Genomic DNA, 72,089 nt, shown 5'->3' with positions numbered 1-72,089 from the left:
TCTATTCCTAATAAGTACATTTTCTTTCTTGTTTTGGAATCTGCACTTGAACAGTGTCAGCCTTGCCTATGTTTAGCTATTACGGCCATTGCCACCTTTTACGTCACATTCTCTTCTCAACCCTCTTTTACTGGTTTATAAGCTACCAATTCAGTAACCTTCTCTTTACTCGTCTTTCACACTAATGTCACAGTGCTGAATACCAGCAGTATTTAGAGCAATGATCACTGCCTTATAGTTAATACAGTTTATTTGTTTGGGTTAAAGGAGATATTTATTGTGTGGTTTTCTGTAACTATATGGAAGGTTTTTTTCTCATTTTTTTTACTAGTTCCTTCTGTGACTGATTCCTAAATATTAGAATCCCCAGTGCTCTAAGGCTCTTCCCTTTATTATCTTTGCACTCCACTCACTTTCCCTAATGATGGATCACATCTAATTCCAATTGTGTGTGTGTGTGTGTGTGTGTGTGTGTGTGTGTGTAAAATGGCTGAAAATCTTCCAAAAGTATTGCAAATGCCAAAACATAGATTGAAGAAGCTCAGAGAACACAAGAAGGGGGAAAACAACTAGGCTCATCAATTTAAAACTGATAAAATAGCAAGGCAAAAATAAAATCTTGAAGGCATTCAAGGGGAAAAAATTATTTCCTACATATAAACATGAATAACAGTTAGTCCTGACTTCTCATCACGAGCAAAAAAGCTATGTAATCACAACCTAGGATTCTACATACAAAAATGAAAGAGAAATAAAAACTTTCTCAGACGAAAACCGAAGGAATGCACTGTTGACAAACCTACCTTACAATAAATGTTAAAAGATTTCCTATAGACAGAAACAAGATAGTATAAATAAATAAAAAAATTTTTCACAATGAAATGTAGAGCTTCAAAAATGGAATAATGGGAAGTAAAATATCTCTTTTCTCATTTTAACTTCTCTCAAATAAAAGTGACTGAGGCAATGATAGTAATAATGTATCAGGTGTTTATTGTAAAGTGAAATGTATGGCAAAATGGCATATGGATGAGAGGGATGGATTAGAAATATGTGGTCATAACTTCCTTGCACTTTATGTGAAGTGGTATAATAGTTTTTGAAGTAGACAATATTATTTTTGAAATCTGTGTTCTAAAACACTGGGCAAAAAAAGGTTTGAAAATTATTCAAATAATTTAAAATTAGAAATACTTTAAACTATATTATTAGGGAGGAAGTCTGGAGGAAATTTAAAATTTATTCACATGAGTCCACAGTGATATAAATAAATGTGGGAGAAGGAACAAATTTTCTTTATGGAACAAATTTCCTTTATATTCCAAAAAATATATAAAGATATTCTTCTCAGGAAGTGGAGGTTATTTATCCCTCTCCCCTCCTTAGATGTGGGTTATCTTAGTAGGTTACTTCTGAGAAGAAATTATAACAGGAAAATTATAATATTTTTTACTTGAAAAGTTTACTTTAACAGCTTATCAAGGAATATATTAACAATTATAAATCATGTTGTTATCATTTATCCCTGAATATGATGTGATGAGGTGCTTCAACATTCTTGTATTCTTCCCCAAAATAGATAACCTTAATCTATTCCTTTAAAAAAAGAGAGAGAGCCCAGCTGGGCGTGGCTCAGCGGTTGAGCGTCGACCTGGGATCCAGGTGATCGGGGTTCGATTCTCGGTCTGGGCACATGCCCGGGTTGTGGGCTGCAGCCAATCCATGACTCTCTCATCATTGATGTTTCTATCTCTCTCCCTCTCCCTTCCTCTCTCTGAAGTCAATAAAGATATATTTTTTAAAAAATAAAAATAAAAAAAGAGATAAATCCAAATTAAGGAATGCTTTACAAAATGCTTGGCAAGTATTTCTCCACACTGACAAGTACATAAAAAACAAGAAAAGACAGAGAGCCTGGCCGGGTGTGGCTCAGCGGTTGAGCATCGACCTAGGATCCAGGCGATCGGGGTTCGATTCCCGGTCAGGGCACATGCCCGGGTTGCGGGCTCGATCAATGACTCTCTCATCATTGATGTTTCTGTCTTTCTCCCTCCCTCTCCTTTCCTCCCTCTGAAATCAATAAAGATATATTTTAAAAAAAGAAAAGACAGAGAAATAATCAAGACCAGAGGAGACTAAGGAGACTTCATGAATAAATACATAGTAGTATCCTGGATTAGATCTTATAAATGAAAAAAGAAATCAGTGAGAAAACTAATGAAATACAAATAAATTGAGAACTTTAGTTGTTAGTAACCCACCAATACTTGTTTTTTGGTTTTTTTTTAGTTTGTCATTTTACTTTTGACAATAGTATAGTGATAACACAAGGTATTTATATCAGCAGAAACTGGGTAAATTTATTCTTTAAAAGACTTATTGAAAAACAACCTGCCACAAAAACATTAACAAAAACTACTTGATATCATTAGAGAGAAAAATAACAACTAGGATATGAAGATCCAGTTTTGGAAAGATGGTAACTTACAAGGAGGGACCATAGTCTCCACCACTTTTCTCTTAGAGCCTCTTGTTCTCTCTTATGTAGTGCACTGCAAATACCCCTGCAGAGAAGGGTAGGCAGGTCATTGCTTTCTTTTCTCTCATGGAGCCAGGGAGATACAAACTGGAACCCACATCTATCAGTGCAACCAAGATTTTTCTTGAACAGAAAAAACCCTGTATGAAAGGGAATCAGAGATGAACAGGCCTGCCATTTTGCAGAGTTTGATTTTCCCCAAACACATTTGATAAGTCCAAGTATCAAGCAATGAAAGCCTGAGACCACAGTACAAAGCAGAAGCTAACTGATGAGGGATCTAAGAAGAAATTCTTGCAATCTCCTAGTATCTGAAGGCAAAAATTTGACAATTCAGATTTGCCTAAGTGAAAGAGCCTGAGTAAATACCAAGGCTTTTTGTTGAGACCACTGAAATTGTGTACCATAAGAATAAACATGGTGAATTCATCAATTCTAAAAATAAATAAATAAATAAATAAATAAATAAATAAATAAATAAATAAGTGAAAATAGACTTAAATAATCTTATTTCTTGTTTTGTTCAAGGATTTCTGCCTTCATTTGTGTGCCAGATTAAATTAAATCCTATTTGTAGGAATAAACCATCATCCAGAGCCTTTAATATCTGCATACAGTTTTGAGTATACAGTAAAAAATTCACAAGTGTACCACAGGAGTTTCAAATGACCAAAAATCATGAAAATAACAGAAATAAAAGGAGATCCAAGAAGATCTACATATTTACCATATAGCATGTAAAAACAATTAGAACTAATATTTTCATTAAAGAGGTAGAAATTAATTATCTAAAATAATTGGTATTGAGAATTTAAGAAATATTTATATAATGACTGAGAACAGAATAGGGGATTATGTACTGGAAAATTGGTTAGGAGAAATATCCAGAATTATTTTTATAAAGAGTGCACAAAATACATATTCTTTACTATGGGGCTTAGTAAAATAATAAAACAACATGAAATCAGTCCTAGGAAACAAAGGACAGAGAAACATGAGCCAAAAGCATCCATTGAAAAGATAATGGTTAAGAATTTTTAAACTTATTAAATATATTAGAATGTGTATATAACACTCAACAAAAAAATCTCAAATTCAATATTCAAATAAAACATTTGTAATAAAATTAAGTAAAATAAAGATGTGTAGCTAAAAAGTGTGTTGTAAACAGTTCTGTCATTAAAGAAAAATATCAGTTACAAGGCAACACAGAGAAGGGCAACTGTAATAATTAGATAAACTAAATAAATATTGACTTAATAATAATTGTGTAAAAAAAATGACAGATTCAGGAAGAGCTTGAGATATGTAGAATTGAAATGCTCAACAACAATAACAATAAAATAAGAAGAGGTAACTTTAAATTAAGCTAAAATATTCTAAGGTGTTAATCATCAGAAAACTAATTAAGGTAAGAATGCATGCTGCCATCTCTAGGGTAATGTCTGAAAGTAATTAAATATAACAAAGCTATCAATAAAGGTAAAATGGAATAATAAAATAAAAGTTTATTATCTCAAATAAAGGCATGTAAAAGGAATACAAGGAACAAAAACAGGTCAATCAAATGGAGAAAAAGTAATAAAAAGGTAGATATCAGTAATTATATTAAATTTATATGGATAAAGGAAACATTTTTCAAACTAATTTTGAATTATAAAATTATATGCTGATTAAGTTGGTATGTTTTTAATAAAAAGCAACAGAATTAAAAATTATATAACATGAACATATTAACCATAAAACATAAGTTCTAGTTAGACTAATGGCAGATACACTAGGCTGTACTGAAAGAGGCATTGGTATTAATAAAATGGGATATTTCATAAACAGAGCCAATTCATAAGAAAATATCACTATCCAAAATATGTATATGCTGCTTATATTAATCAGGGTGACCCAGAGAACCAGACCAATATGAGATTTATTCTAAGGAATTGTCTCACTTGATGATGGAGGCTAAGAAACCCCTCACTCTGCTATGCAAGCTGGAGACCCAAGGAAACCATTGATATAGTTCTGTAACAAGATAGTAAGAAGCTAGGAAAATTCCTGGGCAAGAGGAATAGGAAAACTGAGACAATAAAATTAAACAAGGCCAAACAGTTTGGGCCTCTTGCGGCCAGTTTGCAGAAAGACCTTATCTTCCCCAACCAAAGACACTTTGGAGCAAATGGTTAATGCCTCTCCTCCCTAACCAGAGAATACATAGTTTAAATCACCCTGGGACTGCTAAGACAGGAGGGGAGGAGGGGGAAGGAAAGAAGAGAGTTTTATCTCACCAACTAAACAAAGAAGTCAGCTGTCTTGGGGTAGGGGTAGAGAACAGGGAGTTTTATCTCACTCACTGAACAGAGAAGCCAGCAGTCTCAGAGCTTCTCAAGATAAAATCACCAGATGTTTTTCATAAATTCTGGGAAAGCCATAACAAAGTAAAGGGAGACCTTGAGATCTAGTTTGTACCAACATATCTGGCAGAGGAATTTTGAAACCTGTAGATAAAAAAGTATAAAATTCTAAACCTTCACCAGGTGGGATGCTCAGATTAGCTGGGTACCCACCTATGATTTATGCCAGGTGTATTTCGATAAAGTTACTAGCCTTGCTTCTTTAATAAGTCTGCTTGCTCTGCTTCTTTAATAAATTTGCTTACTACATTGCTGCTGTCCAGTGTCACTCATTTGAAATCTTTCCTACAAGACTGACAAGAGCCAAGGAGGGAATAGCCCACTCCCTCCAACTAAGAGGGCTGTCCAAAAACACCTTTTCTGGTTCCAATAACAGTTCTGAGAACCAGGGAACTGATGGTTTAAGTCACAGTTGAGGGGAGAACGAGAGAGAAAATTTGCCCCCTTCCTCTGCATTTTTGTTCTATTTAGGTTTTTAAGGGATTGGATGATACCCAGCAACACTGAGGTGGGGGCAATCTGATTTACTTAGGTACAAGATCAAATGCTAATCTCATCTGGAAACACACTCACAGAAATAATGTATAATTTGCATCCCTTATGCGATTTGTTGATTTTTTGGTATTCATATACTATAATGCCTTTCTCTTCTTTTTTTGTAACTACTGTAGGTATTTTATTTCTGGGTACCATGAATATATATACAATATCTTACAATTATAATAACCCATGTTAAGTGAATAACAACTTAACTTCAGTCACATAGAAAATCACAGTTTTATGTCTCTCCATTTACACTTTGTGTTATTGAGTTCATATTTTACATATTTTTATATTGTGTATTCATTAACAAAATTTATTTATATTTACTATTAATACTTTTATCTTTTAGTTCTTGTATTAGAGCTAAAGCTGTTTTACATACCACCACTACATCATTACTGTATGCTGAATTTGTTTATAGCTTTACTTTGAACAGTTTTTATTCTCATATGCTTTTGTGTTGCAATTTAGTGTCCTTTTATTTTAATTTGAAGACTCCCTTTGGCATTCCTTGTACGTCATGTCTAGCAATGATGAATTTTTCAATTTTTGTTTGGGAGGTATTCTTCATTAATTTCTGATGGAGAGTTTTGTTAGGCATAGTATTCTTGTTTGGCAAGAATTTTTTTCTTTTAACACTCTGGATATAATAAACCACTGCCTTACAGCCTGTGAAGTTTCTTTTGAGAAATGCACTGATAATTTTATTGAAGTCCTTTGCATGTGATGAGCCACTTTTCTCTTGCTACTTTCAAAATTCTTTCTTTGGGTTTGATTTTTTTTTTTTTTTTAACAATCTAATTATAATGCTTCTCAGTGAATAGGCTTTAGGATTCATCTTTTTTGAATCCTTTGAGCTTAATAGGTCAGCATATCCTCTTTCCTCTCCAGATTTGGAGAGTTTTCAGCTATTATTGCTTTACATAAGCTCTCTGCCCTTTCTCCCTCTCTCTCTTTTAGGGATTCTCATAACATGTGCAATTACTTGCTAGATGATGTCCCATAAGTCCCTTAGACTTTCTTTACTCTTTTTCATTACTTTTCTATTTACTGCTCTGAAAAGATAATTTCAAATGACTTGTCTTTGACTTCAAAAATTATTTCTTCTGCTTAATCAGATATGCTGTTAAATCCTTCTGTTGAAGTATTGAATTATTTGAATTGAATTACTCAGCTCTAGAATTTGTTTTGTTCTTTATATTTTCTATCTCTTCCTTGATATCCTCACTTTGTTCATGTATTAGTTTTCTGTTTTAATTTAGTTCTCTGTATTCTTTTTTGTCTCACTGAGCTTCCTTAAGACTATTATTTTTAATTTTTTCAGGCAATTAATACATCTCCATTTGTTTAGAGTTGGTTTACTGGATAAATATTTTCTTCTTTTATTGTGTCATGTTTTCCTCATTTTTTAATGTTTCTTGTAGCTTTGCATAGTGCCTGCCCATTTAAAGAAGCATCTCCATCTCCCAGTCTTTACAGACTTGGTTTGACCAGGAATGACTTTTTAACAATCATCCTGGCTAGAGACTCATAATCTTTGTTCTTGTCTGTCCCAGACATTGAGTCTTTTTTTTTTTTTTTTCAAAGAGACCATAATCTCTTGTCTGACTATGTAAAATCCATCACCTCTACATGTGAAGTGATATAGAAATCAACCCCTTGGTCTATTCACAGAAAGGCCAGGGCTGTTGGGAAGTTTCACTCTTTCTCCTCTATCCTACAGGAGAAGCCTCATTTATGCTTCTTATTCTAATCTTGCACAGCCATGCCAGCTGCAGCTTCCCCACACGTTCAGATTATGTAGGGTTCTTTAGCACTCTGTGTGAAGCAGGGCAGAAACTAGCCCTTTAAGAGACATACTTACAGGTCAGGATAAGGGAGCTATGCTCCATTCCTCTCTCCCTCTGGAGAAGAAGTGTGAGATCTGTGCCTTTTTAAAGCCATGGATAACTATGCCTTAAAACTCAGGCAGGTACCCATCTCACTAGCTTCCCCCAGTTCTTTCAGTGCTCTATGTGAGGCCAGACAAATGTCAGCCCCTCAGGGAGCATACTGAAAGGCTGAGGATTTCAATGTTAGCCTCACTATCTCCTGTGCCCATCCAAGTCCAGGAAAGAGTTGTTATCTCTTTGCACTCATCTATGGCAGCTTTATGGAGGCACTAATATGGGTAAGATGAAATTGCTCTTTTTACCCATTTCAGTGTGGTTGATCTCAATTTTGTGGTCAGTTGGGTAATTCAGTCTTTTCACTGATTTCTGGATTTCTTACAAAGGGTTTTTCCCCTTCTTATTTTGTTATTTCATCTGTTTTTCTGTGAGGAAAGAAGGGCTAAGATTTCTTATCCCTTCACCTTGCTTAGTCACTCTTCTATTACTGAGTTTTGAGAGCTCTTTATATATTGTAATTATAAGCTACAGTTATCAATGCGGTGTGGCATTATCCTCAAGTAGATAAACTGATCAATAGAACAGAATAGAGTCCAGAAATAGAACACACACACAGACACACACACACATATTTGATCTGATGTGTTTGTTGTAAAAGAGCAGTGTTTGAGCTGCCATTCAACTCTGTGAATTCTGATAGTAGACCTGAAGTTTTCTTAAGATATTTTCTTAATATTGTGATAACTTTGCACAGTGGCAGATGATAATTAGAATTAGTAAGACAAACATATTGCAAAGTATAAAAATATCAAATCACTATATTGTACAACTAAAACTAATATAGCTAATATAATATTGGACACTATACTTAAACATTTTTAACTTTAAAAAATTGTTTTAAATAAATTTTCTTTATATTTAAACACCAATAGCATGTCTTTTTTACTTATTTTGATCATTTTTTTTATCATGACAAAATCATAGGAAACTGTTTAATAATAATTTATGGCTTCTTCTCTCATATAATATATGTCACCAATCCATTTTACTCATTTTGAGTAGACTCATATATCAATACAGTTCAAATGTTTCAGATATTTGAGTTCTCCCAAATAGGCCCTCATGTCATAAACTAAATGTTTTACCATAGGCTTCCCCCAGGCCCCATAATTTAAAAAAACACCCACCCACACTCTCTTAAAATTAAAAACAGCAAATTCAGACAACATTCTAGTAATATATAATTAAAAACCTTATTTTAAAATTGGTGTGGTTGTTACTATAGGTAAAGGGGGATGAGGGAGTAGCAAAGGGTAAAGGAGATCAAATATGTAGTGAGAGAAGGAGATTTGACTTTGGGTGAAAAATATACAATGCAAAATACAGGTGATATAGAATTGTATACTTGAAACCTATATAATTTTATTAAGCAATGCCACCCCAATAAATTTAATTAAAAAATAATAAAGCTAACATTAAAAAAAAACATGGATTTAAAAAAGAGGGAAAGAAATAAAGCCATTTGGAAGTGTTAAAATAATTGAATCTATTTGCAGCAATATTAAAGTCTGCTTTGTGTCTATTATTATTTCTGTAATAGGAAAAGAAAGTTTTCTTTTGGAGAAAGCTAGATCAGAAGTTTTTTTATATTGCCTTAGAACTACAAGACAGTTGATGTTTTTGTTGCATATTTCCCATTTTAAAAGGAAAAAGCTGGGTGGAATTTTTTAAATTTTTTATTAGCACATAACTAGTACTTTCTGAATACCAGTCTCTAGGGAAATATTTTACCTATTTTTGTTTGCTGATTTCAACAGATTCTCGTGTCCCTATTGAGTCAAAAGATAAAATTTAGTTAGAATCATGAAATATGTTAAATTTCTGTACTAAATTGTTGTATTTCTTCTTAGATTTTAATATACTATATAACACTTCCAGTTAAAGATTAAAGAAAATTTTCTGAACATTTAACCAAACTGGAAGGGATGATAGAGGTGCATCAATGTTCTTTAGTATCTGAATACTGAGTTATGTAGTGAATGTGAACTTAAGTGAAAAATAGGAAAGATTTTGAAAAATAAACACATTTCACATTGTATTTGAATCCTTTCTTTAAAAAACCCATTATTTTGACAACTTTTTAATAACTGAATAAAGTCCTAAAATAATTATCATCACTCTTAATGTAGTGAGTTCATATATACTATTGAATACCATAACAGAAAAGAAATCCCCATGTGCCCGTGCAAGGTAAGTCAAATATTAAGTTTAACTTGTTTTGTTTTTGTGAGTTGAAAGTTAGGTAGATATTTTGGAAGTACAAAGAATTAAATTTGTTTTTAAATTGTCTCACTGACTTATTTCTTTTGATGGAGAGGTAAAAATTCCTATATACTTTATTATGAAAATTTAAAAATATAATAACATGCAATTTTTCATATATTAATGCCATTCATTTTATCTATCTAACTCTATAAACTTTAACTGCATTGAAGAAAAAATTAGAGAGCAGAATTTTTTGTTGAGATTTTTGCCCACACTTAGCTGTGATCTTTTTTTACATTATTACTGTTATTATTATTATTTTGTTAATCCTCACCTGAGGATATTTTTCCATTGATTTGTTAGGGAGTGTGGAAGGGAGGGGGAGAGACACAGAGAGAAACATCAATGTGAGAAAGAAACATTGATCAGCTGCGTCCCGCATGCAACCCAACTGGGGATCGAACCTGCAACCCTGGTATGTACCTTGACTGGAATTGACCAAGAGACCGTTTGACCTTTTGGTTCATGGGGGATGACGCTCAACCAACTGAACCACACTGGCAGGGCTTACTTTATTTGTATTGTTGACACTATTACAGATGTCCCATTTTACCCCCCTTTGCCCAGCACCACCCAGCCTCCACCCACTCTTCCTTCTGGCCATCGCCACACTGTTTTCTGGGCCTATGAATTATGCACGTATGTTCTTGGGCTAATCCCTTCACCTTCTTTTATTCAGCCCTCCCCTTCCTTTCGCCTCCAACAGCTGTCGGTCTCTTCCACGTATCTTGAGGAAATCTAACATAACATTTACACTCAGTTCAAAGTTAAAGCAATTAGTGTGTTTAACAAAACTCAGAACCTTATGAAAAATAGGAAACAATGATGAAATAATGTCTCTACTAGTTATATTTAGTCTACCAAGTCATAAAATTCCACAGATAATGAAGTAGAAATGTAGATTTATATTTTAATGGAAGGAAAGTGATTAATGGAACAACTTAAGGGACAATCAAAAAGAAATATTTATGTTGGAATGCAAGGACTAATATTATTCCTAAACATTAGGTTAAAGTTGGTGACAAGCATTCAAATATGATTAACCCAAAAATTCTAGGGATTCAATACGTTTAAAAAATGTGTGAATAAAATGATATCAAGTCACCTAGAAAAGTAGGCAAATATATTTGAATAAACTTAATTTAAAAGAAAAGGAAAATACTTATGTAGCTTATATTAAAAAAAATTTTTTTTCATGCTTAGAAAGTGTATTTACTTAAGAAGAATGTAAGATTTTGACAGTATATTTTTTTCCTGACTTCAAGATTGAGGTTATTTTTCTTCTACATAAACAGCAACAAAGTAACCACTGATATCTGTCAAAGTAATAAAACTAATTCTAAAAGAAAATGTAATTATTCCTGAACAGACCCCTAAATGTTTATAAACTTCAAAATATATACTTGTAGCCTGGCCCAAGTGACTCAGTTGATTGAGTGTTGTTCTGTGCACCAAAAGGTTGCCAGTTCAATTCCCAGTCAGGGCACATACCTGGGTTGCGGGTTTGATCCCTGTTCAGGGAGCCTACTGAAGGAAACAGATGGATGTTTCTCTTTGCGTTGATGTTTCTCTCTCTCTCTCTCTCATCATGACCTAGGGTGAGGATTTTAAAAACATATATTTTGTGTATGTATATATACATAGTAAAGGCTTAGCTGTGCCCAATACCTCTGTTGCTCTGTTACTATACACACACACACACACACACATACACACATATATGTGTATATACATGTATATATATATATATTTGTTGAAGCAGTAATATTTTTGCCTTCAATAACCCCCCAGTTCCTGCCTAAAGAAATTCATTGCACATAGGAAGAACTAAGTAAATATTTATCAAATGAATGAAAAACTGAGAGTCACTATAGCTTATATTTTAAAACAGGGGTAAAAAAGAAAGCTATTGAATATCTCCTGGCAATTCTGAAAATTGGCTAAGAGTCTTGTTGTACTTCAAAAATATAATTAACAAAAAACAAATTAAAATTAATAACTATGAAATATTGCTGTAGCAGTAGTCAGTGGAAAGAACTGTGACTGTGCTTAAAATCATTTTATACTCAAACAAAAAGATACAGCTTCTTAATATAATCTTAATGTAATCTGCACAGCCATAAAGAAGGTAATATGAGACTATTATAAATTGACTAAAGTAAAAAAAAAATCTATCTATCTATCTATCTATCTATCTATCTATCTATCTATCTATCATCTATCTATGAAGACCAATTTCAGTTTTTCTGTTTGTTTTATTTCCTATGTCATTTGGATTAGGGTCATTGTTAATGACTTATCAGTAATTTTCTAAGTATTGAATCTAAAGGCTGTTGATAAAATACATGAATTAGGCAAGCAGATGGAGTTTAAAAAAACTGAAATAAAATTATTTTAAAAATGTAAGAAAGAATATACGAAACTGAACTTGGTGGTGAATAAAAGGAATAGGATTACTTGAAATATTTGTTAACTTCAGAAAATAGAAAATATAAACTATTTACATAGTCTGTTAGGGTAAAGTCTTTGCAAGATAGATCAACACTAAATTGTGGAGCTAAATTTTGAATGATAAGCCACCTATGAAGTGGTAAAACTTATTTCAATCTAGTCAATAGAAAATACTCAGCAGTTTTACAAATATGACGGACTTTAGAGGACATGTTCATTTTGATGAACGCAAAGCAGATTGGTGAAAATGCGTGCACATTGATAAGTTTCTGAATATGGACCATTCTATGGCTGAGAATAAAGAAAACAATTTTCTCACTTGTGATTTGCATTTTGTTTTCTCTGGGTTAATAGGAAACATCAAGAAATGAACAAATCAACGGAAATAGAGTTCATTTTACTTGGACTGACAGATGACCCTCTGTTGCAAATTTTGATTTTCCTGTTTCTATTTTTCAACTACATCCTGAGCTTGACAGGGAACTTAATTATCATCTTCCTCACCATGCTGGATCCCCGTCTCAAGACTCCAATGTACTTCTTCCTCCGAAATTTCTCCTTCTTAGAGATTTCATTCACAACCATCTGCATTCCACGATTCTTAATAAGCATTCTGACTGGAGACAAAACAATTTCCTACAATGGTTGTGTAACTCAATTATTCTTTTATCTTTTATTAGGAGTTACAGAATTTTACCTTCTGGCTGCCATGGCCTTTGACCGCTATGTTGCTATCTGCAAACCGCTGCATTACCCCATCACTATGAACAGCAAAGTGTGCTCTCAGCTTGTAGTCAGCTCTTGGATATCTGGACTTCTAATCATATTTCCCCCTTTCATCTTGGGACTCAAGCTAGATTTCTGTGCTTCCAAGACTATTGATCACTTCTTCTGTGACACTTCTCCTATGCTGCAGATCTCTTGCACAGATACACGCTTCATAGAATTGATGGCCTTTGTCTTAGCTGTGGTGACACTTGTAATCACTTTGTTGTTAGTGGTCCTCTCCTACACTTACATCATCAAAACCATTCTAAAAATCCCTTCTGTTCAACAAAGAGCAAAGGCCTTTTCCACCTGCTCCTCACACACGGTTGTTGTCTCTATCACGTATGGGAGTTGCATCTTTGTGTATATGAAACCTTCAGCAAAGGAAAGAGTGACTTTAACTAAAAGTGTAGCTGTGCTCTACACCTCTGTTGCTCCGTTACTAAACCCCTTAATTTACACTCTAAGGAACCGGCAGGTGAAAGAAGCTCTCAAGAATATGCTTCAAAGGTTTTTTTATTTTGAAAACAATAAGACAGAATTGGGATGTAAGTAATATGTTGTTGAAACATGGGAAAATTGAAAACAATGTTTAGTTCATTAGTTCATAGCTATGCCATTTCTCCCCTCAGTGATTTATATCATCTTAGGCTTACTAAGTCTTTCAGATCTCTGCACTTCTCTCTATTTTTACTCTTCAGTGGTACACTGCCTTCTTCAATCTGTAATATTAAATTTCATCTTTGACTAGAAATATCTCCTGCCATGAATGATACTTTCATGTATTGAATGCTTTCAAAAAATAAACCTTGCTAGACATATGTGTGTGATAATTGCTAAGCATTGCACATGCTATTAAGTATTTTCTCTGCTAAAACTGTGAGAAAAAACTCAAAATCTGATCATTATTTTGACAGTTAATAATTGCTATTGAGATTAAAAAGAGAAAAATTAAATAATTTTAAAGATCAAAGTAGCCTTTCAAGAAATATTATCATTTATGCTGAAGCTTGAAAGATGAATAAAGAAATAAAAGGTTCAAGGGTTCTGTAATCAGAGGCATAAAATGTGAAAAGGAACTGAGATTCTACCAAATAAGTTTCAACTGGAGAATTACAGTGATTAAGCATATCATATTTGTAACATTATTAGTTATTGTTTAGTGTAGAAATAATTGAACTCCAGGCTTTGAATAAAATTGCTTATATGGAATTACAGTTTTAGGCTTACAGAATGATAGTAACCCAAGAAAGAAATATACAAATTTATTTGTATATGGGATTGGGAAACTTTCTATATATTTTAAACTATTTGTAAATTTAAAATGTCTTATCTGTCACTAATCATCAGAGAGATGCAAATTTAAACCACAATGAGGTATCACTTCACACCTGTCAGAATGGCTCCATCAACAAATCAACAAACGACATGTGCTGGCGAGGGTGTGGAGAAAGGGGAACCCTAGTACACTGCTTGTGGGAATGCAGAGTGGTGCAGCCACTATGGAAAACAGTATGGAGGTTCCTCAAAAAATTAAAAATGGAGCTGCCTTTTTACCCAGTGATCCCACTTCTATGAATATATTCTAAGAATTCTGAAAAACTAATCAGGAAGAATATATGCACCCCTATGTTCATAGCAGCACAGTTTACAATAGCTAAGATCTGGAAACAGCCCAAGTGCCCATCAGTAGATGAGTGGATAAAAAAGCTGTAGGACATTTACACCATGGAATACTATGCAGCTGTAAAGAAGAAGAATCTCATACCCGTTGGGATAGTATGGATGGACCTGGAGAATATTATGCTAAGTGAAATAATCCAGGCAGAGAAAGACAAATATCACAAATCTCACTTATATGTGGAATCTAAAGAACATAATAAACTGATGAACAAAATGGATTCAGTGACATTGAAGCATGAAAAAGACTGATGAATTTCAGAGGGAAAGTGGAGATGGGTGGGGGGATGGGAAGAAATTAACCAAAGAATTTATATGCATATATGAATAACCCTTGGACTCAGGCAATAGTGTGGTGAAGGCCTTGGGTGAGGGAGGTGCGGGGTAGAAGGGCTCAATGGGGAAAAAGGGGACATCTGCAATACTTTCAACAATAAAGATTTAAAAAAAGAAAAAAATGTCTGATTCATTCTGGTTGTATCAGATTAATCAAATTTAATAAATATGCCTTACATAAAAGTATATACAATTATTTTAAATGAATGGATTTGGACAAATATTGACAGTCATATAATAATAAAAATAGAGAACATTTACACTATACTAAGTATTTCCTTTTACCTCTTCTGAGTCATCTCCCCTCCCCTATGTTTGCCATTGGATCCACCCACTGATTTCCTTTCAGTCACTGTAGATTAGCTTTGCCTTTTCTGGAATTTCTTAAAAAAGAAACCACAAAGTGTGAAGTTTATGTATGGTTTAACTTCCTCAGCATAATGTTTTTTGTTTTGTTTTGTGTGTGTGTGTGTTTTTAAATTTTATTTTTGTTTAAAATATTACAGATGTCCCTTTTTCTCCCCAGTGAGCCGTTCCACCCCATCTCTTCCCCATCCCCAGTCATTCTCCCCACCATTGTCCATGTCCTTGGGTTGTGTATATATGCGTATAAATTCTTTGGTTACTCTCTCCCCCTCCACTCATCATAATGTTTTTGAGGTGCATCCATACTATTGCATGCATCCTTAGTTCATTCCTTTTTGCTGATTTTATTTAGTAGAATCTCTGGTGTCCTTTAGTCATAGTTTGGTTTCTTTCCCCCATTCCCACACCTTGGTATTCTTATTTTCTGAGAAATCTCTCCCCAAGACCGAATCATTTTACTTTGAAAAGTATGAAAGTCAGGATATACCATGTTCTGAAAGCCTGAAAGCCTCTAATCACCCCGTAATGTCCTTTGAAATAAGCTGTGTGCAGAAGGAAATACATTGAAAGGGGTTGCATGTCCATGCCTTGGTGACTCTACTCCTCACTTCCTATTCTCCAAGGCAGTTAGAGCTCCAGGAATGTCCCTAGAGGGGAAAAAAGGATACATTTGGAGGAACACCACTGACTATTCTGTTGCTCCTTTTAAAAGCCCATCTCAGTTCAAAATTGAATTTTTTTTTTAATACAACAGGCTCAAAAACTCAACCTGCTCTTGAAGAGCTAGGGGAACCATGCTTGACCACTTGATAGAATATTGAGGAAACTAATATCAAAGATCTCAGGTTGAAGCCCTGTGGAGACTGTTTTGGAGAACTTGTGGGAAATGTCAGTGGCTCTGAGTAACTTTCAAGAAAGTATTTATCAATAGCCTCAAGAGTAACGTAGGTAGTTTTCAGGTACTGAAAAACCACTATGGATCTCATCTCTACTCACCAGTTTGACTACAAACACTTCTGAAGAATAATAGCCTCTGCTTCTCTTCCAACTCCCAAATTTTGCAAAGTCCTTTGAGTGACAAACTGTAAATTTGAACAGTACAGGGAAGAGAATGCTGAGAAATGGTAAGCTGATTTCCGCTGCACTTAGAGAACAACTAAGAAAGTCATGTGTAATGGGTTGGAAACATACACTTCAATGCAATTACTTTGAAAATAACCTAAAACATGGTCTCAGAAATTGCAAATTATTGCTTCTATCACTGGTTCTGCCCTAAGAGTGATGTCAGTGGTGGTTACCAGAGGGAAGGGGTATGGAAGGTTAGGAAAGGGTAAAGGGGATCAAATATATTGTGATTGGATAAGATCCGACTTCGGGTGGTGGGCACACAATGCAATATACAAATGATATATCATAGAATTGCACACTTGAAACCTATATATTCTTATTAATCAATGTCACACCAATAAATTTAATAAAAGGATTATTTATTTTTTTCACAATAAAGATCTCACCTCAGCAAGACTGTGAGTTGCTTCTTTTATTATTTTTTTAATTTTTAAATTTTATTTCTGTTTAAAATATTACAGATGTCCCTTTTTCTCCACACTGACCCGTTCCACCCATCCCCTTCCCCTCCCCAGTCCCTCTCCCCACCATTGTCCATGTCCTTGGGTTGTGCATATATGCATATAAATTTAAAAGAATTTTTAAAAAGTGATGTCAGCCCTGGCTGGTTTGGCTCAGTGGCTAGAGCGTCGGCTTGCAGACTGAAGGGTCCTGGGTTCGATTTTGGCCAAGGGCACGTGCCTTGGTTGCAGGTTCAATCCCTGGCTCTGGTCAGGAGGCAACCAATCGATGTGTGTCTCTCACATCGGTGTTTCTCTCTCCCTCTCCCCCTTCCACTCTCTCTGAAAAGCAATGGAAAAAATATCCTCAGGTGAAGATTACAAAAAAAAAAAAAAGAGTGACGTCAGCATTGGGGGTAAGTTAGGAGAGACGAGATTTGTTTTGCACTTTCTTGTTCAGTTTACTTCCATTTAGGACACTTTGAAGATTCTAACATTATTAATGTTCAATCCATTGTAATTACTTCAGACACCTTTGGCACATTTGTTGAAAAGTATATTTCCTATAAGGCACAGTAAATGTTGTTGTTTTTTAATCCTCAACCGAGGGTATATTTTTATCGCTTTTTAGAGAGAGGAATGGGGAGAGAAACATTGATGTGAGAGAAACACCAATTGCTTGCCTCCAGTACAAGCCCCAACCAGGGATCGAACCTGCAACTTTCTGGTATAAAAGAGGATACTCCAACCAACTGATCTACCCAGCCAGGGCAATAGATGAGCTTTATATGGAGGGAAGAATGAAAAAAAAGTAATACAAGTAGGGAAATAAAATATATTACTACTAAAGCAATTGTTATTCTCAGGAGGCTAAGCCAAGCCTAGCACACATATTTTTAATTTTTTTGTGTGGTGAGAACATTTAAGATCTACTCTCTTAGTCACTTTTAAGAATATAACGCTGTATTATAACTATAGTCATCATGCTGTATATTACATCCCCATACTTATTCATTCATCTTATGACTGGAATTTTGTACCCTTTAAATAGCATCTCCCCATTTCCCTGCTTCCAGTTCCTGATAATTTTCAATTTGTATATTTGATCCAGTGATTGACATAGAATCACAAAAATGAGTTTATCAAGTATCATCTACATGTTTAATATACTATTACAAATATCATATTATCATTTACTATCAATGCAGTATAAAAATTGAGTGGTAAAGAAACTGAAGATAAATTAAGATAATATAGTATTGACATAAATGAGTATTTTCCTTCCCCTTTCAAAAATACATTAAATCAGAAAATGAATAAACAGTGATTTCATATGTCAACAGGGAATTTAAATCAGTTTTATTCATAGACTTGAATGTTTTAGAAATATGATAATGACAATGATAAAGAAGATGAAGATGGTGATAAATATGAAGGTAAGTTTGTGGTCCTGGCAATGGAAGTCTTATATCATGGACTACATGGTCTGTTCCTAAATATCTCTGACTCCATTATCTGTATCGTAAGCCCACTGTCACATTTATACACTAAGCTTCAAAATTTCTCAATAGTTTAAAGCCATGTTCCCCTCACTTGCCTCCTTGCCTCTAAACAGTCCATATTCAATATAATTTTCAAGCGTAGGCTTCCAAAAATTAAAAAAAAAAGTTGAATATTAAAATTTATACCTGAAATCACTTTCAAAGACTCTCTTTTTGGAAGTGTCATGTAAGGAACAGCATCTCAATATACCTGGGTATATATTAAACATTGACAGTATCCCAAACATAATGACTAAGGAATGGTAACTTGAAATTACATTTGTAAGACTACCTAGGTGATTTTTATACACAAAACCTTTCAAAATTATTTACTGTCAATTTTTTTTATTAAATATATTGGGGTGACATTGGTTAATAAAATCATATAGGTTTCAAGTATATAATTCTATGATACATCATTGTAAGAAAACATTTAAGTATTTTATCCATTTTGAGTTTATTCTCGTGCATGGTGTAAGTTGGTAGTGCAGTTTCATTTTTTTGCATGTACCTGTCCAATTTTCCCAACACTGTTTACTGAAGAGACTGTCTTTACTCCAGTGTATGTTTTTGCCTCATTTGTCAAATATTAATTGAGCGTAATGGCGTGGATCAACTTCTGGGCTCTCTGTTCTATTCCATTGATCTATAGTGCCTTTTCTTGTGCCACTACCAGGCTGTTTTGATTACAATGGCTTTGCGGTACTATTAGATATCTGGAATTGTGATCCCTCCAACTTTGTCCTTAGATTGCTGCAGCTATTCAGGGTCTTTTGTGGTTCCATATAAACTTTTGGAGTATTTGTTCTAGTTTTGTGAAATATGCTGTTGGTATTTTAATAGGGATTGGGTTGAATCTATAGATTGCTTTAGGTAGTATAGACATTTAATGATGTTAATTCTTCCAGTCCATGAGCATGGTATATACTTCTACTTATTTGTATCTTCCTTGATTTCTTTCTTCAATGTCATATAGTTCTCAGAGTACAGGTCTTTTATCTCCTTGGTTAAATTTATTCCTTAGTTGGCTAAAAAGAATTAGTAAAAACATTATCCTATTTTGGAGTTATGTTTAACTCTGATAAAATAATATTTGTACTGTGCTTACCACTAGTAGTAGCCAATACATATTATAATTTGTAAATTTAATTATCATGCTATCTAGGTTGTATAAAGACAAATAAACTGAGAATTACATTTAAAAATTTGATGCTATGAATCAGAATATATAATTTGAAAAAAAATATTGATTTCCACAGGAAATGGCCATAAGAATTTTCAAGCTTATACCAGAATAAAGAGAATACTAAGTAAATCTTCTAGTGAGGAGGTAGTGATGATTATATATATATATACTTATTATATATATATACTTTTAAATTGTTCAAATGACAAAGGTAAGCCAATAATGGTTTCCAAAGATAACAGGACCTAATCTGTAAATATGCCTGATTCTCCAAAAAAGGTCTTTTCAAATGTGATTAAGTTAAAGATCAATATGGAAGATAATACTGGATTAAATGCAATCACAAGTATCCTTATAAAAGAGAGGCAGAGGGATATTTGAAACAGAGAGAAAAGAAGGCAATGTGGACAGAGAAGCAGAAATTGAATAATGTGACCACAAGCCAAGGAAAGCCAGCTGCACCCAAAAGCAAAAAGAGGAAAGGAATGGGCTTTCCCCTAGTACTTCTGGAGGGAGCATAGCTCTACCAACAACTTGATTTTGGCAGTGAAACTGATTTCAGACTTCTGAACAGCAGAACTGTGAAAGAATAAATTTTAATTGAATTAAGTCATCCATTTTGTCATAATTTGTTACAGTGTGTAAATCTGTCCACCGTGAGGGCCTGAAAATATTGTCCCAGTAAAGAGTGTATGTGGCACCCATAGCACCCAGATCTGGATTTCAAAACAACTTTTCACTATAAAAATAACAGAATTCCTTGAAGAAATGGCTGATACCAAAGTTGGTGCAAAAAAGGTACAAGATGAGCCTGGAGTACTTTATGGTGCCAGGAAGTAAAGAAGTCCTCAAAGCTTGGTTGGGCATGTTAAAAGGAAAAGGGACCAGTCTTGAACATACACTGGCCAAATCTGGGCAATTGAGTGTTAAAATAAATAATGATAATAATGAATAAAAATGGAAATCATGGGTCTATACTGATATAAAATAATCTATAAACTGCAAGTTTTATAAAGATTGAGACATCATACATAGAATTCAAAATATGTACATAAAGTTCTTATTAACTACAAAGATAAAAATGTAGCTTTATGGTGGACAATTCCTTAAATAGTCACATTAACCAAGAAATAAAAGAAAACATCATCAATAATGAGGAAAAAAAGAAATTGTGTGATCTTTGATAGGATTTCATGAGAAGACATCATCACTTCTGTGACAGTCCTGTCAAAGGTTAATAAATTGAATATAATCATGAAGAAACTTCAGACCAAAATTGAGGGACATACATGTAACTTATGGAAAATAGTTTTCAACAACATTCTTGAAAGTTAAGGAAAGACTAGAGATCTAGACCAAATTAAAAGGCACTAAAAATCTGACAATTAAATAAAATGTAATTCTAAACTGTATTCTTTTTTCAGAGAAAATTTTAGACAATTGGTGAAACTTGAATGGAGAATTACATGTTAATAGTGTATGTTAATGTTTGATAATGATGGTTGTATTGTGCTTATTTGTAGAATATTCCTTTTGCCATATATACACACTACTGTATTGGTTCAGGAATAAAAGATCCCCCTTGAGTATTTGTTGTTGCTATTTTTATGTTTTATATTTTTTCAAAATAATGGAGAAACAGGGAAACATTTAAGTACTGCCTCCTCTTACTCCAATTTTGGGGGTGAGTCACAACCAAGTTAATGCTATCCTAACACATTGGCTAATGGAAATGAGAGAGGATCTTTTTAGAGTAAACCCTCTTACCAGAAGAATTGGCCATATTATTTGCATTAAGTACAGAGTTTAAATTATTTCTAGTTCCCTTTTGGGATAATGTCCTTCAATTTTGTAGTTAAAGCAATTCACAGTGGTTTTTATTTCCTTCTTTCTTTGTTTTCCTCTCTCTCTCTCTCTCTCTCTCTCTCTCTTGTTTTTTTCATAATTGGGATGTCTTGACACTAGTCTCCAGAGAGCATTTCTTTTTCTCTCCTCTTTTTATTTCAATTAATCCCTTGGTGTATTTTATGAGCAAAATGATAAAACTGCACCTTTTACTGGTGTTCAATTGGAAGCAATAATTCTTTATTCCAAAATTTGGGTTCCTTTCATTTGAGATAATTCCCCCCAAATCTATTCATTTAGAGCATCACATTTTCATTTAGAATTTTTAAGGGAGATTTTTAAAAATTTAAATATATAAGGTAAAAACAGAATATGAATCTTATCTGCCATAAAAGTGGAATCTAATTGAATTATCTGTAATATTTGGGTCCTGTGAATTTAATGAGTGTGAATGAAGGTAGAAGATATTAGCAGATGTATATAATTTTTAGATTGCATGTCTATTTCAAATTTTTCTCCAGAAAAGTAGTGAACTTAAATTTCCTTTTGAAATAATTTAATATTTTATAATATTATAAAAAGGAGATGTTCGCCATTTATTTTGACTCTTTATTTCACCATATTTCTATATGGGAGAATTATATCAAAATATACTACCACGGTAAGTCATTTATAATTTGCAATAAATATCTAGATCATATATAAAAGCAATTCTGAAAGCACAAGTCAGGTAATATCTACTGACCTTTGAATTGTTATATATTTTTCTATTTTATTTAGATTGAATCATCAAAACCTCCTGATTAAGTGCAACTGACTGCAAGAAGACTGATACATTTGAAGTTAAAGAAAAATAATAATTACATGAAGTGAGATAAAGGAACAATGGAAAACAACCACAATGGGACAAAGTAATTATATATATATATATATATATATATATATATATATATATATACACACACACACACACACACACACACACACACACATATATATATATTACAGAGAATATGTAACTATTATTACTTCTATATGTCCCACATATTTAAGAAGTGTTTTGATGAGCTAAGGATTTTTGAATAAACACTGCAAATTGACCCTGGTATAACTATTCAGATTGTTATACTTTTTCAACTATTTATGAAGTATACCTAGAGAGTACATGTAAAGTAATACTCACATTTTCTCTATTTAGAACATTTAAACAAAATTCAGTTCATATGAAAATGATTAAATTTAAATTATCTTTCAAGTTCAAACTGGAAAAAGGTAACTGGTTTAAATGGAACAGTCAATTAGAGGCTGCTTAGGTTATCTATGTTATAATTTTCAGTGTTATCTCTCTTGTCAAAGGCAATCAACCTTTTAACTTGTTTATACTTCTGAATATTTTTTTCTATGTCTGTGGTTTTTTAAATTCCTGGTTTTTCCACTTTTGGAGTTGTTTTTCTATGTCTGTTTAATAGAACTCAAATCTGAAATGAAGAATCAGTCAAGCATAGAGTTCATTCTCCTGGGACTTACTGATGACCCTCAACTGCAAATTGTGATTTTTATATTTCTCTTCTTAAACTATATGTTTAGTGTGATGGGGAACTTATCCATAATCCTCCTTACCTTGCTGGATCCCCGTCTGAAGACTCCTATGTATTTTTTTCTGCGAAATTTCTCCTTCTTGGAGGTTTCATTGACAACAATCTGTATTCCCAGATTCCTGATAACCATAGTGACTAAAAACAAAATTATTTCCTATAATGGTTGTGCATCTCAGTTATTCTTTTTCCTTTTATTGGGGATTTCAGAATTTTACCTACTGGCTGCCATGTCTTATGATCGTTATGTAGCAATCTGCAAACCCCTACGTTACCCGATCATTATGAACAACAAAGTGTGCTACCAACTTGTACTCAGTTCATGGACAGCTGGCTTTCTGATTACCTTTCCACCTTTGGTCTTGGGACTGAAACTGGAATTCTGTGCTTCCAAAGTCATTGATCATTTCATGTGTGACACTTCCCCTGTGCTGCAGATTTCTTGCACAGACACTCATTTCCTAGAATTAGTTTCATTTGCCTCAGCTGTTGTAACTCTCGTGATCACATTGCTGTTAGTGATTCTTTCCTATGCATATGTTATCAAGACCATTCTAAAGATCCCCTCCTCTCAGAAAAGAACAAAGGCTTTTTCAACCTGTTCTTCTCATATGATTGTAGTCTCCCTTACTTATGGTAGCTGTATCTTTATTTACATGAAGCCATCAGCAAAGGAAAGAGTGGCTTTATCCAAAGGTGTAGCAGTTATCTATACTTCATTTGTCCCTTTATTAAATCCTTTTATTTACACTCTAAGGAACCAGCAAGTGAAACAAGCCTTCAAGGATATACTCCAAAAGATTTTTTTTTCTACAAAAAATGAGGGAAAATTTGGAGAAACAAGTAAATAAAATTTTTACTCATTTTCACAAGTTTACTTAATCTTTCAATGGGTTCACCTTCTCATAACATTTTAACCTTTTAGCATAATGCCTTTTCCTTTCTACTGCTCTTTATGATTAGCATTCCTTTTTGTGCTAGAGTAAGAGTCCTCTCTTCAAGTTATCAACACAAACATTGTATTTTATTTACTCTATATAAGACATGGTAGTGACCTCCTCAAAACTACTTTAATTACATATTAATAATAAGAGATTTTATAGACATGAATATAACAACATGCACCAGCACCAGGCTCTAGGAAGTATTGACAAATATCACAAGCCTAATTGATTTTTTTCTTTATTTTATTTTATTTTTCCCCATCATCATTTATCCCCCCTATGCCCTCTTCTACCTCCACCCACTCCCTCATTTCACCCCACAATATCCACACTGTTGATTTTTGAGCCAGCCAGCCAGGATTTAAATCCAGACATACATGTGAGCCTAATCAAGTTTCTCAAAAATTTTTGCTGCTGTTTCTCCAGTTATAAAATATAGTAATAATTCTTCTTTTATAAGGTTATTTTGAGAATGAAATTATATAGTATGCATAAAGTTATTCTAGATTTGCATCTGGCCCAGACAGAACTTTCCATAAATGTTAACTGCCTTTGGGGGAAAAGGTTGCCTCAGTTAAGACAATATTCAACAGGCAAGAAACAAAAAGGTAGGCTTAAAATCATAAAAAGCTTGTATGTCCTAAAATGTACTAAGACTTTGTCTGGTAGGTCTATAGACCTGAAAATTTAAAGTGAATAAGAATCACCCACTTGACCAGATTATTTTAAGCAAAGTCTCTATGTTCTCATCCCTAAAATACATTTTCAATTTACCCAGAGTACAGTACAGAAACATGGACTGTAGGTGATTCTGAGGCACAGGGTTCATATGAGAGTTTTCTTTTTTAACCTAAGACTCTATGTGATCAGGTTTTTATTTTAGAAAGATTGTTCTGTTAACTGCATTGAGAATAAATTTTCTAGATTTTGGAGATAGGAAGACAAGATAGAGGGCTAATGTTTAAAACTAAATGAACTATTTGAGAGTTAAAATGCAATATAGTAGTGAATCTGAAGCTCCAGGAAATGTCTCTAGAAAACTTTAGGAGAAAAAACTGAATGGAACTGTTAAACATTTTGATATCTGAGATAAATAAAAAGAGTATTTTTAAAAAATGAATCAATTCTTCTTGGGACTTCCCCTCTGCTCACTCCTGCACATAATCACTTATGTATTTAATGCCTTTCAAGAAAGAAGCAGTATTGATATCCTGTCAGATTTTTTTCAAAATGACCTGAAAAGAAATCCCTAAATTATATAGAGTTCCTTATTAGATATAAAATGCCATCACAGAAATATGAGTAAAAAATCATTAAGGTATTCTATGGTATAATGATTATCCATGTGGCACTGATTAGAAATAATTTAAGTTCAGATTTGTGTTCTGATTTATATTATAACTTTTAAGCCTACACTGTATCCACCTGCTTTTCAATGGCAAATAGAATAAAGTGACCCATGTTATTACATTCAAAGCCCTGAAAGCCTCCATCCACACAGTTTGCATTCCAATAAGCTCCTAAAAAACTAATAGACCTTTATTGGATATATGATTCATAAATATTTTTGCGTTCTTTGGGTTATATATTCACTTTCTTTATCGTATCCTTTGATCACAAAAATTTTAATTTTGATGAAGTAAAATTTACCTATTTTTTCTTTTGTTGCTTGTACTTTTGGTGTCATGTTTAAGAAACCATTGACTAATCCAAAGTTATATAGATTTATCCCAAGGGTTTCTTCTAAGAAACTTATAGCTTTAGCACTCAGATTAATGACTTTGATTTCTTTTGAGTAGATTTTTGTATATGGTGTGAGGTAGAGATAAAAGTTTCTTTTGCATGTAGATATCCAGTTATCCCAACATGATTTATTGAAAATATTATCTCCCCATTGAACAATCTTGGTATCCTTGTTAAAAAATCAACTGACCAGCTCAACTGCCATGGCTCAGTGGCTGAACATTGACCTATGATCCAGGAGATCATGGTTTGATTCCAGCCAGGGCTCATGCCCAGGTTGTGGGCTTAATCCCCAGTGGGGGACATGCGGGTAGCAACAAATCAATGACTCCCTCATCAGTGATGTTTCTATCTCTCTCCCTTCCTCTCTCTGAAATCAATAAAAAGACATATTTTTTTAAAAAATCAATTGACCATAAATGTGTGGTTTTATTATAGGATTCTTGGTTCTATTTCATTGATTCATATGTTTATTGTTATGCCAGAATCACATTGTATTGATTACTGTAGCTTTATAGTAAGTTTTCAAATAGGAAAACATGACTTTTGTTTGTTTGTTTCTCTTTTGCAGTTTTGTTTTGGCTTTTCAGGGCCGCTTACAATTCCATTTACAGTTTTGGATTCAATTGTTTATTTATGCAAAAAGAGCAGTTGAAATTTATATAAGAATTACAATGAAGCTGTAAATCAGCTTGGGAAATATTGCTATATATGTATAACATTGTTAAGTCTACTATCCATGAACATGGATGTCTTTTTATTTACTTAGTTCTTCTTTAATGTCTTTTTAAAAGTTTTTTCATTTTCTTTGCACAAGTATTGCCCTCTCTTGGTTAAATTTATATAAAATAACTCTTACACGTGAACAATAAAAAGACCAAAACTCAACAAAAATAGGAAAAGGATTTGAGTGGACATTTATCCAAAGAAGATATATAAACACATGAAAAGATGCTCAACATCAGTAGTCATTATGGAAATGCAAATAAAAAATCACAATGACAGTCACTTCAGAGCTGCTAGGAAATATATAAGGTGTTGCTGATAATGTACAGAAATTAAAACTCTCATACATTGTTGGTGGGACTGTAAAATGGTGCAGGTACTCATGAAAGAGTTTGACAGTTCCTCAAAAAGTTAAATATAGAGTTACCTTATGACTCAATAATCCAACAATTCTACTTCTAGGATTTGAAAACACATGTTCACAAAAATAACTGAACACAAGTGTGCATAGAAGCATGATGCATAATAGCCAAGAAGTGGAAATAACCCGAATATCTTTCAAGTGATGAATGGATAAACAAAATGTGGCATATCCATGCAACAGAACATTTGGCCATAAAAAGGAATGAAGTACCTATACATGCTGCAGCATGGATGAACCTTGTAAACATCACATTAGTGAAGAAAGTCAGACACAAAAGTCCACATAATATGTGATTTCATTTATGTGAAATGTTCAGAAGAGTCAGTCCACAGAAACAGAAGCTCAGTTAGTGGTTGTCTAAGGCTGGAGGGAAGGAATATGGGGATATGGCTCTTTAATGGGTATGGGATTTCTTTTTGGAGTTATAAAAATATTCTGGAATTATAGTACAGTGGTGAAGTTTGCATAATTTAAATACAGTTATGTGCAGAATAAGGATGTTTTGGTCAACAAAGGACCATATATACAGTGTTGGTCCCATAAAATTATAATGGAGCTGAAGAATCCTATCACCTAATGACATTATAGTCATTACAATATCATATCACAACACATTACTCACTGTTTGTGGTGATGCTGGTATAAGCAAACCTACTGTGCTGCCAGTCATATAAAAGTATAGTACATATAATCAATTATGTACAGTAGATAACACTTACAATAATAAACAACTATGTTGCTGATTTACGAATTTACTTTACAATAGTTTTAATGATTATTTTAAAGTGTATTAATTCTAATAGTAAAAAATATTTGCTGTAAAGCAGTATGTCATGTTATGCTAGCAGCAGCCTCATACATCTCATGTTTACTGTGTCTCTTAATTGTATCATTTTCTCTTATGCTTGATTTAACCTCATGCTGTTTTGTGCAATAACCTACTGTACAGGCTTGTAGCCTAGGAGCTATAGGTTATACAATACAGCCAGGTGTGTAATAAGCTATACCATCTAGGTTTGTGTAAATACACTCTATGATGTTCACACAATGCCAAAGTCACCTAAGGACACATTTCTCAGAATGCCTTCCCATTATTAAGCAGCACACGACTATATACTAAAAACCAATTAATTGTGCATTTTAAAATAGTTTAATTGGTGAATTTTATTTTACATGAGTTTTATCTGAATTAAAGCAAAAAACACTGCCAAAGGGAAATATTTTTCTTACTCATGTCTTTAGAAACTGTCTTTTTCCTGTATTTTCTCCAAGAAAACAGTGCAGGGTATTGACACAAGAGGAAAAGTAGAAATACATGTGTAAAACAATTTTATTAAATTTTTCTTCCCTTGTCCAGGACCCCTTTTCAGCTGTAAATTGGCTTGTAATGTGCATCTTTTTTGTTCAGTACAGTCTGCAAGACTCATCTCATTTTTGTCTTTTTTTTTTTTTAAACAGGAACCATGGATCATTTTAACGCTTGTAGTTATTTTCCTCACTAAGTATTGCTGTGAATTAAGACACGGTACCTCAGCTCCTTCCTTTTCTTGATAACCCAAAATAAATTATTTATTTATTTATTTAGTCAATAGTAATCAACAAAAAATCATGAGGGAATTAAATAGATTAGGCAGTACAGTACATTTGTTAAGAGAAATATCTGTGCAGTCATCCTAAATTTGCCACTTTAAAAGCCCGGGTAATTCTGGAAAAAATCTCAATCTCTCTCTCTCTCCTCTTAAACCAGAGGTGAGCCATGGTCTGGCTTTTATTTGTTGGATGGATGGATGGATGGATGGATGGATGGATGGATGGATGGATGGATGGCACTATTATAGACCTCTCCCGCCCCCTGGCCATCACTGCACTGTCCTCTGTGTCCATGGGCTATGCAAGTGTTCTTTGGCTAATTTCTTCCCCCTCTTCATCCAGTCCCCACCAATCCCCTCCCCGCTGACATTCTGTCAGTCTGTTCCATGGAAAAAATCTTAAGCTCTCTGTGGCTCTTTTTCTTTGCCTGTGTAATGGAAGTGAGTGATAAAACTACCTAGTTTATGAAGTTTTGTTCATGTAACTTAGAACAGTGCTTAGCACATGTAAGTATGGAAAACTATATAGAATATAAACGCAGTTATCACAATGCTCTTGGCACACTGTGAATGATTACTGCATGGGAGAAATTTAAGTCTTGATTTATCTCTTTCAAAATTGATGCAGCTCTTACATTTTTTTCTCATGAAGAAAATAGGAGTTTGAAGATCTGTATATTGCACTCTGTGCCCACCACCCAAAGTCAAATCATCTTCTGTCACCATATATAAGGCCCCTTTCACCCTCCCACCCCCCTAACCCAATTTCCTCTGGCAGCCATCACCTTGCTGTTTGTGTCTACAAGTTTCAGTTTTATGTCCCACATATGAGTGAAATCATATGGCTCTTAGCTTTTTCTGACTTATTTTACTTAGCAAAATATTCTCAAGGTCCATTCACGATGTTACAAATGGCAGTATTTCATAATTTTTTATGGCTGAGAAGTATTCCATTGTGTACATGTACCACATCTTCTTTATCCAGTCCTCTGTCTCAGGACACTTTGGTTGTCTCCATGTCTTGGCCACTGTGAATAATTCTGCAATGAACATACGGGTGTTATAGCTTTGCGAATATGTTTTTGAGGTTTTTTTTTGGTATATAATACCCAAAAGAGGAATTACTGGGACATATGGTAAATCTATTTTTAATTTTTTGAGGAATCACCAAGCTGTTTTCCTTAGTGGCTGTCCCAGTCTGCATTGCCCCCAGCAGTGCATGAGGGTTTCCTCCCTGTGTTTTGACTGTTATGTTGCCATCTGCAAGCCCCTTCATTATGTCACTATCATGAACAAGAAGATCTGCCCCCTGCTAGTCTTTAATTCACGGCTAGGAGGATTTCTTACCATTTTTCCACCACTGATGCTGATCCAGATTTTTGTGCTTCCAATGTAATTGGTCACGTCTTTTGTGCCTGTTTCCCCATGTTCAACTCTCGTACTCAGATACAAGGCTTTTGGAGAGGTTTCTGTTACTCTGCTCTTTGCATTGGCATTAGTGACCGTCCCACATGTGCATCATTAGCACCATTCTGAGAACCCTGTCTGCTGGTCAGAGGAAAAAGACTTTCTCCATATGCTCTTCTCACATGGTTGTCATTTCTGTCTCTTTTAGAAGCTGTATATTCATGTATGCCAAACCTTCAGCAAAAGAAAGAGCATTGTTGACCAAAGGAGTAGCTATTCTCAACACTTCAATTGCCCCCATATAGAACCCTTTTATTTGTACCCTGAGGAATCAACAAGCATTAAAAAACTTGGTTTATAAAGTAGTGTTTTCTAGAAACAAATGAAAGTATATATTAGCATGAAAGAATGTCATTGTGAAGATTCAATAAAGGAAAAATGAAAGTGTAACTTCTATCCTCCTGTGTACACTATCCTCCTGTGTCTGTCTCACAGATACCTGCCTTGCTGATCTCATTTGCTTAAGCTTTCTTTTCCACCTGAAAGGGACTTTGTTGTGTCTCCCTTTCAAACTGTCTGGTAGGTTCCATGTAATCATTGATTATATCTGGATAGAAAATTCTTGGCTATAGAATATAAATCATTTTGCTGATGCTTATAAATAATATTTTATACTGTAATAGCTAAAAGAGTGTACACTGCTTTAATCAGCTTACTTTTAAATTTTCTCTTGTTACTAATAAAAAAGGTTTCTTTCATAAAGTTATATGAAATGTAAAATTATTTAAACTTTTAAAAATTTTTTAAAAAAATATATCTTTATTGATTTCAGAGAGAGGAAAGGAGAAGGAGAGAGCGAGATAGAAACATCAATGATGAAAGAGTCATTGATCGGCTGCCTCCTGCACACCCCTCACTGGGGATCGAGCCCACCAACCGGGCATGTGCCCTGACCAGGAACTGAATCCCGATCGCCTGGATCCTAGGTCGACGCTCAACCTCTGAGTCATGCCTGGCAGGGCAAAATTATTTAAAGATCTGAGGCAACAATGTTTTTTCACACTAACTGTGGTATGTGTTCAATTATTCCCACTCATTTAATGGGTTTGGATATTTATTTTTCTACTTACAAATAATTTGAAGTTCATTATATCCTGTATTTCTGAAGGCATGTATGTCTTATTTTATAAATTCTCCTTGTGTTATGTTTAAAAATATGTAAAAGAAGAATATTTAGGCAGCCATCATTACTCTTACGCTCCCTGGAAGTTTGATAGGAATTTCATAAATAACATCTCTCTCATAGAGAGCATTTATTCTGTATCATATGCTGAACTAGATATATTATACCATATATTACTTAATCTTCACAGCTGTCTGGCAAATTAGAAATATCTCCTTTTTTTACAAATCTGTAAATTGCTCCGCAGAAAAGTTGAATAACTTGCCAGCGGTCTTAAGCTTTAACAGCCAATATGATAGCCTGACTTGAAACAACAAAACAAAGCACAAAACTTGTGTTTGCTCTATTTTATACAAATTTGAAACTCTGTAAGGACCTACAAATTTTGCATAGCTTTTACTAATAACCTGCATCAATTTACTGGCATTTTAAATTGAATTTATTGGGGTAACATGGTTAACAAAATGACCCAGGTGCACAGTTCCACAGCACATCTGTGCTCTTTATGGCATGTTCACCACCCAAGCCAAGTCCCTGTCCATCACCATTTACCCCCCGCACCCTCTCCCACCTCTCTCACCGCCCTCCCTCCAGCAATCTGTGTCCATGAACTTTTTTCTCTTTTTTCTTATTTTTGGGGCTTTTAAAACTTATCTGGGCATGCTTATATTATTATAGTCTAGTCACAGAAGGTACTAACTCTTACTATTATACTTGGCATATAAATTACATAAATCAATCAAAATAAGAGCCTCTTCAACTGAGCGGGGGCGGGGAGGCATAATATATTAGCAGTATTATGGGACTACCAAAATTATTTTAGAAGGCAGATTAAAAATAGCAGAGCTAATGAATGCACGTAGATGCACTTAGTACAATGTGATAGATTACCAGATTTTTAAAAATGGCATGGCATAACAGGAGAGCTCTTCACTGGGAATCAAGATATTTGTTTGCTAATCTCTGAAAAATAATGTGGAGGGAAACAAATTTCACATTTAGTTTTGTTGTTTGTTTGTTATTTTTTTCTGTCTCACTGGACACTGTCCACCAAGCTTCCTTTCACATTTTAATACTAGTGTGTATTATCCATTAGGCTCATTAGTGTGTTGTATATATTCCTGTTCCGGAAATCTCGATTCATTAAATTAGTCCCCTTGAGCCAGCGTCAGAGAGACTAGCTTATGCAAGTAAAATCTACATAGAAATCATACCAGAGAGTTTTAAAACACCACTTGATAATTTTTTTCTTTTATATATTTGCTTCTTTCTCACTATAGTCAAAGTAATCTATCCCCTTTAGATAATGGGAAATTTAAGTCAAAAACATTGGCAATAAAAAGCAAATTTATTAAATGAGAGAATATATTTTCAGAAATATTGGTCTCCCTGGACTACAAGGACAGCTGCCAATATTTTTCACATTCCAGCCATTCTGACTGTTAGTGAGCTTTTCTGAAAATCGGAGGTAAGTCGGGCAGAAAGAAGGCAATGGAAGTTTCTCATATCTTATCATTGATTAACTACTTATTAGCTCAACTTTTAATTAAATTAAATAAGATAGATTTGAGTTATATTTTGTAACTGTATATATTAAAAAATAAAAAACAACTTTAGCATATTTTGTTTTATTATATCAATTGATTCATTACTAAATAAAGGCAGGACATTATGATCTCTGTGTCTGTGTGTTTCTAACTGAATATAGGCTATGCAGTACTTTAAGAGGACAGATTTTAATTTCAGATAGTCTGCAGTTATATTTGACTTTTACCAGCTATATGAATATATCTAAGGTACACAACCTCTCTGAGCCTCAGTTCTTCATTTGAGAATAAAGCAGAGTTTCATAGGTGTGTTACAAGGGCTAAATGAAAAAATTTAAAAGTCCTTTAAAAAAAAAAGTCCTTAGTATTTCACTAAAATAAATAATTTTTTGCTAAATCACAATTACTATGAATATCCAATTCAATTAATTCTAAATTTTAAAAATGTAAATAAAACAGCTCTTAAAGTATATTAAGTGCCACATGTTTTATAGAACACTTTTATTTACATTATTCAAATTAGTTCTCACAAACACCCTTGAAATTTCAACTTCATTTTTTAAAACTTCAATTTATTGTGGTAATGTTGGTTGATATCATTATATAGGCTTCAACCGCTGTTAGGGATGTAAATTGGTACAGCTACTATGGAGACCAGTATGGAGGTACCTCAAAAAATTAAGAATAGAGCTACCATATGACCCAGCAAGCCCTCTTCTTGATGTCTACCCCAAATTCTTGAAAATATTTATTCATAAACATATATGTACCACTATGTTCATTGCAGCATTATTCATGGTAGTCAACCTCATTTTAAACAGAGAAAACTGAAGCTTAAAGAAATTAAGGCTTAAAGATATTAGTTCGTCTAAAGTCACAAATCCATTAAGCAGTCTATTTGTATTTTAATCCATATTTCTTTCACTGCAAAATCCATATACTTTCTGTATTAATAATTTGCCCTAGAATGTCATAAATAAGAAATTAATAATGTTTTGATACCATAACTTTTTATCAATTAACTTTTTCTTTCTTGTTCAAATTATAAATGTCTAGCTAATGAATTGAAAGTGTGAGGTTATTAGTTGATATTCATCATAAACCCGTACAGATATGTGTTACTACGTATTTCTAAAATTATTATTGAATGTGATTTGATGATATCTCCTTTCTCTTGATTTGCTTTTGTGAACACTGGTATGAATGCTGGGAATTGAATCTGCCCATCATTCTTGAAGTGATGAAATATAAATTATTCAGATTTCTCCAGGAAATAGTCATCTAAAATAACTGTAAAAAAGTAAAAAGCATCTAATAAAATAATCCTTCCCACCACTTGATAGATCCTCCTGAGGAGTCTTTGCTTCATTCAGGTAAAGAGAAGTTCATGTTCCAAAGCTCAAGATCATGGAGCAGTGCCCAACATAAATTTAGAGCAATTATGAATCCAAACTAGAACTTTGCCACAACGCTGAGTTAAACAATTTCCCTTTTCTCTAATATATTAACCTAAACCTGAGAACAGCTCTTTAAGCTCATAAAGTAGAAAAACACATAGCTATATAGTCAATAAAGCACATTGCTTTGGAAATATGGTTTGCAAAATTTTTCTAATGCCTAGCCTCTAATGAGATTTAACCATAGAAGAGAGAGTTCAATAAACGTAGAAAAAAAATTGAAGCAATTAAACTTTCAAAGTTATTGCATTACTAAGGGATATTTCCACCCACTGCAACATTTAACATTATTAAAAACAACAAAACACACCAGAAATAAATGGAATCAGTTTCAGTCTCTTATCTCAGTCTCTCAGAGGAACATCCTTTGATCCTTTAAACTTTATGTATCCTGTAATATAGAGCTCCTTTGGTTTTAAAATAATGTTTTATGAAGTTTCCTTTTGAATTATAGGTTAAAAAAATTGCTTTCTTTACATGTCTTTTGTTATAAATGTACTCAATACAGATAATTTAGCTAAGTAGATGAATACATCTTGAAAAGTTGGTAAAATAGGAAAACACATCTTGCAAAACAAAGACACAACGTACATAAAATAAAGCCTAGAATTTAATATAAGATGGAGAACTGCACCTGATGGCAGTATGTGACTCAGTAGCAAACTCAACATCAATTAAGGAACTAATTAGAAAAGTGTTTATTGTAAATTTACTATGACTACACTAGGCAATGGATTGTGTTGCAATATCTTTGAAGGTAAGACTGTCTTAACTTTCATAAATGCAAAGAGTAGTGAAAGAGTTCACGAGAGATTTCAGCATAATGTATGTGGTAGGTTGGGAAGAATGAATACAAGACTCTTATGGAACTCATACAATGGGTACTAAACCTAATGTGGAAATAAGGAAGGAGATGATTTTGGGTGTCATTGAAATTTGTTAAGTACAAATACTTTTACACAAATATATTTTATTTTTAAATATATATATATACATATATACACATATATCTTTATTGATATATATATACATATATACATATATATCTTTATATATATATCTATATATATATATACATATATACATATATATCTTTATTGATTTCAGGGAGAGGAAGAGAGAGGGAGAAAGAGAGATAGAAACATCAGTGTTGAGAGAGTCATTGATCGGCTGCCTCCTGCATGTCCCTACTGGGGATGGAGCCCACGACCCCAGCATGTGCCTTGACCCAGAATCGAACTGCAATCTCCTGGATAATAGGTTGATGCTCAACCACTGAGCCACATCGGTTAGGCCACACATATATTTTATTTAATGCAAGCTTCACAATCTTTCTCAGAAAGGTTGCTGTTACTAATGAGGAGAAAAAAAAACAAGCACCAAAACTGGCCACTGGTAGCAATGTGGACATGCTGCAAATATCTAACATGCTTCAAATGTGGTGATCAAATTCTAGCTCAAGATGTGACAGGAGGATTGTATAGGGGAGGTAGGTGGTGGTGACAGGGTAGAGAAGACAGACGCACCATGATGGGAGAGGTCAGTATGCACACAAAATGGAAGAACAAGACTAAGATTCACTTAGCATCTAGATATCCTCACTCTCTTTATGAAAATATCTATGGTAATATCATTTAAATTTTACTTTTAAAAGAACAAAAATTAAAATTTAGTATTTTAAAAACACATACAAATAGCCCTGGCCAGTATGAGTCAGTTGGTTGAAACATCCTCCCGAACATCAAAAGGTGGCGGGTTTGATTTCTGGTCAGGGCACATTCGGGAGGCAACCGATCGATGTTTCACTTTCACATCTATGTTTCTCTCTCTCTCTCTCCTCTCTGTCTCCTCCCCCTTCCTTCCCCTCTCTAAAAATTAATAAAAAAATAAAACACATACAAATCAAGAAATTAAACTATTAACACCAGCGTTCTTGGAGTTACTAAGTACTCCTGGAGAGCACTTCTCTAATTCTTTAACTGAAAGGAAAATTTTAATAATAACAATAATAATTATGATTTTAAATATAAAAGGAAATAGGTTGCATAGGAATAAAGGCCATACAAATGGCACATAGGTATGCTGAAATGTCATAAAATAATTCAGATGTAATCAGCCTCAGTTTTAAATGCTTTTTACTTAAATTATTTTCTACCTCTTTGTCCTCTCTATGCCTCACACCTGAGATGGCCTGTGACAATGGCATTAGTGTTTCTGACTACCAGTGAGGTGCAGCAGGAGTTGATAAAACTGAGTGTTAACAAAATTGATAAATGGCTAAGGGCAAAAGTCACTTTTTATTTAAGAATACAATACCTTTCTCATTTTTGAGGATTCTCAATGTAATTGAACTTTTTTTATTAATCCTCACCCGAGGACATTTTCTCCATCGGTTTCTAGAGAGAGTGGAAGGGGGGGAAGAGAGAGAAAAAGAGAGAGAAACATCGATGTGAGAGAGACACATAGATTGACTGCCTCCAGCACAGGCCCCGACAGGGTCAGGGAGCCTGCAACCGAGGCACGAGGTATGTAGGTACATGCCCTTGACCGGGAATCTAACCTGAGACCCTTCAGTCTACGGGCTGATGCTCTAACCACTGAGCCAAGGCTACCAGGCCTGTAATTAAACTTTTAACTTACACAGAATGGGAAACATATAGGGATATAGGGAATGGAGCAATAGCATGAAGCTCAGTCTCATTGGGAAGAAACTATGTGGACACATCTCTGAAACTTCACAGGTTGTATTTGGAGTCAGAAAAGTCTAGGAACAAATCCCAGACCTGTCACTTCAGGCTTTGTGATACTGAATTTTTTAACACCTGCCTTACCAAAGAGTTTTCATCAGTAAAAAAGAAGAAATGAAGGATCATTGCTATTATCAGTTTCCTTTAAATTTCCCCTGAAGGTGAAATAACGTACTATTTCAGTCCAATTCTGGTTCTACACATGGGTATTTGTTAATTCACAATTCATGCGTTTTTTTCCTGTGCTTTGTCCTATAGATCAGGCAGGAGAAAAACAGAAAAGCAACTGAAGATGAGAAACCACACAGAAGTGACAGAGTTTATCCTCCTGGGACTGTCGGATGACCCCGAGCTCCAGGTGTTGATCTTTGTCTTTCTCTTCATCACCTACATGCTCAGCATCACGGGGAACCTGACCATTATAACCCTCACCCTACTGGATTCCCACCTCCAGACCCCCATGTACTTCTTCCTCAGAAATTTCTCCTTATTGGAGATTTCATTCACAACTGTCAGTATACCCAAGTTCTTGGCCACCATTATTTCAGGAGATAAAACCATTTCTTTTAATGATTGCATTGCTCAGTTATTTTTTTTCATTCTCTTGGGAGTCACTGAATTTTACCTTCTGGCTGCCATGTCCTATGATCGTTATGTGGCCATCTGCAAACCTCTGCATTACATGACCATCATGAATCGAAGAATCTGTACACTCTTTGTCTTCTCTTCGTGGCTAATTTCATTCTTCATCATATTCCCTGCACTCATGCTGCTCTTAAACCTAGATTACTGCAGGACAAATATTATTGACCATTTTACCTGTGATTACTTCCCCCTGCTGCAGCTTTCTTGTTCAGACACAGAATTCCTAGAGATAATGGGGTTTGCCTGTGCTGTGTTTACTCTAATGTTCACTTTGGCATTGATATGTCTGTCCTACATATATATCATCAGAACAATTTTAAGAATTCCTTCTACTAGTCAGAGGACAAAGGCCTTTTCTACGTGTTCATCTCACATGATTGTCATCTCCATCTCTTATGGCAGCTGCATTTTTATGTATATCAAACCTTCAGCAAAAGAGAGGGTGTCTTTGAGCAAGGGAGTTGCTGTGCTAAACACCTCAGTAGCCCCTATGCTGAACCCCTTTATTTACAGCTTAAGAAATCAGCAAGTCAAGCAAGCCTTCATGAACATAGCAAGGAAGACCATTCTTCACAAACAAATGAAATAATGTGGTGTAATGAATCGGAGACGCATTGAGGGAAAGGGAAATTTAAAAAATATAAACATGGCATTTCAGTATCTTCTTCAAATCACAATAAACTCCCTGTCATCCTTGTTCATTCCCTTTGTTTTTTTCCAACAATTCTTTTTGTTTTATATATTTCCCATTTAATTTAAACTACTTTTCTTATTTCTTTCTGACTCTCATTCTTCTAAACACTTAGTCACAACTTTGAAAAAATTAATTTTTTTCTTTATTTTTATTGTTGACTATTATAGATGTTCCCATTTCCCCCCTTTGCCCCTCTTCACCCAGCCCCACACCCTTCCCTCTGGCCATCACCACATTGCTATCTGTGTCCATGAGTGATGCATGTATGTTCTTTGGCTAATCCCTTCACCTTCTTTCATCCAATAAAGTTATTTTTTAATTTATATATAGTTGGTATACAATCTTATATTGGTTATATTAGTATTAGGTATACAATATTACAAATTCTTAAACAATAATTATTTTTAAAAGTAAAATTGTATTTTGAGCTTTGTGTAGGAAAAAATAGTCACCAGGAATGGCAGAGATACTTTTAAAATATTTATACATTTTTACTTATTATACACAAAAATATAATTTTATGATTTTTTATTTATATTTGACAGTGAAGAATATTCTTCTCTTCACTATCTTGGAGTTTCTCGAGGAAAAAAATTTAAATGACTTATAATTTATTGAAAAATGTGAATGCTTTCATTTAATCACTGAGAAATATTACTTGTTTCTCACTTTAATAGAATATGTCTATATAAATTATCTATTAGAAATAGCAGCCATTAGATATGTAGGATAAGTTTATTCTAATTCCATAGAAGGTTAAGTTCTGCTTTCTCACTAATATATACAGGGTGTCCCAAAAAATGTATACACACTTTGAGTGATTATAAAGTCAGTGCTTATTAACACTGAAAAGAAGCAAAAATTAAGTGAGTCATCAGCTATTAAAGTGTGTGTACATTTTTGGGGAGATACTCTATATATAGAGAGTGTCCTCAAGTTTTTGATTTGTTTGAAACTGGGCATATACCCAAATTATTCTATTTCTAAACAAAATCATTTAAGTTTTATAGAAAATTAAAAACCATAATAAGATTCACCTCACACAAAAGATAAATTTTGGCAAGGTCATGGAGAAAAGGGAATCCTCAGAAACATTTGAGGTGGGAATGTAAATTGATGCAGCCATTATGGAAAACAGTATGGAGGTTCCCCCCAAGTTAAAAATAGACCTACTATATGATCCAATAGTCTTATTTTTTCATATATAACCAATGAAATTATACTTCAAAGAGGTATCTGCATTCTCATTTTCATTACAACATTAGTTATAAGGGCCAAGATATAAAAGCACCTTGTGTCCATCAACTAATAAATGGGTTAAAAATGAGTTTATATATTTCTATATATAATTCAGCCTTAAAAAGTAAAGAAATCCTATTGTAAGCTACAACATAATGAATCTGAAAGACATTATGGTAAGTGAAATATAAGCCAGACCCAGAAAAATACTACATGATTTCACTTATATGTGGAGTCTTAAAAACTTGAACTCAAAAACAGAGTGGAATGGTGACTGGCAAATGGAGAGGTGGTAGTCAAAGGGAAAAAGGTTCATTTATGTGGGATGTATAAGTTCTGGAGATTTAATGTACTACATGGTGACTATAGTTACTAATAATTATGTTGTATACTTAAAATTTGCTAAAGAAATCCACACTGAAACACACTATAATCAAATTGTCAGAAACCAAAAAAAGAAGAAAATTTGGAAGTAGGAAAGGAATGAGAAGGCAGCAGGAAAAGAGGAAGATCAAGAATGAGGTTAACTGACTCCATAAAAGAAGCCAAGGACATGAGTCCATAGGAGCTGAGCAGGGCTATTGAGGACAGGACATTGTAGATATCATTCATTCATTCATAAGGTTGCTCAGAATCTGAGCCAACTCAATGGCACATAACACACATGCACTGTCATGGATTTGAGTTATATCTACCTTTTTCTTTTATTTTTCTCCACACTCTTTTCTAATTCCTCTCTTCCAGTAATTCCCAAACAGACTGGCATCCCAGCCATGATTTAATTCTGCATTGATGACTGTATTATTATTTGATTGTATAAATTCATTATTGTATTTTTTATGTTAAAATGCATGTTTAGTTATTTATTTTAATATATAACATTAAATTATATAATTTCTATTATTAGTTTATATAATTACATAACAAATGTATGGCTTATTAACTGATTACATATAATTTTTATTATCAAAATATTTGGGAAAGATAAAGAACAACAATAAAAACTGATTATTTCACTTAACATAAAATATTCATTGTGTTTTACCAGAATACATAACATTAACTCAAAAATAATTAATAATAATTCATTAACCAGAATTTCAAATAAATAAAAATAGTGTTTTGTAATATTTCTCATTAGAGTGTTAAAAATGTGATAAATAAATGTAAAGGCCAAGATGCAGAAAAGAAGGCCAAAACTGACACTGCAGTTAAGTACTGCTATTTGTAGTGAGAGCTAAGTTAGCTAAGCTCTGCAACAGCATTAAAAATTGTGAGGAAAATATTGTGAGCACAATATGTGCATTATAATAGTTATTGTTTAACTTAGAATTATAAAATAACATCATTTCTTGATGCCCCAATATTAACAAAGCCAAAAGATAAATAATAAAAAGGTATATGTAGAAAATTTTTATATTTCAAGATTATTAAATATAAATAAAGAGTTGTATTTTTGTAAGAAAGTGGAGATCACAACTATGTTTATTACTCATGAAATATTAAGTAATTGTGATTAATGGAAGTAATTATTTTGTAAAAGTCAACATTTTAAGTCTTCTGTGGGATTCAAAGGTGAACATAACCTTTCTCAAGGGATATTCACTATGAGAAGAGGTAGGAGGCTATTGACAAATCTAAGGATGGCTTCCAGAAATCCCTCATGGTCTATAATGTAGCCAAAATGTGGCCTGGACCTTGTCTTGTCCCCAAGAGATCCATGCATAACTTTTTTCTGAGGTCAAAACAAGTAGACTTGGAGTATTTGAACTATAGTGCCACTGGAGAAAAGCCAGATCCTAGTTTAAGAGTCTATACTCATAATACCCAATGTTGGAATATCTCTCTCAGTTCTCTCTTCAAATGTTGCTTTCTTAAACTTCTAGGTCAGCAGTATTGAAGAGGACCATAGTGCATTTCCACATCTTCTTAAGATTTCTGACTTTCCATTTCTACTTCCTGAGCTGTTTCCCTTGAACCATCATAAAATAGAGAAAAAAATAAAATCAAATTTGATTAGTGTGAATTTGCTAGTGTCTGGCAGAAAAATAATGATTTTACATTCTATCTTTCACAGCAGAAATTTGAATCTAATATATGAAGAAGGTAACTGACAACTTTAGCAAGCCAACTCTACAGCATGGTATATCTAGCACAGCTGGGAATTAACTGAATAGGTTAGGAAGAGTGGGGGAGTTTTCGTATATATATATATAGTTCTAAAATATCTTCATGGATCAGAGGTTTCATATATAAGAAAAATGTGGGGCCGAATTACAAGAGAATAAACCATTTTTTTCATAAAGTTTAATATCTCAGAAAGAAGAATATTCAAATGGAAAATGCACCAAGCTACAATCTGAGTGACAGAGCTGCTAAGATCTGAGGCAAGTAGTTATTTTTCCAATTTGTGCTTCAGTGCAAAATGAAAAATAGATAGATAAATACTGCATATTCCTTTAAGCTCAAAAATAAAAATATTCCTATATGTACATTTACAAAAAATCATAGAAGATGCCAAACATTAATGATTTTGATGGAATTATAAGAAAAACCAGTAAGTGAATATGTTCACTATTTGTTAAATAAGATAATTAGGTTAATTATTCTATCTTAAAATAAATATACACATTGTTGCATAATATGTATGTAATGTGTACATTTATTATATATTATTACATAATATGTATAGAATGTTCTATATTATCTTGATAAATACACTTATAAATATTAATGTTAAAGATAAAATAATTAAATAAAATAATAATTAAAAATTAAAATTCTATTTTATTTTTTAAGAAAATCATTCATTGACTTCTTATATTATAAAAAATGTAATGGATTGTTACTTTAGTCTTCCAAATTTCACTTTTATCTTTTGATAGAATTAAGATCATTCATTTTTGTTTTTAGGTGGCAGTACCCTCTAATAAATACATAACAGAAAAAAAGAACATGAAAATTTCATGATTGTTTCAAGAAAAATATGATTTGCAAGAAGTATTCATTTTATTTACCATCTCTCAATGATGTGATTTATTGTATGAAGAAATTTCCTCACTTCTGCTAGATTTAAAATGAGAGAACTAGTAAATAAAGCAGAACTCATAAATATGTATTAAGACATAATGCAAATGAGATGGCCAAAAAAAATGAAATAAAATCAGTATGGGTTATAAAACATGTTTTCAAATTGTATCAATGATGATATTGATCCTGATGAATCATATCTTTCATCTCCTCTCTTTAATACTTTTTCCACCTAAATACCTTTAAAGGGAGAGAGACAGAGAGGGAGCGAGCGAGAGAGAGAGAGAAATGAACCACACAGTAATCACAGAGTTTGTCCTCCTAGGTCTATCTGATGATCCTGACCTTCAGATTGTGATTTTTCTCTTTTTGTTTATCACGTATATTTTAAGTGTCACTGGAAACCTGACTATCATCGCCCTAACCTTGGTGGACTCCCATCTACAGACGCCTATGTATTTCTTCCTCCGGAACTTCTCTTTCTTAGAAATCTCATTTACAACTGTATGTATTCCTAGGTTTCTAGGGGCAATTATCACCAGGGATAAGACTATTTCCTATAATAACTGTGCAGCCCAACTATTTTTCTTTATTTTCATGGGGGTGACTGAATTTTACATTCTAACTGCCATGTCCTATGACCGCTACGTTGCTATCTGCAAGCCCCTTCATTATTCAACCATCATGAACAGGAAACTCTGCACCCTGCTTGTGCTGTGTGCGTGGATGGGAGGCTTTCTGACCATTTTCCCTCCCCTCATGCTTCTCCTCCAGCTGGATTATTGTGCTTCCAATATCATTGATCACTTTGCGTGTGACTATTTTCCGCTTTTACAACTATCTTGCTCAGATACATGGCTCCTAGAAGTAATTGGTTTTTACTATGCTTTGATTACTTTGTTATTTACTTTGGCATTGGTGATTTTATCTTATATGTACATTATCAGGACTATTTTCAGAATTCCATCAGCCAGTCAGAGAAAAAAGGCTTTCTCCACTTGTTCCTCTCATATGATTGTCATTTCCATTTCTTATGGAAGCTGTATATTCATGTATGCTAATCCCTCTGCCAAAGAAAAGGCATCATTGACCAAGGGAGTAGCTATTCTCAATACCTCTGTTGCCCCCATGCTCAACCCCTTCATTTACACCCTGAGAAACCAGCAAGTAAAACAAGCCTTCAAAGACATGGTCTATAGAGTAGTATTTTCTATAAATAAATAATTTTTTATTTTGTCATAAATAAAGGGCACTCCCAAAGAGTAATTAAGTAAAATCTTGAAATTCCTAAACATATGTGTAAGTATGCTTGGTCTATATAGTCTCTTTATATGCCACATTACAGTTAATTTAACGTTTTCTCATTTCTTCCACTTCCATACTGTTTATCCAATACATTCTTAATTGACTTATTTAAAAATATAGTTAAGTTTATGTCTCCTATAGAATTTTCTGGAAATGCAGTATATTTCTTTGAGAAATACTCTAGAGTGTAATGTAAAAAATATAATTCTGTTAATATCAGTCCCTAAAAAGTGCATATAATATCACATTGTATATTAAAAGCAGAGTTCTTGTGTATTTTCAAGATGACATTGGTAATTTTTTAACATTTAAAGGATCTAAATGTTCTGTATTATTATATGTTAAATACAGTTGTATGAGGTAATATGTATTAGTGCATGCACTTTAAATGTAGAGCTTTATACTTTGTAAAAATTAGTTCATATTTGCAAGATAAGTAGTGATCATGATGTTAAGTATTATTTATAGAAAGTTTGTGTTTCTAGCATTTTTTAGAGAATATTTGCATTTACAATTTTCAGAATAGATGCAATAAAACTAAAACACATGCTGCTGCCTTGAACTCATTGAGCAGCTTTATGACAGTTATTTTGAATTATTTGTTAAGTGTTCCTCTACCTTCACTTCTTAAGGGTCCGTTTAATAAAGATTTATTTCATTTCTTAGACTGGGACATTTACCTACACATTTGAAAAAACAACCTCCTCTCCTAGTCTTTTTAAACTGGATTCACACAGGAGAAGACCATCACTATTCAGGCCACCTAGAGATTCTGGGAGCCTCTCAAATCTTTTCTGAGGACAACATCTCAGACTTGTGTTTGGAGATTCCCAATGAGAAGATTTTGCCCCCTTTTTTTTTTTTTAAATAACGCTCCTAATCTCTTGCTCTCTCTGTTTCTGTCTGTAACTCAGCTCTTTGAAGCAATAGCGTGCCACCCAGCTCATTTTGTTCTCAGCAGCTTTCAGGCATCTAGTATACCATAAGTGTTCCAAGACAGGCTAGACAGACACCATTCCTCAGACAGCCCCTGAAAAGCCCAAACATTGGACACATGGTCTACTCTTCTCTTTTCCTCCTGGGGGAGGGCCACTGAGCTATATTGGCCTCAATCTGCTACTATAAATATGTTCTGTGAAGCATAAAATTTTCAAAAAATCCTCATACAGTGTCACAAAACATACTTTCTTTAAATTAAATCCTTCTAAATTAGCTGAATCTGACTTGATGGGCTAGAATATGGTCAGAGTTTTGTAAACATTTCTTGTACATTTGAAAATTATATGTAATGATAGTTGAGTGCAGTGTTCTATATAAGTCAACTAGGTTAAGTTTATTAATCACATTATTTAGATATGTACTTTAACTGTTTGTATCACTACTGAGTTCTTTAAATCTCCTTATACAGCTATGGAGTTGTTTCTCTTTGTAGTAATATCAATTTTTTATTTTTTTAAATATTAATACTGTTTTTATGCAGACACAAATTTGAAACTGTTATCTTCTCAGTGAACATAGCTTTTTTTTTTTTTATCATTATGAAAAACCACCAGTTCTCTTTCTGAAGTACACTTTTTCAGTAACTTCTACATTGATTAATATTGATATAGCTATACCAGTATTCTTTTTTAATTGATTTCAGAGAGAGGAAAGGAGAGGTAGAAACATCAGTGATGAGAGAGTCATTGATCAGCTGCTTCCTGCATACCCCTACTGGGGATTGAGCCCACAACTTTGGCATGTACCCTGACTGGGAATCAAACTGTGAACTCCTGGTTCATGGGTCAATGCTCAACTACTGATCCATGCTGGCAGGGCTAGCTGTACTAGCATTTCAAAAATATACATTGTTTACATCGCATATATTTTATTTATCAATAATTTGCTTTTGAGTGGATGCTAGCATATTGTACAGAACATTTGTAACTAAGTATATATTTTTATTTCTTGGTTAACTTATTATTAGGTACTCCCAATAAGGCCATATATGTGAATAGAGGGAGAGAATGTAAATACAGGAGAAATTTGATTCAAAGAAGTCTGAGTCATCTGTTCATAGCCTTACTTGTGCCTTCTGGACTAGTTCAAATTTGATCTCCAAAGCACTATCTCCCTTGATGATAGATCGCTGCTGTGAATGATTAGCATTATAACTCAGAGGGTCCAATAACATTCAGTTCATTAGAGTAAGCTCAAATCTAATTGTCAATTGATGATGTCCTATGACTTGACCTTTAGACTCTACTAGGTCCTAGTAGCAAGCCAGAAAGCACTGTTTAAAAGAAGAATGTATATCTGCAATACATTGCTCCATAACCGCAGTCCATGCTATGAATCTCCCAGTTGTGGCAAAGTAGAAGTGCCATATAGCATCCCTATTTGTCATTGACACTTCAAATAATAAATTTTATATGGAAAATCAAGCATGCAGTAATAATTAAGATATCTTGGCAAATGAGCAATATAAGAGAACTAACCATAGAGATATTAAAGTATAACATAAAGCTTCTATAATCATGCACTTGGGCATGAAGAGAGATAAAATAAATATAAGTGGTACATGTTGAGTATACCTATTTAAATAGTTTTAACTTTAAAAATATTCTTATTGTTTCACATATTCCAAAGACAAAATTAAATGAGCAAGAATGGGGGGGGGGGCCTTATACAAGTGAACATAATTGTAAAACAAATCAATAATCCTGTAGGAGGAAAAATAAATAATTGATACAAATAAATTTTCAAGATAGTATTCTGATAATTGGTCATTAGTAGTACTGACACTGCAAAAATTTTTTTAAACTTTATTTAGCAGATTTTTAATAATAATAATGAGTATAACAATTCAGAAACTATTTGTGTGTGTGTGTGTCAGAATTAAGTGATAAGTAAATAGATTGTTGGAGACAGATTTCTCAGTGCAGAAGAAAAGAGATACAAAAGTGGTATAAGAAAAGTGGAAAAATTCTATGTTAATGGACTGGAATAAGAAATGTTGATGTAAGACTTTTATTTTTGTAAATGCATTTATTTTCTCATGATTTGTCCATGAAATTTCCAAAGAATAATGATAACCCAATAGCAAGGAGCCCACAAAGCATCCAGATCTTAGGCTCCAGGTACCACTTCTTGCTAAAAATAACCTCTGAGAACTGGAGATATGGCCAACAGACAAATGAAAAGATGCTCAACATCACTAATCATCAGGGGAACACAAATCCAAACCACAATGAGATATCATCTCACACCTGTCAAAAAAGTTATCATCAAAAAGTCAACAAAGAGCTTGTTGGTTGGATGAAAGAAGTTGAAGGGATTAGACAAACAACATGGGGGCATAACCCATAGACAAAGATATGGTGATAGCCAGAGGGAACAAGGGGAGGGAGCTGGGTGAAGATGGGCAAAGAGAGGAGGAAATTGGGGACATATGTGCTAGTGTCAACAATAAAAAAATAAAAGAAAAGAACCTGTTGGCTAGGATATAGAGAAAAGGGAGCCCTTGTGCACTGTTGGTGGGACTGAAAGATGGTGCAGCCACTGTGGAAAACTGTATGGAGATTCCTCAAAAAAACACACCTAAAAATAGACCTACAATATGACTCGGCAATCCCACTTCTGGTCATTTATCCAAAGAAAGCAAAAACTCTAATTTGAAAATTCATCCACCCTCTATGTTCATTGCAGTGTTATTTACAATAGTTAAGTTACTTAAGCAACCTAGGTGCCCATTAATAGATGAATGGATAAAGAACATATCGTGTGTGTGTGTGTGTGTGTGTGTGTGTGTATATATATATATATATATATGTATGTATGTATGTAATGGGATATTAATCTATTAGCCATAGAAAAGAATGAAATATTGCCATTTGTGACAACATGTATGGACCTAGAGGGTATTATGCTAAGTGAAATAAGTCAGACAGAGAAAGACAAATACTGTGTGGTTTCACTTATATTTGGAATCTAAAAAAATAAAATAAATGAACAAACAAAACAAAACAAAACAAAAACACAGTCATAGAAACAGAGACCAAAGGGAATGGTTACCAGAGGGGCAGGAGTGGAGATGGGTGAAAAAGGTGAAGGGAAATACAGTCAATAATATTGTGATAAGTCTGCGTGGTTTTCAGAGAAGTATTAAAATATTTGGATACTTTAATCACTCTGATTTAATAAATGTAATTTTTGGATTTTGAACATGTTACAGCAAAATATTATTTGTAATTGAATTTCTTCCTCCACTCTCTGCAGAGAGTGAAACCTGGTAGTTGAACTATGCATTTCATTAGTTTAAAACCTAGTCACTGATCAACCTCATAAATGCTTGAACATAATTGGATACAATATTTAAAAGCAGATGTCCTAGGCAGGGCAGTGGGTAGAAAGGGTCAATGGGGAAGAAAAGGGGACATATATAATTCTTTCAATGATAAAGATAATTTTTTTTAAAAAAAATCACATGTCCTACTAGCTTGTGGAGAGAAGTATAATGGGTATAAGTCATTCTAAAGCTGGAAAGCTACTAGGAACTAGGAATAAATTTTAAAAAAAGGGTAGAAAATTAGAGAATGAGAGTGATTGAGGAAGAGAGACAGGCAATTCAGCATCTAAGAGTCTGAGAAAAGATATGGAAAAGAAACATGTCTAATAGAATTTTTCAAATGAAATGCAGTGCTTTGTGAGATAGAAACTCACTCCCCTTTCCTGTAAGAAAACCAATAAAGACTGAGTTGCTCACAAATACATATGTGGTGAAGAAAAGACACTTAACTTCTTTCTGTGTCAGACTCTTTATACAAATAATAATAATGCTTACCTCAAAGGTTTTTTTGTTGTCTGTTTTGGGGAGGAAAATGAGACAATTTAAGTGTATAGTCAATGCCTGGTAATCAATAAAATTTCAAAAAATATTGCTACCTGTATTATTGTTAAAGGGTTTAAGATACAAAATATAAATAGAGTTATTATTTGGGTACAAAAATAAAGGCAAATGAAAAGAGTTTTCATAAGTAGAAAATTAGTTTCACTATTTCTAGTGAAATATGTTGAGTAAATACTTTTAACGTCTATTTTAACATGTATTGCTTATAAATTCAACACATCTTGATGTCTATGTATTGTCCTATGTGTTAACTAGTGCTGTGTTCACTCTTTCTTATTTTTTTCTTCTGTCCCAATTTCATATATTCTCACCTTTCAATACTATAAATAATCTTCACACCTGGCATTAAATGCACACATGGTTTATGTCCATACTTATAACTGTGGAGAAATAAGGCTAAATTGCTAAATGTAAAGTTCATACTACACATGTGTATATACAGTATATGAGTATTATATTCTCTTTATAAAATGTATATCTCTTGTTGCATAAAATGTGAAAATAAACAAGTTAAAAATATACAATGCCTGATTGCCAAATATTTATTTTCTTGGTTTATAAATATTCTCACAATGAAAAGAGGTCATATTCACAAATATAGGCAAAGGAATTTAATGTTAGGATTTAATGGAAGTAAATGATACAGTGAAGGAAAGTAGTCAAAAGTAATAAAAGGAACGTATAGCAAATATTGCTATGGTATTAGTCGTGCGCCATGGGAAGGGTTTTCCTCAATTCAGAGTCAATATTGGAATAAAACTCCTCATCAGTCTTTAATATGTTGTCCATTTCAGAAGACAATCAAGTCATACCAGAAATCCAAAGCAGTGTTTTCTACCATTTCATTCTGGTATCACAAAAAACTCTCCTCTAGTTTGCCAAAATTCAGGGCATATAAGCATTTAACCTTCCTAGCTTAAGTATAGAATTTCTATGAGGAAAATAAGGACTCCTTGTACAATCATAGAAGAGTCATAAACTAAATCAAATTCAATATCACACACTCAAAATCACACATTCAATATCACATCTTGTTTATATATTTGCCTCATTTACCTCATTTTGTTTAATTTTTATCAATATTTATTTTTAAAAACCTCTTAGAAAGCAAACATTATTTCTAATTTATAAGTGAATGAACTGAAGTAATTTGAGGTTAAGAGTTCATTGTCACAGAGATTGTAGTTTTCAAACTGGGGTTTAAATCACTTTTCTTTAATCTCAAAAGCCAGAGTAATAGGATTACTTTGATTTTTATACTGGCTTTCACTAGTAACAATTATGAGTAATTCATATTAAATATTAGAATTGTTAAAGGATTTTCTAATGTGTGATTAACTCACTCAGGTTTTACTTACTTACGACAGGTGCTGGGGATATAGTGATGAAAAAGAATGATTCTTGCCCTAAGTTATCTCATATTCTAACAGGGAGAACAAAATAACATAATTAAAATTTAATTTGATAAATTGCAACAATTTAGGTCTAAGTTACCTATAGGCCAGATAATGTTATCATTGACAAAAAAAAAAAGTCAGTTTTTCTACCTCTTCTAGCAGAATTATGGTCAATTGCACAATAATTGCTAAATGTTTGTTCATTTTAACCCTTAAGTCATAAGCATTTGATAACCCTTCTCTGCTTTGGATGTCATCTTAGTTTTCACTTCTATTTTCTTTCTTGGTTGTTATATTGTGCATTATTAAAAAATCAAATTATTTCCTGAGTAAATAAGGTTACTGGGAATAGAATTAGGATGGTCACAAAAACTTCCTCCAGTACGGCTCCCTCTAGCCCCAACCTGTATTGTGAATCATGGATTGGTCATCAATTTAGTTTTACCTGTGTACCACTCCTTTTTTAAAAAAATTTTCACCTGAGGATATTTTTTCCATTGCTTTTCGTAGAGAGTGGAAGAGAGAGGGAGAAAGAGAGAGAAACATCGATGTAAGAGAGACATTGAGCCTGCAACCGAGGTATGTGCCTTTGGCCAGATCAAACCTGGGACGCTCTAACCACAGGAAAACTGGCTGGGGCCTGCGGACCACTCTTTATGTTATTCTCTCAGGTCTGTGTGAAAGAATTTATACTAATGACCACAGTCTAGATTACTAGGAGATGTCAAATTATTTCAAGCACTTATTATTCTACATCCAGGAAACACTGATACATATTTCTCAAAATAAGTCCATGTACAAATCAAAGAAAACCAATAATAATACTATATATTGAACACTCCAGGATGATACCTTGTAAATAATAAAGTAAGTGTTTTCATGTAGTATTTTTCTTAATTTAATATCTATTTGTGGATATTAACAGCTTTGGATAAGCAGAATAAGAATCTTGTCGATATAATTTCTTTCTAATTCTCACATGATTGTGAAAATTCATTCAGACATTATTTTTAAATATTTTAAAGCAACTAAGTTGCAAGCATATGTTAGCCATTTGAATTAATAAAATATACCATCTTCACCCCATGGGATTTCAGGTAACAGTTTAAAAGGTAAACCTTAATGAGTTAATCTTTTATAAAGCATACTAAGTGCTATATCAATATGAAGATGGGTTTGCTCACAACATTTGCAGTAATCCAGTAAGAATTCTAAGTAAAATAATAAATATAATTAAATGGATATTCTGGACAAAGAGAATCATGATTGCAAATAACAGTTGTAAAAATTAGAGAAGTGTATAGTGAATCATGTGGAAAGAAACAGAAAGCAACAAGTAATAATTATTTCCTTTCTCTGAAAGAGCTATTTGATTGATTTAATTTATTATACAAAAAATAATAATTCTAGAAAAGCAATATGGACTTTCCTCATGTGAATATTGTTTTTAAGTATGGTAAATGTTTTACCTATCTCTCTAAGATTTTAACAGTCTCTTTAAGTGAATGTGATTTTCTCTTCTTTTAAAAGAATGAGACATAAAAACTCATAGGAACTTATATATGGCCAATAAACATAGGAACAGTGATTCAAAATAGGGTATGCTCCCCAAATAAACCACTTACCAATTCCCTGGGGTGGGGAGAAGCCTTGCAAAATAAATGTATGCAAGGGAATCTTAGAATTTCAGAATAAAATGCTATTTAGATAATTTATTATTTCACAAAACTACTAAACGAGCCCATCTTAAATGCAAGGGTTGACTTATGATGATTTCATAACCCAGAAAATTAAACCTTCAGAAGACAATTACTCTTTTGGAATTAAAACTCATAGACACAGACAACAGTATGGTGGTTACCAGAGGGGAGGTAGGTGGGGAGATAGCAAAGGGTAAAGGGGTCAAACATATGGTGATGGAAGATTTGACTTTGGGTGGTGGGCACTCAATGCAACATACAGATGATGTATCACAGAATTGTACACTGGAAACCTATATAATCTTATTAACCAATGTTACCCCAGTAAGTTTAATTTAAAAAACTTAAACTTCTAAATTTAAATACAGAAAATCACTTTGGATAAATTTTGGAATTTATCCAAAACAACACAAAACACTAATTTGAAACAACATACGTACCCTTATGTTCACTGCAGTGTTATTTACAATAGCTAAGATTTGGAAGCAGCCCAAGTGTCCATCAGAAGATGAATCGATAAAAAAAGCTGTGGTATATTTACACAGTGGAATGCTACTCTGCCATAACAAGGAAGAAAAGGATTCTTTGCGATAGCATGGATGGACCTGGAGAACATTATGCTAAGTGAAATAAGCCAGCCAGAGAAAGACAGGTACCATAAGACTTCACTCATATGTGGAATTTAATGAACAAACTGAACTACCACTCAATATAGAGACACACTCATAGATAGCAACAGACAGCTCTTGGGGGGGGGGGAGTGCGGTTGGTGTGGTGGTGTTGGGATTGAGAAAAAAGTCACAGATGTGAACAGCAATGTGGTGACTGTGGGGCCAGGGTGGAGGTGGGAGAGGGCATAGAGGGGGTAAATGATGATTTAAAAATTGAAATAAAATTTAAAAATAAATAAATAAAGCAAGTTTCCATGTATCTTTATTTTATAACAGGTTCTCCATAATGTATAATTTTAAATAATACTAAGGCCTACAGGGAAACATCATACTATGTGTGTGCAATGTTTGTAATTCAACATCCTGCTTACAGCACACTATTCAAGTGCTTGACTTTGATCATTAATAAAACAACATACTTCGAATTTAAACAGCCGTTATGCTTAATAGTCTCTACTTCAGGATGCATTTTGCATTGGTTAACTACATACATAGAATAGCTTCATTTGTCTCCCAAAGAAATAGTAAAAATAATCTTAAAATTTTTATGCAGAGAGTGTCTAACATTTAAAAGCACTAAATAATCACAATTTCTATTTAATTTAAACTATTTCAAGGAACAAAATGTTTTATGGAACTCACAGATTAAATAAAAACTAAATATTTCTCAAGTAATGAATGTAAATGGGATATTATAAATGTCTTCTAAGATGAAAGGGTGAATAGTAAGATGATGCCTAGGAAGAATATTGCTTATATTACACATGAGAAAGGGAATCTGAAATTTCAAAAATATTGTAATGTAGAATTCTCACACTTTCCTGTAAGACTTAGAAATTATGCAAAAAGCTATCTTTGTCATTTCTGCATTCTCAGAAACTAAGCTTGAGAGCAACACATCAGGATCCAACAAATAATGTTTGAATGAATAAGTAGTAGTGATTCTAATCATGATCAGGTTTTTCTATGTTATCATTCAGTGGAAATATGTAAAACATTAAAGACAAGCCTGACAGCTCTGATGGTGTAGAATAATGGAAACCTCAGCCTCATTCTAAAACATCGCCATGAATTCTTAATATTTTCCCTAAGATTAGAGAAAACCCCGCTTGTTCACAATTTAGGTGTTGTCATTTATAAACTGCTAACGTCTGTTTCATTTTATTATGTTTCTTCTTGTGAAATTATCAATTATTATAGAAATGCAAATCCTTCTGCATAGTTTTTGCTCTGATTTGAGGCCACTATCACTTAAGTATTCTATTCTAAATTGTGTACTCATTCAGAACATTGTTTAATATTGGCGTCGTGAGGTCACCAGCTCCATGGTGCCTTTTGTTTACTCATCAACTGATCCCCTGAGCCCAGTGTAAAAGGAGCGGATAAAATTATGGCCAGCTTGAACAACCACTTCTGCACAAAAGATCACATCGCCTTGCCCACCAAGCTTGGAAAAATATGACATAAGCTTTCATTTTAACCATAGCTTACTTCAAGTGTCAAGATAATACTTCTTTAAATGGCCTAGATAGGAAATATCTGGCACCCCAGACTTTTAGAGAAATTTGGATTTATATATAGAAATGAGTTGATGTATGCTCTTTTAAATTAACATTGTAGGGGAGCTGTTAGAATTATTTTTTATTATCATAATTTTGGATATTTGGTTACAAACATAAAATGACAAAGAAGAAGAATTGCAAAGTCTTTTGAAAAATCCCAGAGCACTTATGTTTAAACAAGTCAAGAGGCATTTTCATGACATTGGCAAATACCAGCCATAGTTACCAAAAACGTAAGTACATCTTTGATAGTTTCTTTCAGAAATATGTTTTTGCCTCAAAAGTATATATTTTTGCTTTATACAAGTAATCTCAACACTATGTATAAAAGAAACTGAATCTCACAAATTTTACAAAATATGTAAATTAAGCAAATTTTAAAACTACTATAATTTATTTGTTTTATGCAACATTATTGTTCATTGTGACATACATATTTTGTGATTGATAAAACTACATGATTTTTTGTGTTCTTATCTAGATATCCTCTAATACCAGTTTTAGAATAATAAATTCAAGACACCGTGTAATTATTTTTGTACTAGATTTCAAAAGCTTTATTTAATATGCTTAACACTAAGCAGATATACTTTATGCTTTAGTTATGCACAATGTAAATTTTATACATAGCGAAGGTTAGCACCCATCATACAAAGGGAAAAGATAAAAACAGTGACTAAACATTTAAGTATTTTTTAAAATGATCTTAGATGACAACACAGCTAAAGTTTTTATGGAAAATAATAACTTTAAACAGGAAACACAATTAAGCAAATCTTGTTTTACGTCAAGAATTATCATGTTCCACTCTTCCTCAACTACCTATAAATAGCCCATTTTCACTTCTGAAATTGAATACCCCATTTCCCCTTCTTTCTCCTTTGCCCAAAAATGTCTTGTTTACCTATTGTTGCCTCACCATTTTGGGAATTTTCATGGATTTTTTGTGTCTGTGTGAATACCCCATGTACATGTGTTAACATTTTATTTTTCTCCTGTTTAAAATAAAAATAATTATTTTGGAAGTCATAAATGGAAAAAAAAAGAAAAAAGTAATCATCTTTGCCTTCCCCAAACTTAACCTTAATGTTAAGCTATTACCTTTTTTTACCCCTCAAAAAAGAACAGGCAACTTTGTGGGAGAGTTCTAAATCAGTTTAGAAATAAGTAAGAGCACTTGCAGTTTACAAAAATAAAATTAGGACTTAAGTAAAAGTCTTGCTTTAATATCAGGAGCAGACTCACAATAGGTGGTAAATAACAATACACTCAAGAATATACTTACTATCTTACAAAAGACCATTATAACAGATTATTGATTAAAATTAGAATGCTTTGTGTGCAGGTACGGAAATTAGACTGGGTACCCTCCCATTCACTAAATGCCTCTGATGCTATTTTCAAAAGCACATTACTGTGCCAGATAAGCCACTGAGTTGTCTCCTTAAATTGTAACAGTGTGAATTGAGAAAAAGAAGAGAAATGCTTATTCAATAGTAAAATTAAAAATGTGTATCTTCAACAACTATGTAGTATGGGGGGGGGAAGCTCTCAGAGTTTTGTTTGATAAGGAAATAGCCTCTTATTGTCTTGTTTTTAGGAATATATCAAAATATTCAGAGGAAGGAGATTTACACTGAAATGTATAACAATACAATGAAGAAAATATAGGAATGATGAATTAATATACACCATAATACATAACAGAATTTTTAAAGTATTTTGTTTCTATGTACTAAAAAATCATTTTTTTCTTTAAAAGAAAAAGGCAGCAATTTTTTTTAAGTGTGTGCATATGTGTGTGTCCCTTTGTTGGTGTCATAGCTTTCTTATTCTTCATTTATTTTACAGCTAAATCAAAGAATATAATTGAAAAGAAGGCATATAATGAGAAATCACACAGAAGTAACAGAGTTTATTCTTCTTGGATTGACAAATGACCCACAGTGGCAGGTGGTACTTTTCATGTTCCTCCTTGCTAACTACATTCTAAGTGTGACTGGGAACCTGATCATTATTGCCCTCACCCTTTCTGATCCCCACTTGCAGACTCCAATGTACTTCTTCCTTCGAAATTTCTCAGTCCTAGAAATATTATTCACATCAGTCTGCATTCCCAGATTCCTTGTCAGTATTGTGACGGGGGACAGATCCATTTCCTATGATGGTTGCGTGGCTCAGCTATTTTTTTTCATTTTATTTGGGGTGACAGAATTTTACTTCCTGGCTGCCATGTCCTATGACCGCTATGTGGCCATCTGCAAACCTCTGCATTACACCACCATCATGAGCAGCAGAGTCTGTACCCTTCTTGTCTTTAGCTCCTGGTTTATAGGATTGCTGATCATCTGCCCACCAATAATTCTGCTTCTGCAATTGGATTTCTGTGCCTCCAATATAATTGATCATTTTCTCTGTGACTCTTCTCCAATTCTGCAGCTTTCTTGCACAAACACTCGCTTTCTAGAACTCATGGCATTTTCTTTAGCTGTTGTAACAATCATGGTGTCCTTAACACTAGTTACTTTCTCCTACACATATATTATCCGGACAATTCTGAGAATTCCTTCCATGAGTCAAAAGAAAAAAGCTTTTTCCACTTGTTCCTCCCACATGATAGTTGTCTCCCTCTCTTACGGCAGCTGCATTTTCATGTACATTAAGCCTTCTGCAAGGGAGAGGGTGACTTTAAGCAAAGGAGTAGCTGTGCTCAATACCTCAGTGGCTCCTCTCTTAAATCCTTTCATATATACACTAAGAAATCAGCAAGTGAAACAAGCCTTCAAGAACATGGTCCAAAGAATGGCCTTTCCTTCAAATAAGTGATTATGTGAAATATGTACCCCTGAAAGCAAAGCTGAATTAAAACCTTCTGCCCTTCTCTAGGTAAATTCTTCAGACACCTAAATTCTTCCTTTTAGTTAGATATGTTTATATACCAGCAATACCTGTTTTTCTTATTTGCCTAAAAACTGGGTCCTAAGTATTTAAAGTTATATAGATGATGGTAAATCTCTCACCTCTGTAATTAAATCTTAGATAAATCAATAATCTTTATGGTTTTTCATAGCATAGCAAGGTAGATTATGACTTCATTAAAAACATTTAAACATTGCTATAATGTGAGAAGCTTACTAGAAACCTCATACAAATATAAAACTTATGTGAAATAAATAAAAATATATATATTAAATGATATCTCTCAAATGTATTCTTCTGTGTCACCAAGAAAACATGTTATATGATTAAAATAATTATTAAACATGTCTACTAGAATTTATCAATAAAATTTAGTTAAAAGATTAGAAAAATGAAATAGAAATTAAATTAACGTGCTGTCAAAAATATTATATTTGCAATTGGAAATGAGGTTGTATTGATTTTTGTATCAGTTTTCCTAGAAAAAAAATAGCAAAGTTTTGGTGCAATAGAGGAGACAAAATTTACCTTAGTTTTCTTTGATAATATTTCCTAAAATAATACATTATTTAACTGAAGATTTCTCTATATCTGCCAGTCATGTTTGAAAAGGAAAACTGTAGTCTATAAAGGCAAGTTATCTTGATAAAATTTACTTTATATTCAAAGTTTTTCAAATGATACCAAAAAATGGTCTTTCTTACTGACATGAAAAAATGACAAACTCAGAACCGAGATTGGTGTGAGATATTGACTCCAGGGAGTATCCTAGAAGTGAAAATATGTAAATTACTTATGCCCTAGTTTGTTTGTTTTAATTAGAAAATCTACAGTACTACCTTTATCTTTCCATTGTCATTTTCACAGATGGATCTACCTCCCTCACTTATATCTGAGAAAATGACTCAGAGGTAAAAAAAAAAAAAAAAAAATGTGTTCAAGTCTAATTCCTGTAGTTAATGAGTCCCTCTACTCTAATGAATCTCTTTTTAAAAATGGTTGTCTTGGGACAGTAGTTATGTCTAACTAAATACAGGGCAATTGAATTTGACTTTGGTTTCTTGATTTGCAGCTTGGTCTGATATGTAGGCGAATGTTAAATCTCTACATATTTTTCAAGTCCACAATAGAAATGCCTCATTTTATTGCTCATAGACAGGAGTGTCCTTAAGCATTCACCTCTTTCTTACCATTGTACTTTCAAGGGATGGGTTTTTGGGGTTTTTTTAAACATACTTAGCACAACACTACAACAAAATGAAAATTAAAAACAATTTTATTTGATTATAGATTGTTTATTAGAGTATTTTATAAATAAATGAAACAGTACAAGTTTGCTCTTATAAGACTATAATAAGTAAGCAGAAGTGCAAAGTGAAAATCAAGAGTGTGGGAAAGCAACATGCAAATGTTAACCAAATGAATGTACACTACATGTATGAAACATGATAGATGGGTATGTAGGTAGACAGGAAAGAAAGAGGAAAATAAAAGGATAAGAGAAAGTTGATACTGTTGATCAAAAGAAAATTACATAAAGAAGTTGATTCTCATATTCTAAGTCAATAAGTGTAAACATATGGAAATCACTATAAATCTTTCCAAAAGGATTATTATTATGTTTTAAAATAAAATACTATTTTTAATTGATTTTTAGAGACAGAGGAAGGGAGAGGGAGAGAGAAAAACATCTATGTGAAAACCAAACATTGATCATCTGCCTCCTGCACTCCCCACTCCCCCTGCCAGGGTAGGGAGATCAAGCCAGCAACCCAGGCATGTAACCTGACTGGGAATCCAACTGGCAACCTCTCAGTGCACAGGACGATGCCCAACCAACTGAGCCACACCAGTCAGGGCAAATATTCAACATAGTACTGGAAGTCCTTGCCACAGCCGTCAGACAGAAAGAAAACATAAAAGGAGAAAGTAAAACTGTCATTATTTGCAGATGACATGATATTGTACATAGGAAACCCTAAAGACTCCATCAAAGTACTACTAGCTTTGATAAATAAATTTAGCAAGGTAGCTGGATACAAAATTAACATTGAAAATCAATGACATTTTTATACACCAACAATGAATTCTCAGAAAGAGAAACTAAAAATAAACAAAACACCATTTACAATTGCAAGTAAAAAATTAAGACACCTTGGAATAAACTTAACCAAGGATGTAAAAGATCTGTACTTTGAAAACTACAGGACACTGAAAAAAGAAATAGAGGAAGATATAAACAAGTGGAAGAATATACCATGCTAATGGATTAAAGAATTAATATCATTAAAATGTCTATACTACCCAAAGCAATCTATAAATTCAATGCAATTCCTATTAAAATATCAACAGCATATTTCACAGAGCTAGAACAAATATCCCCCAAATTTATATGGAACCCAAAAAGACACCTAATAGCTGCAGCCATCTTGAGACAGAAGAACAGAGTTGGAGGGTTCACTTTACCAGATATCACCCTACACTACAAAGCCATTGTAATCAAAACAGCCTGGTATTGGAACAACAACAGACGTATAGATCAATGGAACAGAACAGAAACCCCAGAAATAGACCCACGCCATTATGGTCGGTTAAATTTGACAAAGGAGGCAAGAGCATACAATGGAGTAAAGACAGTCTCTTCAATAAATGGTGTTGGGAAAATTGGACAAGTACATGAAAAAAAATGAAACTAGACCACCAACTTTCACCATACACAAGAATAAACTCAAAATGCATAAAAGACTTAAACATAAGTGGTGAAATCATAAAAATCCTGGAAGAAAACCTAGGCAGTAAAGTCACAGACATCTCACATAGTGGAATTTTTAACTGATACATCTCCTAGAGCAAGAGAAGCTAAAGAAAACATAAACAAATAGGACTACATAAAACTAAAAAGCTTCTGCACAGCAAAAGAAATCAGCCTCAAAATACACAGGACCCCATGGTATGGGAGAACATATTTGCCAAGGATGCATGTGGAAAGACACCCTAGTGAGAGAAAATAAGGCACATGGAAAAATAGAAATAGTTCTATGTTAGTAAAAATATATATATTGAAAATCTCAAAAATAGAGTTCAGTTGTGTCCCTAGACTTCTACAGAACCAATTTTTCTGCCTCCAAGAATGGCTATCCAAATATTTTAAGACAACTGTTATGTACTCTCAAGTTTTTCCAAGTTAGTCAATGTCAATACACTTACATAAAAAGTCATTATTTCCCAGTTTTTACTTGGATTTTAAAACTTACACGCAAATTTAATATCTTACATTTACTTACAGTACGACATTAGGGTAATCTACCTAGGCTCTTTTAACTTCCTATATAAAACCATCTTTCCTAATTAAAAAAGCCTTCTTTGATATACTGTAGAATGTAGATTTGGAAATATCTTTTAAGTATCATCACTAAGCTTGAACATGAACCTTCTATTTAGGTTCACTATTATGTGAACTTTCTATTTGAGTTCACTATTATGTTTCTGGAAACAATACTTATTTAGTAAAATATGTTTTAGTGAGTCATAAGATCAAATTAATACAGAGTTCACAAGTGATCTGTACTTTGAGCTCATACATTTAAAAAATATAGAGGTATTTGCTTTTTAAAATGAATCATAGTGGAATATTTTAAAGATGAACAAATCAGCAATAGATTATAGGGCTTTTTGTGGGTGAAGGTAGTCACTATCATAATATAAAAAATACAAGAAAAGAATATATATTTATTTTTTGTTTTAAATTTTTTTAGAAAAGAATGTATTTAAAGGGCAGCTGATATAGGCTGCCATTTTCAATAAGCTTTGTAGTATTCTTTTATAAATACCAAAGATACTACTTTAAAGCAGTAAAGATGCATTCTTTACTATATTCTATTTTTTTTAATATATCTTTTTATATATATATATATATATATATCTTTATTGATTTCAGAGAGAGGAAAGGAGAGGGAGGGAGAGAGAGAGATAGAAACATCAATGATGAGAGAGTCATTGATCGAGCCTGCAACCCGGGCATGTGCCCTGACCAGGAATCAAACCCCGATCCCTTGGATCCTAGGTCGACTCTCAACCGCTGAGCTACGCCTGACCGGGCTCCTTACTATATTCTTTGGGGTTCTTTCACTTGTTTATTTTTTAGATTATATATAAAACGTTTAATACAGATGAAATTGAAGTGAAAAGTAGTTCTGCCCTCTTGTTTAAAGCTATCCTTTCCTCTGCAGAAGGTTTAATAAACATAAAAATACAGCTGCCAAGAGATAGAGACAACGATCATTTGGGAGGAACAAGAAGAAAATGCCTTCTTTTTTGCTGGCTAGAAGGGATCTTCAGAACTGTTCTTAATTTTATTTGCATAAGAAAGCATTATCAGTGCCAATGTAATCAGGAATGCGACTGTGGCTAAAACAAAATTTAACAATTCTATAACCCTTGTGTTCATGCAAGAGAGTTTCAGGAGAGTAGTCATAGGCAAGGCGGTCAATAGCATTGGCCTCCCAGAATTCCAACTTCAGACCCATAAGTCCAGGAGAGATGAACAACCCAGCCAACCAAGAGGTAGCAATCAGTTGACTGCAGACTCTGTTGTTTTCAGTGGTTGCATAACGCAGGGATTTTTCAGATGGCTACATAGCAGTCATACGACATGGCAGTCAGTAGGAAACATTCTGGTACAGTAAAAAAGATGGCATAAAAAGTAGTTGTGTCAAACAGGCATCATAGGAAATCATTCTACCAATAGTCACCATGCTGACCAGGAACCTAGGGATGCAGACAGATGTCAATGGTGTTCCTAAAAAAAAATTCTGTAGGAAGAAATACATGGGTACACTGAGTTGAGCATCTAGCATGGTGAGTAGGATAATGACCAGATCTACAATGACACTCAATAAATACAGTAAAAATAGAAAAAAAATTACAATTTGCCAGTTTGGGGCACTAGTCACCCTAAAAGAATGAATATTGTCACCACTGTATGGTTTTTCATGGTGAAAAGTAAGTTGATGTAACTGGATTATATTGCTTTGGCTTTTATTCAGGTAAAAATAAAAAAAACTTTGAAAATACAAAATCAAAAATAATTTAAAGATTGCTATTTTCTCACTCTTCTTTTTTAAAATTAAATTTATTGGGGTGACATTAGTTAATAAGATTATATAGATGTCAAGTGTATAATTTTATGATACATGATATGTATATTGCATTGTGCATCCACCACCCATCATGAATGAACAAAGGGGTGTAAAAATTTGGGGGAATTAATGTTTTCAAAATTTTGGGGTACATACCCCAAAGTGGGGTTACTGAGTCATATGATAACTCTATTCTTAATATTTTAAGGAGCTTCCATATTGCTTTCCATAGTGGCTGTACTGGTTTACCTCCCTATCATCAGTGAATGAGGGTTTTTTTTTCTCCACAACCTCTCCAACATTTGTTATTCTTGTCTTGTTGACAATAGCCATTCTAACAGGTATGAGGTGGTATCTCATTGTAGTTTTGATTTGAATTTTCCTAATAGCTGGAGAAATTGAGCATCTTTTCATATATCTGTTGGCCATTTGTATATTTTCTTGGGAGAAGTGTCTGTTCAGGTCCTCTGCACATTTTTTAAAATATATTTTTATTGATTTCAGAGTGAGAGGAAGGGAGAGGGAGAGAGAGAAAGAAACACCAATGATGAGAGAGTCATTGATGTGCTGTTTCCTGCACACCCCCTACTGGGGATGGAGCCCGAGACACAGGCATGTGCCCTGACCGGAATTGAATCACGATCTCCTAGATCGTAGGTCGATGCTCATAAGCTGAGCCATGTTGGCTAAGCCCATTTTTAATTAAATCGTTTGTTTGGTGCTGAGTTGTATGTGTTCTTTATATATATATATTGGATATTAACCCCTAATCAGAGTTGTTGTTTGCAAATATCTTCTCCCATCTGGCTGGTTCCCTTTTTGTTTGGTTGGTGGTTTCTTCTGCTGTGCAGAAGCTTTTTAGTTTTATATAAATCCATTCGTTTCTTTTTTATTTATTTCTTTTGTCTTTGGGGTCAAATTTCATAAAGTCTTCTCTAAGATCAAGGTTCATAACTTTAGTACCTATCTTTTCCTCTATGTAATTTATTGTTCACATCTTATATTTAGGCCTTTAACCCATTTTGAGTTAATTTTTTGTACAAGGGGGCAAACTGTAGTCTAGTTTCATTCTTTTACATGTGGCTTTCCAATTTTCTCAGCACCATTTATTAAAGAGGCTTTCTTTTCTCCATTGTGTGTTTTTCGCTCCTTTGTCAAAAATAATTTCCCCATATATATGTGCTTTTATTTCTGGGCTCTCAATTCTGTGTCATTGGTCTGTATTTCTGGGTTTTTTGTTTGTTTTGTGTGTGCGTGTGTGTTGCCAATACCATGCTGTTTTGATTATTGTCACTTGGTAGTGTAATTTGAAATGAGGGAGTGTGATACGTCTGCCTTTGTTCTTTTTTTTTCAGGATTGCTTTGGCTATTTGGCGTCTTTAGTGGTTCCACACAAATCTGATAATTTTTTTCTGTTTCTTTAAAAAATGTCATTGGGATTTTTATGGGAATTGCATTAAGTCTGTATATTGCTTTGGGTGATATGGCCATTATAACTATGTTGATTCTTTCAATCTATGAACATGGATATCTTTCCATTTTATTGTCTTTTTCAATCTCTCTTAATAATGTTTTGTAGTTTTCAGTATATGTAGGTCCTTAACATCCTTTGTTAAGTTTATTCCTAGGTATTTTATTCTTTTTGGTGCAATTGTAAAAGGAATTGTTTTTTCATTTCTTTTTCTGAAATTTCATTGTTAGTATATAGGAATGCAATAAATTTTTGTACATTGATTTTTTATCCTGCAACTTTACTGTATTTGTTTATTGTTTCTAATAGTTTTTTGGTGGAGTCTTTAGGGCTTTCTATATAAAGAATCATGTCATCTGCAAAAAGTGACAGTTTTACTTCTTCCTTCCCAATCTGGATGCCTTTTATTTCTTTCTCTTGCCTTATCACTCTGGCTAGGACTTCCAGTTGAATAAGAGTGGTGAAAGTGGACATCCTTGTCTTGTTCCTGACCTTACAGGAAAAGCTTTTCATTTCTCACCACTGGCTATGATATTAGCTGAGGGTTTTCATATATGGCCTTCATTAAGTGGAGATACTTTCCTTTTATGCCCATGTTATTGATTGTTTTAATCATAAATGATGTTGTATCTTATCAAATGTTTTTTTCTACACCTATTGATAATATCATATAATTTTTATCCTTTATTTTGTTAATGTGGTATATTGCATTGATTGATTTATGTATGTTAAGCCATCCTTGTTCCGCTGGAATGAGCCCCACTTGATTGTGATGTATTATTTTTGTAATGTATTGTTGTATTTGATTTGCTAGTATTTTGGTCAGAATTTTTTGTATCTGTATTCATCAGAAATATTGGTCTGTAGTTGTTGGTTTTTTGTTTGTTTGTGTGTGTGTGTATGTGTGTGTTATCCTTGCCAGGTGATGGATTTATATTTGTCACTGTTCTTTGCATTATACACCTCTCTTATGTTTAATGTTTAAAAAAATAACGATTTCCCAAGGATACCTAATTAAAATCATTGAACTAAACTAGCATTCATTCATCAGTACTATTCCTCTCTAGAGACATTTTAATTCTGTTTTTCTGCAAAAATCCCCTGTGACTATTTTGAAAAAAATAAAAATAAAACCAGCCTGTTTTGGAAACAATAGTTAGAAAATCAAGGCTTCCTGCTGGAAGGTAAAGGATGTATAATGAAATTATAACCCATTTTCCTTTTACTAAAGTTACTGAGAACCAAGTAAGATTTTTCTAGCATCTAAAGTTAAAACGTTATTTTTATGTAAATTTTGGAAAACAAGAGCTAACTAAATGCCTGGCTCTTAATTGTGCCAGGAGATAGTTCTTTATATTTCAAGGATTTCCTTTCTCACAAACTTTTACTCCTATGCCATGCAGCTCACCTATTTTCCATAGTTGTTATTTCTTGATTTTTACTCATGGTTTTGAGCCCTCTTCTTATGACTCAGAGTTTTACTTAATTAACTTGCAAAATACAGAACTTCCTCAACTTTATTTACCTATTTCACTGCTAACTATTTTCCTGATCCCACATTGTTATTTTTATTTTATGTATTTAGTTTTTTGGAGAGTTATACCCACACTCCAAGAAAGGTTATCCTCTGATTTTGCTGTGTCATCAGTTCAAAACTTAAGACAGGGCTCTATTTTCTGCTGCCCTCTCCCATTTCCAGGACTTACGGCTCTGCTTCTAAATGAGTTAGTACCAGAGCCATAGTTACTCAAGGAAAAAAATTTTCAATGCTACTTAAATCTCAGACTTGAGACTTAATATAGACTGACTAGTTGAGATTGCGCATAGAGCTTTAGCCACCATGTCACCACCAGCTCTTTCACTGATCACAAGTTAGAAGACTTCTTGAATACTTCGCCTGCAGTCTGGATGTAGCATTTTCTACCAGCAACTGGGACTATGTCACCTTTCTATCAGGGTCTCCCTACTTCAAGAATACATTTCATACGGGACTTATTCTTCTATATATTTCATCTCACTGTATGTAATCAGATCATCCTGCCAAATTCCACCTACATACTAGGTAAGTATGTTGTTATGTAAGAAAATCAAAGGCAGAAACAAGTTTTAAAATATATTAAATGCCCCAAAATAAGCATCAAACACTGACAATTAAAGTAAAGCAACAGTATTTGGGTTTCAGTAATAAAATTGCTATTACATGGAATTATATAATTGTAAGTATATTTTTCATTTCTCACCTCATTTATCTTTTCCATTTTCTAATCAATTTATAACAGATGACTTAACTTTGGCTGTTAGAATCTCTTCTAAAAAGAAATAGATCATTATTTAATTCAGAAAGAAAAACTTTATATTCTGCTTTTTTGGGAATATATAGGTATACATATGTGTGTGTATGACAGTTATCATCCTTACTCTGATAGATTCGCACCTCAAAACCACCATGTATATATATATGTATATGTGTGTGTATGTGTGTGTGTGTATATATACACACACACATTAGTTTTAATGGCCCTGATTCTTTTGTTAAGTTATTAATTTTCTATTTAGGTAGAGCTGACATGAAACATCCTGAAAAAATTGTGGGGAAAAAATCTCTTAAAAAACGAACTTTAAAATGTTTCCTTTTCAAAGAATCATTAGAACATGTGGTTATTTGTAAAATATTCTAATAGAAGTAAAATAATATTTTACATTTTATACCTAATTTTCATACACATATGATCAAATTTTTAAAAGAAAGTAAAATATATTTGATAGGTATATTTTTCTTGTATAGATACATAGGCTGTCAAGTGATCACATACTAGGTATAACTTTCTTTGTCCTGACTCACATATATTTTCAGAATTCAGTAAAACTTGGTAGCAAATGAATTGGCCCATTATATTATATATTGATTAAAAAAATAATCCTGTACTCACTAAATCACTGTTTCTTGTTTGCATTTACAGAGGTGGAAAAAGTCGGGAACAAGAAATGAAAAATCAAACATCTGTAAAAGAGTTCATTCTCCTGGGATTGACAGATGACCCAGAGCTAAATGTTTTGATTTTTCTATTTCTATTTTTCACATATATTCTGAGTATAACTGGAAACATGACAATCATCACCCTTACTCTGATAGATTCGCACCTCAAAACCCCCATGTATTTTTTCCTTAGGAATTTCTCTTTCCTAGAAATCTTATTTACAACAGTTTGTATTCCTAGATTCCTGGTCAGTATTGTAACAGGGGATATGACCATTTCCTATAATTCTTGCATGGCCCAGGTATTTTTCTTGATTCTCCTTGGTTCAACAGAATTTTTCCTTTTGACTGCTATGTCCTATGATCGGTATGTCGCTATCTGTAAGCCACTGCATTACGGAGTAATAATGAATAGCAGAATCTGCAACCAGCTTGTAATTAGTTCTTGGCTGGCTGGATTCCTCATTATCTTTCCACCTGTGATCATGGGACTTCAACTGGATTTCTGTGACTCCAACATCATTGACCACTTCACCTGTGACTCTTCTCCTATGCTACTGATCTCTTGCACAGACACAGCATTCCTAGAGCTCATGGGATTTTTCCTGGCAGTATTCACACTCATGGTAACCTTAACATTAGTGATTCTTTCTTATGTATTCATCCTTAAAACCATTCTGAGAATCCCCTCTGCTGAGCAAAGAAAAAAGGCTTTTTCTACTTGTTCCTCACATATGATTGTTGTCTCTATTTCTTACGGAAGTTGCATTTTCATGTATGTAAAAACTTCAGCAAAAGAAGGAGTGGCTTTGTCCAAGAGTATAGCAGTGCTCAATACCTCTGTTGCACCAATGCTAAATCCATTTATTTACTCCTTAAGAAACCAGCAGGTAAAGCAGTCCTTTAAGAACTTGGTCAAAAAAATGTTTTTCAAATAAATTTTCATCATAAAAAATTTATGGCCTGAACTGTATTTAAATGAAGCCTTATGCCTAACATAATATTAATATTGTTATATCTTTCCATCCACTATTATATTCTACTTCTTTTTCCTTCAAGTTTTATTCTCTATTTACACCATTTTGACCTCACTTGGCTCAACTATCTTTTTAAATGCACATGCCCTGAAATTTTTCTGAGCATGAGTAATTTGTTGTTACATAGATGAGAATGACATTTAAAAAGAGTGCCAGAATTTAGTTTTAAAAATCATTGAAGAACTTTCCCTTTGGACACTAATAAAAAGTTAAATAAAAGTTATCATCAAGGAATTCTAAGAAATTATTTCTCCCAGTGGATATGCACAGGGTATTAAAATAAGATTTTCTGTAGGTAAAGTCTCCTACCTCTAATGTCCTTATTTTTTTCCTTGTTTCTCCTAAGGTTTTTACTTTAAAAATGTTAATCTATGCTACTTAGGACATAGGTGTTATATCTTCATTGTCAATTCCATTCGTTAATATTATACCATGTCTTATTTAATGCTTTTTTGGACCAAATTTCAAAGTTACTACAAGTATGGCATTGATATTTCTGTAAGACCCCAATACTCTCACCACGAAACATCTTTAATAAACTACACTGATGAATGCTCCATGGCCTATTACTTTCTTTTAATTTGTTGATGCTGAGCCTGGAGCTCATCTGAGGTTCTCTCAGGAATAACCTGGCATATCTTCAGTTTCCTAATATCCAATATCCTGTCTTTTGACTTTGTTGGCAATTAAAACCATCTGCTTTCTATCTCCCAGATAGTTCTTAAATGTTCTGGTATACCGATGATACCCTAAAATGTTTTTTAGTGTTTGTATGGTTTCATTATTTTTAAAAGTATGTATCTCTTTCAGAATCTCTGTGGACATTGGAAGGTGTGGATTTAAGCATGTTTGCTTTGTTCGAACCTTGACACACATCTTTCCTATACAAAGTTCTTAATTATAGCTCTACATTTATAAGAATAAAACTTCATTTAATATCTATTTACTTCTTTCCTATCTTCTTTCACAAGTTATACATGATCACATAAGATCATTTAATTTATTGTCAGGACACTATTCCTTAACATTCATTTAAACTCTCAGTGCTTGGATTCTCTTTTTTCACCATTAAAAAGTGACTTCTTCTAACAAGTACTTATAGACACATGGTTACACTTAATCAAAAGCAAGTAAAAACACAATGTTGGAGAGTATTAATGCCTAAAACATCCCTATATTTACATTTTTGTGTCTTAGCAAAAACATTTGCTACATCTGCTTGTAAAAAGTGTTTTGTTCAATCTGATAGTAACTTCAGTGAGAACTGAGAAGTATAATGGACTCTCTTATTAGACAGCACAGATGTGAATTTTCCTGCTACCCCAGAATTATGGAGTTTTTTTCTCTCTTTGCATTACAAGGCTTTTCATTTATCCAGTTGTTGCTATGAAGATTCTACATAAATCCAAATGCTTGCTTTGCATCTACTGATGGAGACATTACTCAAACAATCTAGTTCTCAATAAAGTCCAGGTCCTTCAATGGGCAGAGAGGAATAGTGTGCTAGTAAGTGTTTAACAACCAGTTATCAGGAAAAAATACGCAGACATATTATAAATTTTACAAATATAATTTACAAATAATAATATATATGATAAACTTCATTGTAAATTCTATATAACCAATAGATTTCCACAAAATTATTTCATTGATTTCTACCAATTATATATCCAAAACCAACTAATGGATTTGCAAATCAACCAGTTTGACAAATGTAGTTGAACTTAACACTACATAGTTTTATTTAGCACTCAAATGCAGAAGTATAGTCAGATGTTTCAATACACTCAATAACTTATAGAAAAAAATTTTGAAAAAGAACAGGTAAGGGTATGGAAGACTTCATGAACATTATGATCCAAATTGACCTAATTTAAAATTTTAAAATATTCTACCCAACATCAACAGAAGACTCATTCTTTTCAGTATCACACAAAACATGAAAGGGAATAATAAAGATCAATGTGGGAATCAATGAAATAAAAACCAGAAAAATAAAATTTTAAATATCAGTGAAACCAAACCTGGCTACTAAAGAACATCACAAAATTGATCAATTTTTCATTGTCCGCCCACCACCCAAAGTCAAATAATCTCCATCACCATACATTTGGCCACCTTTAACTTTTATTAACCTCTCAACCCCATCTCTCTGGTAACCACCATATTGTTGTCTGTGCCTATGAGTTTCAGTTTTATATCCCACGTATGAGTGAAGTCATATGGTTCTTAGCTTTTTCTGACTGACTTATTTTGCTTACCATAATGTTCTCAAGGTCCATACATGTTGTCTTAAATGGTAGTATTTCATTTTTTCTTATGTCTGAGTTGTATTCCACATAGAAATGTACACTTGAAACTTATATAATCTTATTAACCAATGTCACCCAAATAAATTTAATTTTAAAAAGAAGATACTATTCCACATATAAGTGAGATCATGTGATATTTGCCTTTCTCTACCTGGCTTATTTTGCTTAGCATAATATTCTCCAGGTCCTTCCATACTGTCCCAAAGGGTACGAGATCCTTTTTTATAGCTGCATAATATTCCATGGTATAAATGTCCCACAGCTTTTTTATCCACTCATCTACTGATGGGCATTTGAGCTGTTTCCAGATCTTAGATATTATAAATTGTGCTGCTATGAACATAGGGGTGCATAAGTTGTTTCTGATAAGTGTTTTGGGTTTCTTAGGACATATTCCTAGAAGTGGGAACCAGTGACATAGAAGCATGGAACAGACTGTTGAATCTCAGAGGGAAGGTGGGAGTGTGAGGAAGGGAGAGATTAACCAAAGAATTTGTATGCATAAATGCATAACCCATGGACACAGACAGTAGTGTGGTGAAGGCCTGGTGTGGGAGGTGGGTGAGGGGTAGGAGGTGGGTGAGGGGTAGAAGGGGTCAATGGGGGACAAAAGGGGACATCTGTAATTCTTTCAACAATAAAGATAATTTTTTTTTTAAAGAAGATACTAGCAAACCTTTTTTTAAAAAAGATAAATTTTTAGCCACACTGACACTGAAAAATACAGAGAAAATATAAATTAACAGTATTAGGGATGACCAAGATCATATCACTGATATTCTATAGTTATTAAATGGATAACATTTTTTAATTGGATTGTTTGGTCTTTTGATATTGAGTTGTTTGAGTTTTTTAAAAATATATATTTTAGATAGTAACCCCTTGTTGGAGCTGCAGTTTGCAGTGGATCTTGAGAATATCATTCTAAGTGAAATAAGTCAGACAGAAAAAGTAAAGAACCACATGATTTCACTCATAGGTGGGATATCAAACTGAATGCAACAAATAAACAAACAAGTAAAACAAATAAAAACTCATAGACACAGACAACAGTATGGTGGTTACCAGAAGGAAGGGGGGTAGGAGGGTAGTAAAGGGTAAAGGGGGTCAAATATATGGTGAAAAAAGATTTGACGTTGAGTGGTAAGCACACTATGAAATATACAGGTGATGTATCACAGAAATGTACATTTGCCCCAAGCCAGTTTGGCTCAGGGCTAGAGCATCGGCCTTCGGACTGAAGGGTCTGGGTTTGATTTTGGTCAAGGACACTTACCTCGGTTGCAGGCTCAACCCCTAGCCCTGGTTGGGAGGCAACCAATGGATGTGTCTCTCTCACATCGGTGTTTCTCTCTCTCTCTCCCTTCCACTCTCTGAAAAACAATGGAAAAAATATCCTCAGGTGAGGATTAAAAAAAGAAAAGAAATGTACATTTGAAACCCCTATAATTTTATCAACAAATCACTCCAATATATTTAATTAAAAAGAAAGAAGAAAAGAAGAGAGAGAGAGAGAGAGAGAGAGAGAGAGAGAGAGAGAGAGAGAGAGAGAGAGAGAGAGAGAGAGAAGAAAGAAAGAAGAAAGAAAGAAGGAAGGAAGGAAGGAAGGAAGGAAGGAAGGAAGGAAGGAAGGAAGGAAGGAAGGAAGGAAGGAAGGAAGGAAGGAGGACTATTTTTTAAAAAAAAGCAAGCAAAAATTTAAATTCAGTTGAATATCACTGAGTATATCCACTGTTCAAAGGTCAGGAATTTCCTGGCTAATATTGGCATAAGAGTGAGATAACTTCTCTAGATAGACTCATGCTGTCAGGCTTTGTTTTGTCTTTACCACTGCCTGATATTATGAGAGCACTGTTTACCATAATCATTACCTCCAGCCCTCCAAATGCTTCAATTATGCAAGCTAACAGCTATTGTTTTAACTTAATTATCATGGTAGAGGATAGACCATATGGTCTGGTATTCCAATGACACCATTAATCAAAGCTTGAAATCCATTATGCTAATGACCTAAGGAAAATTAAACTATAAAGTACCCAATCTTGGGTCACACATTTTATAAAGTCTATAAAAATACAAGTATGTTAGTATTTATTTTAAGAAATCTGTAATAGTTTGCTAAATCACTAAACATGCATGGTCTTCCGCAAAGAGAACCTCAGCTCTACTCAAAAATATACTTCTTCATCTTTGTTTGTACTATAGAATCACCTAGTTGGGAATTACTCATAGGTGTCAATTAAATAATACCTCCTAATTTATGATTTCTCATTGATATTTACAAAAGAGCTGAGGAG

The 72,089-nt window shown here is 33.4% G+C and overlaps 6 protein-coding genes and 1 pseudogene across 6 annotated transcripts; all 7 read left to right on the top strand.

The window, feature by feature from the left end:
* Positions 1-12,522: 12,522 nt before the first annotated feature.
* LOC107538182 (olfactory receptor 6C6-like) lies at positions 12,523-13,479 on the top strand. The gene has a single exon (XM_016214343.2). The coding sequence runs from the start codon at positions 12,523-12,525 to the stop codon at positions 13,477-13,479; it is 957 nt and encodes a 318-aa protein (XP_016069829.2).
* A 9,449-nt stretch (positions 13,480-22,928) lies between these two features.
* Positions 22,929-23,891, top strand: LOC107538180 (olfactory receptor 6C6-like). Its single transcript, XM_016214342.2, has one exon. It carries the CDS (start codon positions 22,929-22,931, stop codon positions 23,889-23,891), a length of 963 nt encoding a protein of 320 aa, XP_016069828.2.
* Positions 23,892-29,685: 5,794 nt separating this feature from the next.
* Positions 29,686-30,259, top strand: LOC107538179 (olfactory receptor 6C3-like; annotated as a pseudogene).
* A 6,840-nt stretch (positions 30,260-37,099) lies between these two features.
* Positions 37,100-38,041, top strand: LOC107538191 (olfactory receptor 6C1). The gene has a single exon (XM_016214353.1). It carries the CDS (start codon positions 37,100-37,102, stop codon positions 38,039-38,041), a length of 942 nt encoding a protein of 313 aa, XP_016069839.1.
* A 4,662-nt stretch (positions 38,042-42,703) lies between these two features.
* Positions 42,704-43,639, top strand: LOC107538188 (olfactory receptor 6C3). Its single transcript, XM_016214350.1, has one exon. It carries the CDS (start codon positions 42,704-42,706, stop codon positions 43,637-43,639), a length of 936 nt encoding a protein of 311 aa, XP_016069836.1.
* Positions 43,640-55,825: 12,186 nt separating this feature from the next.
* LOC107538186 (olfactory receptor 6C75) lies at positions 55,826-56,764 on the top strand. The gene has a single exon (XM_016214348.2). The coding sequence runs from the start codon at positions 55,826-55,828 to the stop codon at positions 56,762-56,764; it is 939 nt and encodes a 312-aa protein (XP_016069834.1).
* Positions 56,765-66,451: 9,687 nt separating this feature from the next.
* Positions 66,452-67,394, top strand: LOC107538196 (olfactory receptor 6C65-like). Its single transcript, XM_016214359.2, is given in 2 exon segments — positions 66,452-67,357; positions 67,359-67,394. Coding segments are annotated over 2 exon segments (942 nt in total).
* The last annotated feature ends 4,695 nt before the right edge of the window (positions 67,395-72,089 follow it).

The sequence above is a fragment of the Miniopterus natalensis genome, chromosome 2, assembly GCF_054644295.1.
Source record: "Miniopterus natalensis isolate mMinNat1 chromosome 2, mMinNat1.hap1, whole genome shotgun sequence".
In the NCBI taxonomy this organism is placed as follows: Eukaryota; Metazoa; Chordata; class Mammalia; order Chiroptera; family Miniopteridae; genus Miniopterus; species Miniopterus natalensis.
This window is presented reverse-complemented; position numbering and strand designations above follow the sequence as displayed.

Excerpts from the sequence above, each read along its gene's own strand:
- LOC107538182 (XM_016214343.2), top strand. The coding sequence starts at position 12,523 with ATGAACAAATCAACGGAAATAGAGTTCATTTTACTTGGACTGACAGAT.
- LOC107538180 (XM_016214342.2), top strand. The coding sequence starts at position 22,929 with ATGAAGAATCAGTCAAGCATAGAGTTCATTCTCCTGGGACTTACTGAT.
- LOC107538191 (XM_016214353.1), top strand. The coding sequence starts at position 37,100 with ATGAGAAACCACACAGAAGTGACAGAGTTTATCCTCCTGGGACTGTCG.
- LOC107538188 (XM_016214350.1), top strand. The coding sequence starts at position 42,704 with ATGAACCACACAGTAATCACAGAGTTTGTCCTCCTAGGTCTATCTGAT.
- LOC107538186 (XM_016214348.2), top strand. The coding sequence starts at position 55,826 with ATGAGAAATCACACAGAAGTAACAGAGTTTATTCTTCTTGGATTGACA.